The following is a 72,089-nucleotide window of genomic DNA, read 5'->3' as shown; positions in this document are numbered from 1 at the left end:
TGATAATATTAAACAGTAAGGTAAGAGAAAAGAGAAAAAAAAGGGGGGGATATAAACCAAAGCGGGGGGGGGAAAGGCAGACTAACATCCATTATGTATTATAGTTTATCTAAGAGAGTCCAAGAATTCCTTAGCCTTTTCTGGTGATCCAAAGTTATATACGGATCCTTCATGGTTAAAGCGTAACGTCGCTGGGTAGCGTAAGGAGTACTGAATATTTAAGTCCCTTAAACGCTTCTTCGCCTCGTCGAATGCCTTCCTCTTTCGAACCAGAGCTGGGGAAAAGTCCTGAAATAGCATGATCTTGGATCCTTTGTAGATCATTGCTTGGGGGTCTTTTCCGAGATTTCTAGAGGCTTCTAGGAGTATCTGCCTCTCCTTGCAGCTCTGCAGCCGGAACAGGACCGGGCGTGGGCGCTGGTTCGAGCCGGGCCCGCGTATTGCGACCCGGTAGGCCCATTCCACCCTTACCTGGCCTGATCCAGCTTGCAGATTTAAAAGTTGTGGCAGCCACTGCTCCAGGAATGCTGTAAGCTGGCCTTCCTCTTCCTGTTCGGGAAGGCCCAGCAAACGAATATTTTTTCGACGACCTTGATTATCGAGGTCGTCAATATGATTTTCCAAGGTCCGGACTCGCTGCTCGAGAGTCCGGACCTGATCCACGGCCAATTGAGCGGTATTTTCGGAGGTCACGGCCTTTAGCTCCACCCCTCCGACTCGGTGTTCAATTTCTTGAATCTCTCGGTCGTGCTTCTGCAGCGCGGCCGAGAGCGACTCCCAACGATTTCTGGATTCTGCAATAAAGGCATCGATCTTCGAGTCAAGCTTGGAAATCATTTCTGCAAGGCTTGTTACTGTTGGTAAGTCCCCCGGGGCGGCTGTGGACGCCAAGCTGCAGCTGGAGAGGGTGGGGGAGGGGTTCCTGCTTGCTGAGAGCTGCGGGCTCCCTTCCCTTTAGTCATTTTAACTTAGGATTAAATTGTTTAAATATAATATTACACAACTAATTAAATTACACAACTATTATAAATGATTTGGTGAGCGTGGTAGGGGGTGGGTGACCCACTGTACCCAAGTTTTTGGAGGAGCACCATCTTGGATCCCCTTGAGAATTGATTTTTTAAGAATGTTGCCAGGGTTGGAGGATTTGAGTTGCAGGGAGAGGCATAATCGGCTGGGGCCATTTTCCCTGGAGTGTCATAGGCTGAGGTGTGATGTTGAAGAGGTTTATAAAATCGTGAGGGGCATGGATAGCGTAAATAGACAAGGTGTTTACCCTGGGGTGGTGGAGCCCAGAACTAGAGGATATAGGTTTAGGGTGAGAGGGGAAAATTCAAAAGGACCTAAAGGGCAACCAAAATTGTAACATTTAAAAGGCATTTGAATAGGAAGGGTTCAGAGGGATGGTGGTCAAGTGCTGACAAATGGGAATAGTTTAGGTTAGAATATCTGGTTTGCATAGATGGGTTGGACTGAAGAGTCTGTTTTTGTGCTAGACATCTCTGACTGTGGGATCATAAAAGTGAACACTGCTCTGATTCACCTCTGGGCTCCTTGATGTCCACTTGTTCGTTATCTAACTTCCTCAGTCTCACATGAGTGTATTTTTGCCATGTTTAGTATTTTACTACTACGTTCACAGACCTTTTTGTAAATGAATTGTCCACTGCTGCCCGACTCCTGACCGTATGCTGCTCCATTATCAGGTTATTTTTTCCACAATATCTTTGACGGTCAAGAATTCTTTTTTCCAATAGTGAGTGGATTTTTCTTCCATTTCTGACAGTCACATTCTGCACCATTTTCATTCCCTATAATTCACATTGCACTCCCTGAAACATCATGTGTATTTCTCCTTCCACAGACACCAGTGATCATTGCCAAAGCCGTGTTGCCTGTGGAGAGGGTGATGTTTGACGTCCTTGTACAGCTGCAGTTTGAATGGTGAAGGCACGCCCACAACGTGGTTGGGTAAGAGACATTACAGATTATTCACTCAGCGATAGTGAAAAGTAGAAGATATCTGTACAAATCAACATGTTTTTAATTTCACAAAAAATATTGAGAACTTTTGACATAAGGCTACAGCTGGACAATATTATGTCCAGTGACCAAAACCATTGCCAAATATGCAATTTTTCAGTAACGCCTTAAAGGAAGAAAGCAGATCTTAGAGGGTGGGAATTCCAGACCATGCTGCCTTGGAATCTATCGAAACAGTCACACAGCTGAACTCAAAAATAAACACATCATTGGGAGTCGAAACTAAAATGAGTTCTTGAGATATGAAAGGGTGTGTGGTGCAGGGAGATAGGAATGATTACAGCCAGGAATTAAGTCAAGGATGTGAAAGTAAATTGCTGTTGCTCATAAATGGGAGCCTTTTGATGGATCAGCAAGTTCTGGAACAAGTGAGCACTTGGGCGGTAGAGTTTTCAATAATTCTGGAGATTAGAGGGAGGGTGATTGTGGGATTCTGGCCAGGAGTGGGTTTAGATAATGAAATCTAGAGTTAGCAAAATGAATGAATGAGAGTTTCAGTAAATGAGCTGAGACTGTGGTGAGGTCGGGTGATATCACTGAAGTTGAAATAATGGTCTTGGAGTGGGACTGGGCTATCACCCTCACCTCTCCTCTGGAATTCAGCTGTTTGTCAGTTTGTGAATCAAGTCTGTAACAAGATCAGGAACTGAGTGGCCCTGGCAGAACCCAAACTGGGTGTCACAGAAGGTTATTGCTGAGCAGCTGCGTGACAGCACTGTTGATGACACCTTCCATCACTTCACTGCTGAGCGAGTGTCGACTGATGGAGGGAAATTGGCTGGGTTGGCTCTGTCCTGCATTTTTGTGTTGAGCATCCCTGGGAAATGTTCCACAATGTCAGTAGGTGCCAGTACTGGACTTGTCTTGGTGGGCAGCAATTTCTGGAGCACAGCCATCAGTATTATTGCCACAATGTTGGTAGGGCTGACAGCCTTTACACTACTTCTCCATTTCTTGATCTGATTTGAAATAAGTTTTCAACCAAATTGATTCACGTCTGTGATGTCAGGGACCAATGTAAAAGGCTTATCCACTTGGCACTGCTGGCTGAAGATTGCTGCAAATGCTGTTGTCTTGTCTGTTGCATGGATGTGTGAGACCCCTCCATCAATAAGGTTGGGGATATCTGTGATGCTTCCTGCAGTGAGTTGTTTAATTGCCCATCACCATTCCTGACTAGGTGTGGCAGAACTGCAGAGCTCAGATCTGATCCATTGGTTGTTGGATCACATAGTTCTATTTGGTGTTGCTTGCACTGTTAGGCATGCAGGTTGGGTAGCTTCACCAATTTGGCACCACATTTTTAGGTATCCCTGGTATTGCTCCTGGCATGCCCTGCGGAACTCTCCATTGAACCAGGGTTGATCCCCTGGCTTGATGTTAATAGTTGAATGGGGGATATACCAGGCCATGAGATTTCAGATTGGGCTGGAGTACAGTTCTGCTGTTGTTGGCACACAGTGAGACAGAAGTTGCAGGGTCAAGAGGGCTGATTGTGTTGTTGTATTTTCCAGTGCATTGGTAGATGTAATGTGGTCCATCCAGTTTCATTCCTTTGTTGAGACTGTGCAGTGACTAACACAATGAGTGATTTGATGGGCCACTGACAGGAATACAACTTTTCAAAAAAGGTTTTGTGATTTACACATGAAAGAAATGAAACTATCATGGTATTCGAACAGATGAAAGACTCAACAGACAATCAAGGTATTTTTCAATGGGATAATTTCAGTTACATCACACTAAATTTTTGCTATAAATTCTGTGCCTTAGAATTGTGTCCTCCACAATCTCCTGATGAAGAAGCAGCGCTCTGAAAGCTAGTGTGCTTCCAATTAAACCTGTCGAACTATAACCTGGTGTTGTGTGATTATTAACTGAGAATATTACAGCACTACTATCAGGACTGCATGTAAAGAGGCTCAGTCCAGTTAATCAATACATTCGGAAGGATTTCCTCCAAGTTTGATGACGCAATATTCGTCAAAACCATCAACTTCAACCTGCAATGTTGTTATTCACAAAAACTTCAGGCTGACAGAACGCTCCCTACCCCACTGCAATGTGGAAACTGGGCCCGGCCCAGGAATTGGAACTGGGACATTTGTGGACTATGATCTCAAAGGAAGTGAGCAAACACAATTCTGACAGATTAGTCCTCAAAGATGAGTAGCAAGTTTGAGACAAGGCAGGTGGTATACCATCTTCCACTTAGCTTAATTGCATTTCTTATTTACAGTTGTGTTTTGCAAAGTAAAAAGAACCGGTTTGTTTTTCATGGTTGGGGAGTTTTATCCGCGTTGATCACAGTTGCTGCCTCTCACTCCCCAAGTCAAATCATAGGATCTATAACAAAACAATAAACTGCAGGTGCTGGAGATCTGAACCCCAGAAACAAAGTGCTGGAGAAACTCAGCAGTTCTAATGGCATCGGTGAAGAGAAAAATAATGTTACATTTCAATTTCAGTGACTCTTCGTCTGAACGAACAAATGGTCATGAGACTTGGAGCTTACAATGTTTTATTCCCCTCAGAGATGCTGCTGGACCTGCGGTTCTCCAGCACTGTGCTTTCTATAGTGAACTTTATTTACAAAGCAGATCGGAAAAATACTAATCTCCAAAAGTGAAAGGTTCATTGCAAACATGAGCATAGTTTCCACACTTGAGTTACAGAAGCACATCTCAGTTTAAAAACTCAAAATAATATTCCATCTCAAAATGAGCCAAGTTACACCAGTAATAAAGCTCATCCACCCAATGAGGCACTTCAGCACAACATCCTGCAGTGTTGCACACAGCCACCTTGACCAAAGAATGATCACATGTCACAAAATTGAAGTTGAAACTTTATTGCTGGAACAGCACAGCAGGTCAGGCAGCATCCAGGGAACAGGAGATTTGACGTTTCGGGCACAGGCCCTTCCTCAGGAAACAGGCCCTTCCTGAGGAAGGGCCTGTGCCCGAAACGTCGAATCTCCTGTTCCCTGGATGCTGCCTGACCTGCTGTGCTGTTCCAGCAATAAAGTTTCAACTTTGATCTCCAGCATCTGCAGACCTCACTTTCTCCACAAAATTGAAGGCCAAGAGCATGAATTTTTAAAGGAGCTGAAGTCAAACTCAATTTTTGTTGTGGTTCTGTTCGCCGAGCTGGGAATTTGTGTTGCAAACGTTTCGTCCCCTGTCTAGGTGACATCCTCAGTGCTTGGGAGCCTCCTGTGAAGTGCTTCTGTGATGTTTCCTCCGGCATTTATAGTGGCCTGTCCCTGCCGCTTCCGGTTGTCAGTTCCAGCTGTCCGCTGTAGTGGCCGGTATATTGGGTCCAGGTCGATGTGTTTGTTGATTGACTCTCTGGATGAGTGCCATGCCTCTAGGAATTCCCTGGCTGTTCTCTGTTTGGCTTGCCCTATAATGGTAGTGTTGTCCCAGTCGAATTCATGTTGCTTGTCATCTGCGTGTGTGGCTACTAAGGATAGCTGGTCGTGTCGTTTCGTGGCTAGTTGGTTTCATGGATACGGATCATTAGCTGTCTTCCTGTTTGTCCTATGTAGTGTTTTGTGCAGTCCTTGCATGGGATTTTGTACACTACATTGGTTTTGCTCATGCTGGGTATCGGGTCCTTCGTTCTGGTGAGTTATTGTCTGAGAGTGGCTGTTGGTTTGTGTGCTGTTATGAGTCCTAGTGGTCGCAGTAGTCTGGATGTCAGTTCGGAAATGCTCCTGATGGATGGTAGTGTGGCTAGTCCTTTGGGTTGTGGCATGTCCTCGTTCCATTGTCTTTCCCTTAGGCATCTGTTGATGAAATTGCGAGGATATCCGTTTTTGGCGAATACCTTGTACAGGTGTTCGTCTTCCTCTTTTTGCAGTTCTGGTGTGCTGCAGTGTGTTGTGGCCCTTTTGAACAGTGTCTTGATACAACTTTGTTTGTGTGTATTGGGGTGGATGCTTTCGTAGTTCAGGACTTGGTCTGTGTGTGTGGCTTTCCTGTAAACCTTTGTGGAGAATTCTCCGTTCGGTGTTCTCTGTACCATCACATCTAGGAATGGGAGTTGGTTGTCCTTTTCTTCCTCTCTCGTGAATCGGATTGCTGTGAGTGTGGTATTGATGATCTGGTGCGTGTTCTCTATTTCTGTGTTTTTAATTATTACAACGGTGTCATCCACATATCTGACCCAGAGTTTGGGTTAATTATTGTAATCATTAAAAAGGACAACCAACTCCCATTCCTAGACGTTGGTACAGAGAACACCAAACGGAGAATTCTCCACAAAGGTTTACAGGAAAGCCACACACACAGACCAAGTCCTGAACTATGAAAGCATCCACCCCAATACACACAAACAAAGTTGTATCAAGACACTGTTCAAAAGGGCCACAACACACTGCAGCACACCAGAACTGTAAAAAGAGGAAGAAGAACACCTGTACATGGTATTCGCAAAAAACGGATATCCTCGCAAACAGGAAGACAGCTAACGATCCGCATCCACGAACATCAACTAGCCAAGAAACGACACGACCAGCTATCCCTAGTAGCCACACATGCAGACGACAAGCAACATGAATTTGACTGGGACAACACTACCATTATAGGGCAAGTGAAACAAAGAACAGCCAGGGAATTCCTAGAAGCTTGGCACTCATCCACAAACTCCATCAACAAACACATAGACCTGGACCCAATATACCGGCCACGACAGCTGAAACTGACAACTGGAAGCGGCAGGGACAGGCCACTATAAATGCCGGAGGAAACATCACAGAAGCGCTTCACAGGAGGCTCCCAAGCACTGAGGATGTCACCTAGACAGGGGACGAAACGTTTGCAACGAAAACTTCCAGCTCAGCGAACAGAACCACAGCAACGAGCACCCGAGCTACAAATCTTCTCCCAAACTTTGAACGGATACCCTCGCAATTTCATCAACAGATGCCTAAGGGAAAGACAATGGAATGAGAACATGCCACAACCCAAAGGACTAGCCACACTACCATACAGCAGGAGCATTTCTGAACTGACATCCAGATTACTGAAACCACTAGGACTCATAACAGCACATAAACCAACAGCCACTCTCAGACAACAACTCACCAGAACGAAGGACCCGATACCCAGCATGAGCAAAACCAATGTAGTGTACAAAATCCTATGCAAGGACTGCACAAAACACTACATAGGACAAACAGGAAGACAGCTAACGATCCGCATCCATGAAACCAACTAGCCACGAAATGACACGACCAGCTATCCTTAGTAGCCACACACGCAGATGACAAGCAACATGAATTCGACTGGGACAACCACTATAGGGCAAGCCAAACAGAGAACAGCCAGGGAATTCCTAGAGGCATGGCACTCATCCACAGACTCTATCAACAAACACATCGACCTGGACCCAATATACCGGCCACTACAGCGGACAGATGGAACTGACAACCGGAAGCGGTAGAGACAGGCCACTATAAATGCCGGAGGAAACATCACAGAAGCGCTTCACAGGAGGCTCCCAAGCACTGAGGATGTCACCAAGACAGGGGACAAAACGTTTGCAACACACATTCCCAGCTTGGCGAACAGAACCACAGCAACGAGCTCCCGAGCTACAAATCTTCTCCCAAAAATTGAAAACTCAATTTTTGAAAGGATTTTTATTAAACATGATTGAACATTTAAATCTCAGGGCATAATCTTTTTTTTTTAAACAAAGTGTGTGGGAACCATCCCACATCTTGCTAAAGGTTCAGTTCGGCCTGATACATAGAGCCAAAGGTCAAGCAAACATCACACTTTCCATTCACTTCTACAAAGGGCTGACATCACATTTCCTCAGGACTTAAAGTATTTTATAAATTGTTTGTAAAATCATTTGTCACGTTAAAGAACTGGACAATAAATGTCATTGTATACAATAAGAGTGAAGCCTGTGACAGCAGATTTAGCTTTGGAGGGCAGTGTGTGCGCTTCCTAAATTCTGGGAGCATTTTGGGAGACTGTGTTTTAAAAAATTCTCAAGGTCAGGTTCGTAGGAGAGTAGTCTGACACAGAACAAACGACCAAGAGGCGAGACTGCTAGAATATGGGCATTTTATTCCCCGCAGCGTCGCACAACGGGTCTGGCTTATACTCACTCTACATGTTACAAAAACTGGGAGCCGTCAGTTCTCGTAGAGCGGTTGCCAACAACCCACGCTCGGCGGTTAAACGTAACCACGGAGCAGACTCACCGAACTGGAGACTTTTCCGGCTGATATACTCTTTTCCAGATATAAACATTCATGTGAACAGCAGAAAAACACATTCCATTCTGGTTACATACAGATAATAACAGCAGAGCAAGGCTAAAAAACACATTCCATTCTGGCCACATACAGATAAGAAGATTCACACGGGACTAAGCAACACCTCCATTCCGGTTAGATTCACACATGTATTGGGACATAATTTTTAACCGTTTCACCACATTCCACTGCTTGGAATTTTACACCACAGACTGCTCCCAGATGGTGATAGTGAGCATATCTGCAATGCACTGTTTAGATTTGGGAATCCATGGGAAACAATCTGTGGTTTCACTAATACTTGGCTTGTGTTGTTGGTGTACAGTAAGCAATCCATAAAGTTACTTATGTATTGTTGTTGACTACCTGAAAGGTATTCAAATCTGCCAGGATGCCTTCAATATGTAAATGCATCTATTGTAAATATTTGGGATATCCCAGAACTGCCCAGTGCTTGGCAAATTCAGGGGGGACAAAAAATCACATTGAGTAATTTGAAATTAAGAATCCAAGAGGACGTAACCACTGAAGTATTCAATTCAAATAGTTAAATGGAGTGTTCACATTTAAAATACCTGTTATCCATAGGAATGGATGGACTGACAGAATTGGGATCAAATTCCTGGCTGGGGAGTGTGAAATGTGCTTTGATAAAGTCACCTGCATTTACCAACAATAATTTGGCAAGTTTGGAAATTTAACAAACAATACTAACTTTGGTGATGCTCCAGTCAGGTCCCAAGCTCTATGAAAAAAATAACAATGTTCAGGTTTATTGCATACACTCTGAAATACGTGTTTCTTCTACAGATCCTGCAAGTTTCCCCAATGAGCATAGTCCATCCAAATGATGTTGCTAACTTTGGCCAACTCATTTCTTTCCGAGCCTCTATAACCTGAAGAATGACCAGAAGCAATTACTCCACATATGTGGGAGCATTGCCGACGAGGATTTTTTCCTTCAGAATTGACTTCCATATATTCAGTGCCCAGAAAAGATAAAAAGCTTGTTATCTTTTATAGAGCAATGATTCAGTGGGAGTAAAACGCTAACCTTTTCTTGCTTAATAATCACGCTGCCTAAATTTTAAACATGAACACTTTTTAATAGTTCACCAGATCCTAACGAAATATTTTGTGCAAAACAAATCACATGATACGTAGTTATTCAGATAACAAAACAAGTTTGCTCATTGAAGAACCCAGAGGAAAAGGTCATGAAACAATGTGAGTTTGATATACCTCAATTATCATTTCAAGTGCAATCTCTGCATAAATTCTCCTTTTCCTCCTCGAAGTATTCAACTTCTTGAATAACTGAGAGAATGAAGTCACAGTTGTACAACACAAAATCAGACCCTTCAGTCCAACTTGCCCATGCTGACCAGATATCAAAAATTAATCTAATCCCATTTGCCAGCATTTGTTGCATATCCATCTTAAACCCTTTCTACTGATTATCAGTTTATTTTACTTTATCAGCACTTGAAATACTGACTTTTTTTTCTCCCAACATTGGTTAAAGAAATCATAAGTTCATTCATCCAAGTTAATTTTGTAATCTTTCACAAAGAAACAAGTGAGAACAACATATAGCTGAGTGCAAAACAAAATACTGCAGCTGCGCGATATCTGGGAACACTCTAAAGGTGAGGCATTGATACTGCACAAGTTTGTCAGCACGGTTTCAATTACTGATAATAATTTAGTGATGTCTTAGCCTTCACATAGTTAAGGTAAATGTGAGATATCTGAATTTCATGAATTGGTTCGTATTGCACTTTGAGAAGATTAAACCAAGAATAATTTTTGTTGATCAAAGGAGAAAGTGATGACCAAAGAAGCTGGACATCAGAGTTGAAAAGTGTCATGCTGGAAAAGCACAGCAAGTCAGGCAGCATCCGAGAAGCAGGAGAGTTGATGTTTCGGGCATAAGCCCTTCATCAGGAATCACAGGCTTCAAAAAAATAACTGGCATAGACTTATGCCAGTACATACGTAGAAGGGTCAGAACATGTTACTATCAGATTAGAGACTAATTTCAGATTTGGTACCATTCAGTGCAACATTTCAGTATGATATTTACATATGTACCTAAAAGAGAAGTTGTCTAAAATTACAAGCTCTAGAATGATTATACGATTAAACCTGGAAATAAAGCTGGTGAACAAGAATGGCAAATCAGTCCTTGGGCACTGCCTTGGGCAGTGTCAAGTAAGAATTTGACAACAGAGTTGCCACTTTGGTATAACCTGCAATCTGGCCAAATTGCAGCAAAAATCTGTTCAATTTTATCTGCAAACTATTGAATGCAAAATCCTCCTTGCACAATATTGATGCAGCATTTTGGGATGTCATTTTTAAAATATATTATTTTCAAAGTTACTCACAATTAAGAGTGATCACTTGGTGCTGTCTGCATAACACAGTACAAAAAGGAATGAACAAAAAAAAACATGATAACCCAAATTCAGAGTCACTAATTCATTGATATTGCATGGGTCCAGCATTTTTAAGTAATCAATTTTTAAAAATAAATGCAGATACATTTACTAACTATATTGGAGTACAGTCAGGTTTCTTACTGAACGGTGACAGGATTGGACAGACTCTGCATGGATTTAAGAGAGGGGAATCATACTTAGCAAATCTACTGAAAGAATCTACAGAGTCGAATATTAAAGAAAGAAATTGCAGGACATTTAGAAAAGCTTATCATTAAACATGGTAGACTGGGTTTTGTGAAAGAGAAATTATATTTGACAAATTTGCGACAGTTCATTGAGGAGATAACAAGCAGGGCTGATAAAGGGCAATCCAATGATGTTCTGTATTTGGATTTTCAAAATGTAAATGATAAGGTGCTACATAAAAGTTAATTGCTCAATTTAGGAGCTCATGTTATCGGGGTAATGCATTGGCATGGGCTGAGGATTGGTTAACCACACTGGCTGTTGCTGAGTCCTTACTTGGAGTACTGTATACAATGTTAGCTCCTATATTTAATAAAGGGTAAACCAACATCGGAGACCATTCAAAAAAGATTCACTTAGCTGCTTTCAGGACGAAAGGGTTGACCTATCAAGAATAGATAAGCAGGGGTGATCTTATGTCAACAAGATTCTGAGGAACTTGACAGGGTAGATGTTGACTAGATCTTCTAGCACCAGTGAAGTCTCAAACCAGGGACATTACATAAGGGAACATTCTTTTTAGAAAAAGTAAAGATTTTTTTCTCTCAGTGAATGGCTAGAATTTTCTCGCCCAAACAATTGTGAAAGTTAAATGTGGGAGGGGAATGGTTGGGTTACTCTTCGGAGGGTTGTTCTGGCTTGTTGGGCTGAAGGGCCTGTTTCTACACAGTAGGGTATCTGTGATTCTATCTCAAATTATTTTAAAAGAGGGCAGATAGATTTTTGAAATGTTGAGGGCTTTGCGGATCAAGCATAAAAGAGATGTTGAGGTCTGGGTTGGCCCAGCCATGATCTGATAGAATGGGGGAACAAGCTAAAGGGATGAATTGTCTACTCCTGCTCCGATTTCTTGAGGCTCCATTTCATGTTTTTTTTGTTTCCAAAGAAGAGCGTGATACAATGTGCTAAAGACCTCAGATGTGAAAATGGGGTGTTTATGTACTGATTCAGATGGCATTGATTCATCAATCATAGCTATTCAGTCATGAGTAGGAAGGCAATTCCCTCCATGAATAAAGGAAATCTACTGCAGAGCTCACACAAAGGGAATTCTTAACCTCAGTAAACTCTCCCATCACATTACCCAACATATCAGCTAAAGCAGGACACACTGCGCATGCTCTAGCCAACAAAGTGACCCCCGGGTGATCGATTCAGCACCAGACCAATGAAAGAACAGTGGGCGAGGCTGGATGACCAAGCGGGTGGTTGGTCCTCCAACCAATCAAAGTGACTGAAGGGCGGAGCTAAACTAAACCATGTGATCACCCTCGCGCGCGGCGCACAGTCGCTGTAATGAATGTTCGGCAAGTTATGGAGAGAAAGGATACGGTAAGGAAAGAAATAAACAGGGAAACAGGAGAAAAACTGTGCTGCTACGAGCGGAGAGGTTTTACAAACAAATTTGAACGTCCCAGTCCCGTGTTTGCAGTAAATGAGGAATGGCCTCAGCGCGGCTACAGGCCTGAGTGAGCGCCGCCATCTTTATTTGGGGCAACGATTCACTGTACACGTGCGGAGCCGCCATCTTTGTAGGGGGCAAGGTGCAGCCAGGCGCATGTGCAGCCTTTCTCTGGTATAGAGTCTTTGTGATCACAGCAGCCCATACTGCTCTGATTCACCTCTGGGCTCCCTCATCACCACTTTGTCAATATCTAGCTTCCTCAGTCTCGAACCATAGGTGTATTTTTGGTCTGTTAACTACTGTATTAAAACTTTTTTAGACCCTTTGTAAATGAGTTTTTCACTGCAGCCCAGCCCCTGACCATGTACTGCTCTATTATCAGATTACTTTTTTCTTGAATATTTTTGACAGTCAAGAATTCTTTTTTCCAACAAGCAAGTGTATTTTCCTTCCATTTCTGACTATCAAATTCTGCACCATTTTCATTCCCTGTAATCCATTTTGCACTCCCTGAAACATCGACTGTGTTTCTCCTTCCAGTGATTAATGCCAAAACCCTGTTGCTTGTGGAGAGGGTGATGTTTGACTTTCTTGTACAGCTGCAGTTTGTGAGGTGAAGCTGCTCCTACAATGTGGTTGGGTAAGTGGCATTATAGATTATTCATTCAGCAACAGTGTTGATTTGAAAATAATGTCTAATTCAGCAACAGTTTGTATTTTTATTATCATGCTTATAATTTCACAAAAGTACTCTTGAGAACTTTAGTCATAAGACCAGAGATGGAGATATTAGGTCAGGTGACCAAAAGCATTGCCAAAAAACAGGTTTTGAGGGATGTCTTAAAGGTGGAAAGCAGACCTGTGAGGTTTTGGCTGTGAATTTCAGACTATGCTGCTTCAGCAACTGTAGAAACATCCACACAGGTGAAGTAATGAATTAACAAATGGTTGGGAGTCTTAAAGAAAATGTGTTGTCGAGGTCTCACAGTGTGTGGGGTGCAGGGAGCTAGGGATGATCACAGCCAGGAATTAAATCAAGTGTGAGAATTCTAAATTGAGGGATATTGGCCAGGTGCTGGCAGGTGAGACTAGATTGGGTTGGGGTATCTTGTCGGCATGGACGGGTTGGACCGAAGGCTCTGTTTTCTTGCTGTACATCTCTATGGCTGTATGCTGTTGATTATAATTAGGAGCCTTTTGATGAATCAACAAGCAGAGATTTAGACTTTCTTGAGATTACAGGGAGGTTGAATGTGGGAAGCTGGCCCTGAGTGTGTTTGGAAAATTTAGACTGGAGATAACACAAGTTGGATGAAAGTATATGAGCTGAGACAAGGATGGAATCAGCTAGAAATAGTGGTCTTGGAGTGGGACTGAGTTATCACACTCACCTCACCTCTGGGATTCAGCTGGTTGTCAGGTTGTGAATCAGAGCGGTAACACAATCGGGAGCTGAGTGGCCCTGGTGGAGCCTAAAGTGAGTGTCACTCAGCTGGCTGTTGCTGAGTAGCTGCTGCTTGGTAGCCCTGTTGATGACATCTTCCATCACTTTTTACTGCTGATCGAGTGTGGACTGATAGATGTAAATTTCCTGGGTTGGATTGCCCTGTGTTTTTGTGTTGAACATCCCTGGGCAATGTTCCACATTGTCGGTCGATGCCAGTGCTGGAGCAGTACTTGGCTTGGTGGGTGGCAAGTTCTGGAGCACAAGCCATCAGTATTATTTCCAGAATATTGGCAAGGCCGTAGCTTTTGCACTACTTAACCATTTCTTGATGTTATTCAAACTTAATCGAACTGGCTTAAAATTCTCATCTGTGATGTTAGAAACCAATGGAGAAGGCTAAGATGGATAATCCCACTTTGCACTTCTGGCTGCAGATTGCTGCAAATGCTGTCATCTTGTCTGGTGCATGGATGTGTGAGGCCCCTCCATCAGTAAGGGTGGGGATATCTGTGATGCTTCCTCCAGTGAGTTGTTTAATTGTCCATCACTGTTCACAACTGGGTGTGGCAGAACTGCAGAGTTCCGATCTGTTCCATTGGATGTAGGATCACTTAGCTCTGTTGCTTGCTGCTGATGCTGTTTGAAATGCAGATGGTCCTGTTTGGTAGCTTCACCAGGTTGGCACTTCAGTTTTCTGCCTGGTGCTGCTCATGGTATGCCCTCCTTTACTGTCCATTGTGATGGGTGAGAGCAGGATTTACAAACCCATGAGATTACAGATTGTGCTGGAGTACAGTTCTGCTGCTGTTGATGTCCCACAGTGCCTCAGAGATACCCAGTTTGAGATCCTACATCTCTTCAAAGTCTGTCCCATTTAGAACGGTGATAGTGCCACTCAACACTGTGGAGGTTTTTCTCAACTTTAAGGCAAGACTTTGTCTCCAAAAGGAATGTGTGATGGTCGCTCTTACTGATACTGTCATGGCCAGATGTATCTGCCGCTGGTCAATTCTTAACAATGAGATCAAGTATGTTTTTCCCTCTTGTTGGTTCCCTCACCACCCGCTGCAGACTCAGTTGAGCAGCTATTTCCTTTAGGATCTGACCAGCTCAGTCAGTAATTCTGTTGCAGAGCTAGTCTCGATTGTGGACATTGAAATCCTGTACCCTGAGTACGTTTGACACCATTTTACTTCCTCAGTGCTGCCTCCAAATGTTGTTCAACATGAAGGAGAACTGATCCATCAGCCAAGGGAGGACGGTACGTGGTAATCGGCAGGAGCCATGAGACTTCCTGGTCTCCGGAGCCAATGCTGTGTACTCCCAGGGCAAATCCTCCCTGTCTGTACACCACTGTGCCACCACCTCTGCCTGGTCTGTCCTGCCGGTGGGACAGGACTTATCCAGTGATTTCAGGAGAAAGTGAAGACTGCAGATGCTGGAGATCAGAGTCAAGAGTCTGGTGCTGGAAAAGCACAGCAGGTCAGGCTGATGAAGGGCTTAGGCTCGAAACGCCGATTCTCCTGCTCCTCGGATGCTGCCTGACCTGTTGTGCTTTTCCAGCACCACACTCTCGATATCTCGGGATGGTGATGGTAGTGTCTGGTCATTGTCTGTAAGGGATGATTCCGTGAGTATGAGTATGTCAGGCTGTTCCTTAACTAGTCTGTGAGACAGCTCTCCACATTTTGGCACCAAAAACCATATGTTAGTGAGGAGGACGTTGCACCATCGAGAGGGCTGAATCTGTGGTTGTAATTTCTGGTGCCTTGTTAGTTGCCAACTGGTTCATCCAGTTTCATTCCTGTGTTGAGACTTTGCAGTGATTAATACAGTGAGTAGCTGGCTGGGCCGCTGTCAGGTTGGCAGGATGTTTTTCACCATTGAAAATGGTTCCATGGAGATCAGGAGATTCCTAACACTTTTTTTTACTTGAATTCAGATTCCACCATCTGCCAAGACGGGATTCGAACCAGGACTTCAGTCGTTTGTTTTAATATTCTGGATAAAAGCTAAATACATCAGGTTTGTTAACTCATTTTAAATATCACTAACCCTGGTTTTGTTTCTTTGTAAAACACTGTCCATCATCCTGTCTCCTCCATCCTCCCCTCCAACACGAGTGAGGAGCACATGGAGTTTCTCTGTCACTAAGACTGAGATAATACGATCTGCTGCTTCTCTCCCTCCCACGAGCCCACTGAGTCAAACTGCCTCACGTGGTGTTCCTGGTTTTTGTCCTAAAACTACATATTTCTCCAGTCTCTTGTCAAGCCTTATCAGAGCTCACCTTTACCCTAATCTCGCTAAACTCATTTTCCAACTCTCTTTCCTCCGCTGCTGCCTCATCATCCCCCTCGCCAATTCATAGATATTGTTCCTTGTTCTCTCTGTTGGTCTTTTCTGGTTATGTCCTTCTCTCCCATTCTGTGAAAAACTAATATTTGACCTCACCGTTGTTGGAAAATCCTGCTCCATCTCCACTCTCCCTTTCCTTTCTGAATTCCTTGCATTTGGTGTCCCTCAACGATCGATCCTTGGTCTCTCCTGTATCTCACGTACATAGTGCCAGGAAGTGATATCGTCCAAAAACACTGTTAGGTTTGACATGTACACTGACGATGCCCAGCTCTCCATCCCCATCATCCCTCTCCATTACTCCACTGTTAATCAGTTATCAAACTGCTTATCACATTCCCACTACTCGATTAGCTTCAATTTCCTCCAATGACACATTGGCACGGTTAAACCCATTGCCTTACCTTTACCTTTCTGCTGAGCCCCTCCCTCCCACTCTGAGACAGAACTCTGAGGCAGAACGACACTTTTCACAATATTGCTGTTATATCTGACCCCAAGATGACCTTCTGATCAGACATCCACACAATCACAACCCCAGGAATTCCAATCTCTTAAACGTTGCTTTTCTCCACCTCACCCCAGCTCCATTGCCACTGAAACCCCTTACCCTCGTCTGTGTCGCCTTAAACCTGAATAAAAAACAGAATCTTTGATTCCGTGACTCGGAATCTGGTTTCAGACTCCCCTCTCAGTATTTACCCTCAGACACATCCTCTTTTTATTTATCCTGTCAAACCCCCTAAGAATTCCATCTGTCTCAATGAGATCACCTCTCTTTCTCCAAAATCCAGTGAGTAGAGTCCCAACCTTTTCAGTCTTTATTTAAAAGATAATCCCTCCAAACCAGGGATCATCTCATTGAATCTTCCCTGAAATGCCTCCAATAAAGTGACACATTTCCTGATCTAAAGGGACCAAAACTGCTCTCATTACTGCAGATATGGGGGTCTCACCAGCACTTCCACACGGTACTCTCAGGTATACACTCCAAACTCTAATACTGAGAACCTTTGAAACAAAACGTTCCATTCCTCTTCCTGCTTCCCTGTTGTAACTGTGTGGTAGCTTTCTGTGTTTCCTGCACAGTTGCCCCGGTCCCTTTGTGGTGCAGCTTTCTACAGTTTCCACCATTTAAATAATACTTTGTTCTTTTATTATCTCCTCCAAAATAAGCAACTTCCCATTTTCCCAAGTTACACCCCATCTGGCAACTTGTTGCTCCCTTCTCCTGTGCATCTCTCTCTTTTCATAATCCTCTTAGACCTTTACAGTTATGCCTTTTCTAGAAGATATCTCCCCTTCCCATTCTTCCAAACATTTACTGTGAGCACTGGGCAGTGGGAAACAGAGAGAGTTGCTATCTTTTTAGGGATACGCTTTGGAGTGATTTGAGAGGATCTTTCTACCCATTGGCCAGGATGGAGACAACTTGCCCATCGTTAGGCATTAGCCTTTCACACCCATGTCTTACTGATGAGGCAGAGCGGCAGCACGGAATGAAAGAAAAGAAAGTAATTCTTGTTCCCCATATCTCACTGACGCTTGGATCATTTTCTCCAATGTGTCAAAGAACTGCTGAGTTCAGTCACATGAGATCTCAAGTTGGAATCTCCTAGAAACCCACAGATTTCCCCCTGAGTTGAGTGCTGTTGTCCTCGAGGATAATGTGTACAGTCATCCTGGGCCACGAGGAGGGGATAGTGTGGGTTTCTAACTTGGACTGATAGTGACAGATTTTATAAACTTGTATTACAGGGTATTACTGGTTGACATTCAGATGGTAATCTCAGTAAATATTCTGCTAAACTCTGATTGAATTACTCAGTATATCAGGATCTGGATATTTGCATTGTGTGTGTGTGAGTATTGTGTTCCAGATCAATCCCATTTGCTGCTTAAAAATTCTCCTTTGAATCATCGCATTCGCTCAAAAGGTCTCCCCAAACCTTCAAAGTGTCATGTAATCCTTTTATGATGACCTGATGAGTGTAAGGTTTATTATTCGAATGTGTAAGTTTTGTATAAGGATGTCTCAGAGAGGGAGCAGAATATTCTTAAAGGGGAGAATAATCATTTTGAGGAGAGGCTGTTGTTTAATGGTATCAATGACATAGGAATAGAAGAGTTCACATTATTGGATCATTTGAATCTCTTGTGGGGTAGAATTGACCTCCATCAGAAGGATGGATTGTACCTGCACTGGAAAGGAAGAGTTGCTAGTGCTATTCATGAGGCATTAGACCAGTGAAGAAATGTGGGGAAACCGAAAGAGAAAGTGAGGACGAGCGAAGTCTGAGGCTGGTACAATTCAGACGTCAAACAGTCAAGGCAGGCAAAGGCATGGCAGAGAACGAGGTAGGACTGAGCAGTTACACTGCATTTATTTCAATGCAGGAGGCCCGATAGGTCAGGCAGATGAGCTCAGGGCATAGGTTTGAACATGGCAATGGGATAGTATAGCAATTACAAAGGCATGACTTAATGATGGATAGGACTAGCAGCTTAATGTTCCAGTGTATAGATGCTATAGCAAAGATAGAAAGGGGGCAACAGAGCAGGGGGAGTGGTATTTTTGATTAGGGATAACATTACAGCTGGGCTTCAAGAGGGTATTCCAGGGAGTACATCGAGGCAAGTTATACAGGTGGAACTGAGAAATAAGGGATGATCTTCTTACTGGGATTGTACTATTGACCCCTCCTCACCCCTTCCCCAATAGTCAGCAGGGAATTGAGAAGCAAATTTACAAAGACATCACTTATCTGTAAGAATAGAATGGTTGTATACAAGACTTGACCTTTTTTATTCATTCACAGGATGAGGGTGTCACTGGCTGGGCCCAAAGGGCAGTAAAGAGTTAACCACATTGCTGTGGGTCTGGAGTCACATGTAGGTCAGACCTGTTAAGAATGGCAGATTCCTCCCCTGAAGGATATTAGTGAATCTGATGGGATTTTTTTTTTCCTCGCAACAATCGACAATGGATTCATAGTCTTTCATAGATTCCTAATTCCAAATTTTTATCGAATTCACATTCCACCAACTGCTATGGCAGGATTCACACCCAGGGCTCCAGAACTTTATCTGGGTATCTGGATTATCCGTTTAGCCAAAATATCACTAGGCCATTTGGCAGGGTGAGTGACTGAGGTATCCGTAGGACAGCACATCAGCACCAAAATTCCCATGGTCTCTGCGGAACATAGAAAGGGCTGGGGAGGGAAATATATTCGAGGTGGTGGGGTCTGGCTGTAGGTAGCGGAAATGGCGCTTTATCTGGTGATAACTGGGGTGGCAACTGAGGACCGGTGGATTATATTCTTCTTGTGGTTGGAGGGCTGATGTAAAGGCGAAGGTGCAGGAAGTGGAGGATATGCATTGAAGGGCATTGTTGATCACGTGGAAGGGAGATGTGGTGCTTGAAGTAGGAAACCTTTTCTGGGATGTCCTGGAGTGGAATTGCTTTTCCTGGGAGCACATATGGCAGAAGCAGAGGAACTGAGAGTACAGGATCACGTTTTTACTGAATATACTCGAGGGTAATCAGGAGAACAAAAAGGGGACATGACATATCTCTAGGAAATAGTTTAAGGAGAATCCAAAGAGATTCTTCAAATACATTAAGGATAAAATAATAACCAGGCAGAGAATAGGACACCTTAAAGATCAAGAAGGCCATCTATGGAACAACAGGAAGTGGGAGAGATACTATGCTATTCTGTTCGAGAGAGTTTGGAGAAATAATAGTGATAGCTTGAAAAGTGTCCATATTACAGAGGAGGTGGTACTGGATGTCTTAAATCGTAGCAAGGTGTATCCCAGAAATTTGTGGAAAGCTAGGAAAGTGATAGCAGTGCTCCTCCCTGAGATATTTATATCATCGTTTATGACAGGTGAGGTGTTGGAAGATGTGTGCCATTATTTTAAAAAGTAGTAAGGAAAGGCCAGGGAGCAAGAGGACAGTCACTCTGACGTCAGTGGCAGGCAAGTTGTTGGAAGGGATTCTGAGGGATAGGATTTACATGTATTTGGAAAGACGAGGAATGATTAGTGATAGTCAACGTGGGAAATTTTGTGTGTGGGAAATTCTCTCTCTCTAACTTGATTGAGTTTTTTTAAAGGCAGACTGTGGACGTTGTCTGTATGGACACTGAGCAGACTGGTTAGCAAGGTTAGATAACATTGAATGTTGGGAGAACCAGACATTTGGATACAAAACTGGCTTGAAGGTAGGCGGCGGATGGTTGCTTTGTGGACTGGAGGCCTGTGAGCAGCTGTGTGCTGCAGGAATGGATATGGGGTCCTTAAATAAATGACTTGGATGTGAATATGAGGTATGGTCAGTAGGTTTACAGAAGACACCAAAATTGGAGGTGTAGTGGACAGTGAAGAAGGTTAGTTCAGAATACAACAGGATCTTGATCAGATGGGCCAATGGAGCAAGGAATGGCAGATGGAGTTCAATTTAGATAAGTATGAGCTGTTGTATTTTGGAAAGGCAAATCAGGGCTGGACGTATGCACTTAATGGTAAAGTCCTGGGGATTGTTGCTGAACAAAGAAACCATGGTGTGCAGGTTCATTGTTCCTTGAAAGTGGTGTTGCAGGTAGGGAGGCGAGTGAAGGTTGCGTTTGTTACACTTAATTTTTTTTGGTCAATGCATTGAATACAGAAGCTGGGGCGTTATATTGTGGCTGGACAGGACATTGATTAAGCCATTCAGGAATTCTGTTTTAAGTTCAAAATTCCCTGTTTTGGGAAGGTTGTTGTGAATCTTGAAAGAGTTCAGACAAGATTTACAACAATTTTGCCAGGGTTGGAGGATTTGAGCTAAAGGGAGAGGCTGAATAGGGTGGGGTTAATTTCCCTGGAGAGTCAAAGACCGAGAGGTGATTTTACGGAGATTTATAAAATCATGAGGGGCATGGATATGGTGAACAACCGGAGTCTTTTCCCCCCAGGTTAGATGGGTCCAAACAAGAGCACACGGGCTTAAGTTGAGAGGGCAAAAATTTAAAAGGAATCTAAGGGGCCACGTGTTCAAGCTGAGCGTGATGTATGTGTGGAATGAGCTGCCAGATGAAGTAGTGGAGGCTGATAGAATTACAACATTTAAAAGGCATCCGATTGGGTACATGAATAGGAAGGGTTTCGAATGATACGGACCAATAGCTGGCAAACGGGACTCCATTAGTTTAGGATTCCTAGTTGGCATGGACCAATTGGACCAAAGGTCTGTTTCTGTGCTGTACATCTGACACTAATAAATGAAAATAAGATGTGTTCCTCTTTTGTGGAGAGCTAGCAGAAGCACAGATAATTATCCTTGGAGCTGAGAATGTTAAGCAATGTTAAGCAGATTTGTTTCCAATGTATTTAATTTGCAGAGAGAGAGAGGAATTGTTAACAACGTCATAATTTTAGTAACTATTTTCAAGTAATTGGCAACTAATGCAGGGTGAATATGTGAACATTATTTTATTCAGTAAATTCTGAGCATCTGGAACAGTCTGAATGGCAGCTGGACACAGATTCAGCAGTTATTCATAAATAGATTTGGAATTTTACTTTTTAAGCAAAGGTTTGGGGGGCTAAGGGCAAATGGGAGGGGAGTTGGGACAGATTTGCAGCATCTCCAGAGGGAGAGAGTATAGCCCCAATGGGCTGAATAGCCCCCAGCCCCAAGCTCTGTGATACTGCCCCATTCACTGTGAATGATGAAGCTCATCCGAGGGCAGAGAGGGAGGATACCACCACTCACCTCACAATGGGCCTCAGGTGATTGATGTCAGCGCAGGCCAACAGGAGGCAGAGGGTGGGACTGGAACACGAGGCAGTACCAGTTTATCTTCCAACCAATCGGAGTGAACGAGGGTATCCTTAAGGCTGGAATGAAAGAAAGGCACATGTAGCAGAGATTTGAGAAACTGGAGGAGATTAGAGATAGGGAGCGTTTTGTGGCTGGAGAGGAATCATATGAATAAGGAAGAGTTGTGAAGCTGGATGAGGTGACAGTGATCGGGAGAGTTGTGAGGATGGAGGAATTTGGAGACAGTGATAATGAGAGTCCTAATGTTATACAGCAAGGAAACAGGCCCTGTGGTCCAACCAGTCCATGCCGACCATAATTCCAAACTAAACTAATTGTACCTGCCTCCGTTTAGTCCACATCCATCCAAATATTTCCTATTTGCGTACTTATCTGAATGTCTTTTAAATATCGTAATTGTATTCACAACTACCACTTCCTCTGGAAGTTCATTCCACACGTGTAATTTTTTAAAAAAAAATCCCTAATGTCTTTTCTCTAATCTTTCTCATCTCTTCTCAAAATGAATGCACCCGAATTTTGAACTCCCCTCTCTCCCAGCCATTCACCTTTATCTACACTCTTCATGATTGCATAAACCTTTTAATAAGGTCACCCCTCAACCTCCTAAACTCCAGTGAAAAAAGTCCCACCCTTTCCTGATAACACAATCCCTCCATTCCCATTAATATTCCAGTAAATCTCTTCTGAACCTGCTCTGATTTAATGATATCCTTCCTATAACAGCACAACCAGAGCTGGGTTTAGAAATCCAGAAGAGGCCTCGCCAACATCCTGAACAACCTCAACATAACGTCCCAATTCCTATACTCAAAGGTGTGAAAAATGAAGGTAAGTGTGCTTGAACACCTTCTTAACCACCCTGTCTACATGTAACACGAACTTCAAACACGTGAAGCCCTCGGTCTCTTTGTTCCATATCACTACTCAACGCCTTACTTGTAATGAGTGTAAGTCCTGCCTTTGTTTGTTTTATCAAGATGTAATATTTTGTATTTATTCCAATCCAAAAATCCTTTGATTATAAAGGCAGTAGGAGTATAATTAAGAGGGAAATCAGGAGGCAAAAAGGGGACGTGAGATAGCTTTGGAAAATAGGGTTAAGGCTTTTATAAATACATGAAGAACAAAAGGCTAACTAGGGAGAAAATAGAGACCCTCAAAGATCAGCAAGGTAGCCATTGTGTGGAGCTGCAGGCGATGGGTGAGAGAGGGAAACAAGTATTTTGTATCAGTGTTTACTGTGGAGAAGTGCATGTGAGATATAGATAGTGGGGAAATAAATGGTGATATCTTGAAAAAAAAGTCCATATTACAGAGAAGGAGGAGGTGCTGGATGAGTGGCTAAGGAGCTGGTGCAGGGGAAAAGGATTCACGTTTTTGGATCATTGTGATCAACTCTGGGGTAGAATTGACCTGCGTAAGAAGGATGGATTGTACCTGATTTGGAAGGTGTCTAATATCGAGGCACGGAGATTTGTTAATGCTACTCGGGAGGCAGTAAATCAGTGAGGAGTAGGTGTGATCGCAAATAGCTAGTGAGAAAAGAGATATCTCTGAGGCTGGTACAGTTCAGAAGGCAAATAGTCATTGCAGGCAAGGGCAAGACACAGAACAAGGTGGGATTTAGCAGTTACACTGCATTTATTTCAATGCAAGAGGCCTGACAGGGAAGGCAAATGAGCTCAGGGTATGGTTTTGAACATGACACTGGGATATCATGGGTATTATAGAAAGGACTGGCAGCTTAATGTTTCCGGGTATAGATGCTATAGGAAGAATAGAAAAGAGGACAAGAGGAGGGGGAGTGGCATTTTTGATTAGGGACAGCATTAAGATTGTGCTTAGGGAGGACATTCCTGGGAGTACGTCCAGTGAAGTTATTTGGGTGGAACTGGGAAATAAGGAAGGGATGATCTCCTTATTGGGGTTGTCTGTGTGGGTTTCATCTGGGTGCTCTGGTTTCCTCCCACAGTGCAAAGATATGCTGGGTAAGTTCGATTATCCAGGCTGAATTGCCACAGTGTTCATGGATGTGTAGGTTGGGTGGATTATCCTGGCTGAATTGCCCACAGTGTTTAGGGATGTGCAGGTTGGGTGGATTGTCCAGGCTGAATTGCCCACAGTGTTCAAGGATGTTCATGTTGGGTGGATTATGCAGGCTGAATTGCCCATAGTGGTCAGGGATGTGCAGGACGGCCCTGGGAAATGCAACGTTGCAGGGGGAGGTTAGGCGACTCTGAGGGTCAGTGTCAGTGTGATGAGATGAATGGTCTTATTCCACACTGTCGGGATTCTCTGATAATTCTACTAGTTTTAAAATAGTTCCAGAAAATAATAGACCAGATCTAAAAGTTAAGGTTCTAAATTAGACAAAGGCCAATTTTCACAGCACAAGGCAAGCACTTTCAAAATTTATTTGCGGGAGGTTATTCCCAGGGAAAGGGACGGCTGGAAAGTGGGAACATAAGAACATAAGGAATAAGAGCAGGGGAAAGCCATCTGGCTCCTCAAGCCTGCTCTGCCATCCACAAGATCAGGGCTGATCTTTTCATGGCCTCAGCTCCACATTCCTGCTCTCTCACCATAACCCTCAATTCTTTTCCTGTTCACAAATCCAAATTTTGCCTTCAAGGCGTTCAAGTTGATAACGTCAAATGCTGCACTCGGCAGGGAATTCCACAGATTCACAACCCTTTACCTGAAGAAGCTCCGCCTGAACACAGTCCTAAATCTGCTCCCCCTTATTTTGAGGTTATGCTCTAGTTTCACCCGTCCCCAATGGAAATAACCTCCCTGCTTCTATCTTATCTACTTCCTTCAAAGTTTTATTTTTTCCTCTCCAACCTCCCATTCTTCTAAATTACAATGACTATAGAACCAGTTTTCTCAATCTCTCCACATACGCCAACCCTCTCAACTCCCAACTCAAGCTAGTGAACCTCCTGTGCCAGTACATCCTTGCTAATGTCAGGGGACCAAACCTGTATACAGTACTCCAGGTGTAGCCTTCCCAGCACCCTGTACAGCTGCAGCATAACCATCCCTCTAGCAATGAAGGACAATATTCCCTTCATTGTCTTAATTACCTGCTGCACCTGCAAACCAACTTCCTGTGATTCATGCACAAGGACACCCAGCTCCCTCTGCACAGCAGCATGCAGCAAGTTTTCACCATTTCATCATCCAGTTTGCTGTTAGTCCAACTAAAATGGATAACCTCACATTCCCCAACATTGTCCACCATCCACCAGATTCTTACCCACTCACTTACCCTTTCTGTATCCCTGTGCAGACTGACAGTGGCCTCTGCAGACATTGCTCTCCCTTATCTTTGTATCAAATGTGAACTCTGACACCGTACACTTGATCCTCAACTCCAAAACACTTGTGTAAATTATAAACAGTTGTAGTACCAACAGTAATCCAAACACCTGTTTATCCCCATTCTTTATTTTTTGTTGGTTAACCGATCCTGTATCAATGATAATTACCCACAATGCCATGCATCTTTACCTTATACAGCAGCCTTTTGTGTGGCACCTTATCGAATACCTTTTGGAAATCCAGATACACCACATCCACCGAGTCTGCCTTGTCCAACGCGCTCGTCGTATCTTCAAATAATTTCAGTAAATGTGTTATATATGACCTGCCTTTCATGAATCCATGCTATGTCTGCTCAATGAGACAATTTCTACCCAGATATCTCACCACTACTTCCTTGAGAGATTCAAGCATTTTCTCCACTAAAGAAGTTACGCTAACGGGTCCTTTTTGAAAAATAGTGGCACCACATTGGCAGCTTCCATTCTGTCAAAACCATCCCAGAATCCAACAAATTTTAGTGAATTTTCACGAGTTGTATTAGCTATTCCACCCGCCCCCCCCCCCCCCCCCCCTCCCTGGGATCTTTCCCTGGGATGCATTCCATCAAGGCCAGGAGACCCATCTACCTTTAGGCTGTTATCTTTCCCAACATAAACTCTTTACTGTCCTCATCTGCCATTGCCTCTATAGGCCTGCGACGATGAGAGTACATAGACAGTATGTTCCTGTTAAAGCCAAGGCTAGTAGGTGTAGAGAATGCTGCCTGTCGAGAGAAGTTGAAGGCCTGGTCATGAAAATGAAGGAGGGATATGGCAGGTACAGACAGCTGGGTTTGTGTGACTCCCTAGAGGAGTGTAGGGTCAGTTGGAGTATACTCGAGGTAAACCACGAGGGCAAAAATGGGACATGAGATAGCTTTAGGAAATAGGTTTAAGGAGAATCCAAAGTGATTGTACAAATACACTAAGGACAAACGAGTAACCAGGCAGAGAATAGGTACCCACAAAAATCATCAAGGCTTGCCGTGGAACCGCAGGAGGTGGGAGAGATTATATATGAGATTATTTCACTGAAAGAGGATGTGGCAGCTAGAGTGTTTGGAGAAATAAATAGTGATAACGTGATAAGTGTCCATATTACAGAGGAGGGGGTACTGGATGTCTTAAACGGTAGCAAGGTGGAATAATCCCTGGGACCTGCTCCGGTGTAACCCAGAACTTTGTGGGAATCTAAGGAAGTGTTTGCTGGACCCCTCGCTGAGATATTTGTGTCATTGATAGTCACAGGTGAGGTGCTGGAAGATGGGCGCAATTATTTGAGAAAGGTGGGAAGGAAAGGCCAGGGAACAATAGACCAGTGAGCTTGAAATCAGTGGCACAGAAGTTGTTGGATGTGATTCTCGGAGACATGATTTACATGTAATTGGAAAGGCAAGAAGTGATGAGGGAGAGGCAGCATGGCTTTGTACGTGGAAGTCACTAACTTGGACTCCAGGAAGACACAAGGTTCTACATAACAGACTGGTTAGCAAGTTTGAGACTGTAGAATACAGGGAGGACTAGCTATTTAGATACAGAATTGTCTAGAAGGTCATAGAGATGTATAACATGGAAACAGACCCTTCAGTCCGTACTGTCCATGCCAACAACTTACCCAACCCAACGACTGTGTGAGAAATATGCTGTCAGGATGGGTGCTGGGTCCACTGCTTTTTGTCATTTATATCAATGGTTTCTATGTGAATATATGAGGTATGGTTAGTAGGTTTACACTAGACACCAAAATTGGAGGTGTAATGGACAGTGAAGAAGTTTACCTCCGTACATTGGGACTTCAATCAAATGGGCTAAGGGGTGACAGATGGGTTTAATTTAGATAAATATGAGGTTCTGCATTTTGGAAAAGCAAATCAGAGCAGGGCTTGTCCACTAAATGAGGAGGTCTTGGGGTGTGTTGCTGAACAAAGAGACCTTGGAATGCAGGTTCACACTTCCTTGAAAGTGGAATCTTAGGTAGGCTAGTGAAGAAGGTGTTTTGTATTGAGTATAGGAGTTGCGACATTATTTTGGGGCTGTACAGGGCATTGATTCAGCTACTTCTCGAATTCTGCTTTCAGTCCTGGTCTCCCCGCTATAGGAATGATGTTGTGAAACGTGAAAGGATTCAGAAAAGATGCACAAAGATGTTGCCAGGGTTGAGAGTTTGAGATATAGGGAGAGGCTGAATTGGCTGGGGCTGTTTTCCCTGGGGCATCGCATGCTGAGAGGTGACCTCAGTGGTTGATACACTCGTGAGGGACATGGTGAGGGTGAACAGCCAGGGTCATTTTTCCCACGTTAGGTGGGTCCAAAACCAGAGAGCACAGGCTTACGTTGTGAGGGAAAAGATTTAAAAGGGATGTGAGGGGCAATGTTTTCGAGCTGAACATGGTATGTGTACGGAATGAGCTGCCAGAGAAAGTGTGGAGGCTGGTACAATTGCAACATTTAAAAGGCATCTGATTGGATATGTGATCAGGCAAGTTTGAGAAGGATATGAGCCAAGTCCTGGCAAATGGGATGAGATTAATTTAGGATATCTGGTGGACATGGACAAGTTGGATCAAGGGGTCAGTTTCTGTGCTGTACATTTCTATGACATTAATAAATTAAAATTAAGATCGGTTTCTCTTTTATGGAGAGTAAGCAGAAGGTCAGAAAATTCTCCTTGGAGCTGAGAAGGTTAAGCAGTGATTTCAACAAGGAGCAGAATTGTTTCCAGGAAGTTTAATTTACAGAGAGACAGCATGAGAAATTATTAACATTGTCACAATTTTTATGAACTACTTTCAGGTAACTGCCAAATAATGCAGGGTAAAAATGTGAAGATTATTTTACTCAGTAAGTTCTGAGCATCTGGAACAGTTTGATTGACAGCTGGATGCAGATTCAGTAGTTATTGTCAAAACAAATTTGCAATTTTCCTTTTTAAAGGAAGGATTTGAAGGGCTATGTCCAAATGGAAGGTGAGTTGGGATAGACTGGCACCATCTCCAGAGGGAGAGTGTACAGCCCCATTGGACTGAATAGCCCCCAGCCCCTGTGCTCTGAGATACTGTCCCATTCACTGTGAATGATGAAGCTCATCACAGGGCAGAGCCATAGACATGTACAGCATGAAAACACACTCTTTGGTTAAACTGGTATACGCCGACCAGATATCCCAACCTAATCTAGACCCATTTGCCAACACTTGGCACATATCCCTCTACTCCCTTACTATTCATATACCCATCCAGATGTCAAATGGTATAATTGTACCAACCTCCCCCACTTCCCGAGAGAAGATTCCATCCATGCACCAACTCCAGTATGAAAGAAATTGCCCCTCAGATCCATTTTAAATCTTTCCCTTCTCATCTTAAACCTATGCCCTCTCGCTCTGGACTCCTGCATCCCAGGGAAGAGACCTTGTCTATTTATTCTATCCATGCCCCTCATGATTTAATAAACCTTTGAGGTCACCCCTCAGCCTCTGATGCACCTGGGAGGATAACACCACTTATGTCACAATGGAGCCTGGCTGATTGACACAGCTTCAGACCAATAGGACAGTTGGCGTGATCCTCCAGCCAATGGGAGTGAATGAGGGGTGGGTCCAGCGGGCCAACACATGACCATCAGCTTTGCAAGCGCAGTGTTACTGTGAGGGGTCTCAGTGAGTGTGAAGGGACTGGGAGGGTTGATTTGCACTGTTTCAGTCTGCTAGACCTGAAAAAAATACTCGGGGTAAATTAAAACCAAAAGAACTGCGGATGCTGTAAATAACACACAACAACCAGAAGGTACTGGAAAAGCACAGCAGATCTGACAGCATCTGTGAAGAGAAATCAGTTTGCATTTTGGATCCGGTGACCCTACCTCAGGTACTGATATTACTGAGAAAAAACTATTGGTTTATATGGAGAAGGTAGGGGTTAAGGAGTAAATGATAGGTGGGGATAGAGTCCAAAGAGAGAGAGAGAGAGAGAGAGAGAGAGAGAGAGGAGCAGTTGGACAAAGGAGTGGATATCAACCTGGCTGGGGAAGGGTAAATAGCTGTTTATGGGTACTGTTATTGGCTAACCATAGCTAGTGTGTAATAGCAGGCTATGTAATAACAAGGCCTGATATGTGGGGTAGGGGGCAAAGAAACTAGAACGTGGGAGAGTTCAGGACCTAAAATGATTGAATTCGATGTTGAAGACAGAGGATTGCAGGGAGATGAGGTGTTGTTCTTCCAGCTTGCTTTAAAGTTTGGCGCTGGAAAAGCACAGCAATTCAGGCAGCATCCAAAGAGCAGGAGAATCGACATATTGGGCATATAAGCACTTCATCAGAAATGTGGGAGTGGGGGAAGCGGGCTGAGAGATAAATAGGGAGGGGTGTGTGGGGTTGGGGGGAAGGGAGCTAGGAAGAGACTAGGTAGAGGTAGATGGGGTCGTGGTGAGAGGGTGGAATGGATAATTGAGAAGGAAGATGGACAGGTGGGACAGTTCAAGATGCCAGTGCCGAGTTGGAGGGTTGAATCTGTGATAAGGTGGGGGAGAGGAAATGAGGAAACCTTGATGCCATGTGGTTGATAAGTTCCAAGGTAGAAGATGAGGTGTTGGGTGGCTCTGATTTGGGGGTGGATGACACCCAGGAATTGCATGTCCTTGGCAGCGTGGCGGCAGAGGGGGGTAGCTGAAGTGGTTGGCCACAGGGCGGTGGGGTTGGTTGGTGCATGTTCCCTGAAATATTCCACAAGTTGGCATCCTGACTCCCCACTGTAGAGGAGACCACATCGAGAGCAAAGGACACAAAAAGTGAGGTGTTTGGATGTGCAGGTTAATCTCTGTTGGATGTGGGAGGATCCTGTGGTGCCTTGGATGGAGCTGAGGGGGGAGGTGTGGGCACAGGTGGCAAGTGAAGGTGCTGGGAGTGGAGGATAATTTGGTGCGTCGCATGGATCTAATGAGGAAGTCACAGAGGGAATGGTCTCTGGAATGCTGAAAGGGGTGGGGAGGGAAATATATCTCTGGTGGTGAGGTCTGATTGTAGGTGGTGGAAATGGCAGACGATGATGCATTGTATCTGGGTGGAAGGTGAGGACTAGGGGGATTCCACCTTGTTGCAGTTGGAGGTGCCAAGGGCAGTGGTGTGGGAAGTGGAGGAGATACACGGGAGGGGAAATTGCAGTCCTTGAAATCGGAGGCCATTTGGTATGTTCTGAAGTGTTCTGCCAGCTTGCATCAAGCTTCACTGGAACACTGCAGTAAGCATGAGACAGAGATGTTGGCCAGGGAACAGCCTTGTGTGTTAAAGTGGCGGGCAACTGGATGCTCCGGGTCTTTTTTGCAACAGAACGTAGATCATCAGCCGCCATTTCCACCACCGCTACTGAGATGCTACCAGGTTCCTGTCTCCTCCATTAACAGCTTTCCGCCCTCCCAGCCGGATCGTTATCCACTCTTTTGTCTTTCCAAATGTTCCAGTCTCTCTTTGGGCTCTGTCCCCACTTATTATTTACTCTTTAACCCCTATCTCCTGTAGTCCAAGGATATGCAGGTTAGGAGAATTGGCCCAGCTAAATTTCCCGTAGTGTTCAGGGATGTGCATTAGTCCGGGGAAATGGTGAGTAATAGGGTAGGGGAATGGGTCTGGGTGGGTGTGGAATTGTTGGGCCGAAGGGCCTGTTTCCTTTGGGGATTCTAATTTTCCCAGCTGCCATCGGTTCCGAGGAAGGGTCACTGGACTCGTGATGGCCCTTGGTGTGTGCAGGAGGCGGAATTGGGAAAGGGGAGAGTGGCAACAGAAACTGGATGAAATGTATCAGTGTAGACTGGGAGGGTTGAATTACACTCTGTGCAGGTCGTTAGTCTGAATTAGAAACTCCTCGTTTGCAGCAAAGTGGAAGATGGCTTGGGCCTCAGGCAGTGAGAGGTGCTGGGTTATGGCTGCCATCTTTATCTGGGGCCAAGGTACAGCAAGGAGCATGCACGTGTCTTCTTCCTGGGTGGGGGCGGTGTGATTTCAAGAGGAGCATCCAACACATACCAAAAGAAGTGTTTGCCTTCACTATTCATCCTGCACTGACTATGAGCTTTGTTTTGTGAATTCATTTTATAGGATCTTAATTGAGAATAATTGAGACTGGGATCTCAAAAGCAAGTTTCTACAGTCCACAGAGTCATCACAATCTGAATATCATTGGCATTTAACTGTGAAAGGAGAAAGATTTATCTGTTCTGTCTGTGGGAAAATATTTTCAATATTTTTGTCAAGCAAAAAGCAGAACAATGTTCAGGTTCATGATTGGATCACCCTTTGGGTATGTGTTTAATTCTTGGCCCTGGAGCTGTGGAAGGAGGTATTGGCCTGAGAGAGAGCACAGATTTATCCATATTACGCCTCGTCTCTTTGCAGGAACTGTCAGATTTAGTCCCAATCATCCACTTCATGATGTTAACCTGTAAACTCCCTACTTCCAATTCCCTGCAAATTTCTCATTGAAATTCCTTGTGGACTCATTCCAGCACCATTTCAGGTGGAACGTTCCAGATTCTGACAACTGTTTGCTCATTCAGAAACTGCTGAAGTCCATTTCGACTCTGGGGTTACAAAGGACTGAATTGAAAGATGAGATGCTGTTCCTGAGCTCCCATTGAGATGCATTGGAACAGTACAGGAGGCTGAGGGCAGTGTATGTGTGAGCAGACAATGAAATTGACAGGGCTGCACTGTGAGGGCTGCTTGGATCAATGAGAGTGTTTTGGAGTTGGATGTAAACAGAGTGAGGTGAGACAGGGAGAAGGTGAAGCTGAAACTCCGTTTTACTTCAGGCTATTCAGAAATTCACAGTCCCAATGGGAATAGTCAATTTGTCAGTGATAACTGCGGAGTATTTAAGTTTTTAAAAGTACGACATATCAGCTTAAGTAATTTTTTTTTATTATAATGGGCATGTTTGAAGTGAAGGAAGGTTGCTCACTCATTTAAATTCTCTTAATGGGAGTAACTAGATGAATGTAGTGAAATGTTGTTACAGGAGACCTCAGACCCGTGGTGTGCTCCTCTTGCACAATGTGGGACATAAGGGACGCTTCCAGTGTCCGTGACGGTTATGTGTGCAGGCAGTTTGCCCATCTGTAGTTACTGGGAAACTGTTTTTCAGACCTGGAGCTGAGAGTGGACTCACTGTGGAGCAATACTGAGAATGTTATGAACAGCATGGTTAGTGAGTTAGTCACACTGCAGGTGAGGGTTACACAGGCAGAAAGGGAATGGGTGACCATCGGATCAAGTAAAACGCTCAGGAAGGAAGTGCAGGACTCCCCAATGATCATTCCCCTTCTCAAACAGATACTGTGCACCGCTTGGAATTCTATAAGGGGGGGAAGGGGTGGGGTGGCCTCTCAGGGGAAATCAACAGCCAGATTCATGACATTACAGATAGCTCCGCTGCACAGAATGGGAGGATGGAGAACGGCAGAGCTATCGTGACAGGGGATCCACTAGTCAGTGTCAGAGACAGGTGTGTCTGTGGCCACAGATATGAATCCAGGACAGTGGAGTTGAACCCAGGTCCACTTATTGATAAGTGCACAGACCAATAAAGGTCCGCCTCCCAAATGCAACCTTCAGCACTTGATCACCATGAAACGCTACTTTCCAGGAACTGTGAACTTGTTCTGAGCCCTTCAGAGGGATTGAAGGGGATGAGGAGGAAACAGGAACAGGGTTGTGTTGTAGATCTACAAAGTAACCGTCACCCTCCACTCTCGGTCTCCCCCCTCTGTCTCCCAACACCCATCGTGCCTCCTCCCCTACCGCAGGGAAAAGACCTTGTGTATTTACCCTACCCATGCTCCTACTGATTTTATAAACCTCTATAAGGTCACCCATCAGCATCTAATGCTGCAGGAAAAACAGTGTATTCATCCTCTCCCTGTAGCTCAAATCCCCCAACCCTGGCAAAATGCTTGTAATTCTTTTCTGAACCGTTTCAAGTTTCACAATATTGTTTTGATAGGAAGGAGACCAGAATTGCACGCAGTATTCCAAGCGTGACCTAACCAATGTCCTGTACAGCCGCAATATGACCTCCCAACTCCTATACTCAGGGCTCTGGCCAATAAAGGGAAGCTCACTAAATACCCTCTTCGCTATCCTATCTACCTGCGATTCTGCTTTCAAGGAGCTATGATCCTGCACTCCAAGGTCTCTTTGTTCAGCAGCACTCCCGAGGGCCTTACCATTAAGGGTATACACCCTGCTAATATTTGCTTTTCCAAAATGCAGCACCTCACATTTATCTAAATTAAACTCCATCTGCTAGTCCTCAGCACATTCAACCATCTGATCAAGATCCTGTTGTAATCTGAGGTAATCCTCTTCACTGTCCACTACACCTCCAATTTTGGTGTCATCTTACTAACATTAATTCCTATATTCAAATCCAAATCATTTATATAAGTTATGAAAATTAGTGAATCCTGCGCCGATCCTTTGTGACACCTCACTGGTCACAGGTCTCCAATCTGAATAGCAACCTTCCATCACCACACTCTGTCTTCTACCTTTAAACAAGTTTTGTATCCAAATGGCTACTTCTCTCTGTATTTCATGAGATCTAACCTTGCTAACCAGTCTCCCATGGGGAACCTTGTTGAACACCTTACTGACAACCATGTAGATCATTTCCACCGCTTTGCCCTCATCAATCCTCTTTGTTGTTACTTCAAAAAAATTGACCCAAGTTCATGAGACGTGATTTCTCACACACAAAGCCGTTATTAATATCCAGGACTTAACTCTGTCCATTGGGGTCTGTGTCACCCAGTTATGGGTGTTAATGTTCTGGATAAAGTTCACGTCCACCAGCTTTGTGTTAGTGACTGTGTTGAGTCTTGTTAATAACACCAATGCCGGTGAGTTCCTTTTGAAAGGCAGTCCCTATGTCCCTAAACCCCTCCCACCTGCTCTGTCTCCTCCATCCCCACCGTAGACAGTAAGTGGGAGGAGCTCATGGAGTTTCCATGTGAGTGAGATTGAGAACATCTTTCCTTCTTTCCATTACCCCATCAAGAAATGGTGGTAGTGTCCTTACCTGTGGACCAAGAGGATCGGGTTCAGGGTTTGGTAACAGCGGCTTTGAAGAGGCAGATTAGAAAACGTGCCCAAGCCACCAGGCCATACGGTCTCCCAGCTGTCCCTGCCTGAACCTCTAACTAGAACCTTCCTGTAGTTTCTCTCCTGTCAGACTCTCCCATTGCTCAGTTTGTCCAGGATCCCCTCCTGCTGCTGCACTGCTCCTGTCCCTCACTGACCTGTCCATCCCCCAGTGTCCTCCACATTCATTCATTGTTGACAATCTCCAGCCCTGCCCCCTCCACCCTATTGGGCAGCAGCTGCTGTCAGTCACCCAGGCTCCTGTGTGATCTGGAGCATGTGCTGTAGAAGGGGAGACCAGTGCACGGGCGTGGTGCTGGCCAATTGTTGACGTATGTGCAGGGCGGGTCAGTGCCAGGAGGGAGGCTGTGGGTGTGTGGGGTTAATCTGTCATTGGCAGTTTCCTCCCTCTGAAAGCAGGACCCAGGGGAATGGCCCCTCCCCTGGTATCCTGACGAATGGTCAAAGTATCAATGGGGAAGCATTTTGCAGAAAGTTATCAGAACTCTTGTGAAGATTCAGGAATGTTATGGAGAGGGACAGGGGTCGGCCTGTAATTAGAGTTCTAATCTGTTTCATTTTAGTTCAACCAGATATGATTTGGCCAGTGTGTGCAGGATGGTTCTCATCAGAGTTCGGAGTGGGGGAAATGAGTAAGAGGTTCCAGATTGGGGGGAAAAATCAATGTGGGTCTGACCAGGAAGGACACCCTGGGAGGTGGGGGGAGGATTCACCAACACCTGGGAGACTCTGAGTCAGACTCATTGATTTGATTAGATTTCCTACAGTGTGGAAACAGGCCCTTTGGCCCAACCAGTCCACACTGACCCTCCAAAGAGCAACACACCCAGACCCATTTCCCTCTGACTAAAGCACCTAACACTATGGGTAATTTACCGTGGCTAATTCACCTGACCTGCACTGTCACTCTTCGGATTGTGGGAGGAAACCGGAGCGTCCGGAGGAAACCCACGCAGACACGGAGAGAATGAGCCCAAGGCTGGAATCGAATCTGGGACCCTCGTGCTGTGAGGCAGCAGCGCTAACTACTGTGCCATCGTGCTGCCCTTTTTATTGGTTCTTAGTCTGCAGACAGGAGCTAGGAAACTGAATTCAAAGAGAGGAGAGAGTGTTAGAACTGGGTGTGAAGGGAAGGAGTGAGGAGATTGGTTTGGATTTCAGTTCATAGAAGAGAGCAATTGTGAGACTGAGATTTAAAGCTTGGGGGGAAACAAAGAAACTGCAATTTAATACTATAATTGTCTTATGAATTTCCATTCTTGTGTTAACGGTGGTGACCTGTTTTCTCTATTGTAGGGTTCTGAAAGGGTGGATTTGTGGATGAGAAATTCAAATTGAACTTTCTTTTCCGTTTTGATGGTTACTTGATCAGTGCCGATCTGAATATCATTGGCCTTTTCATGTGGAAGGAAAGGTGTGTATTCTGTCCGTGGGCGAATATTTCAAATGTCAGTGTGTCTGGAAACATTACTGAGACACAGCCAAGCCCATGTCAGCGTGGTGACTGTGGAGAGAGAGTTCATTTGTTTTTAAAAATCTGAAAAAAATGGCACATTTCCCAGGAACAATTAAGCTACAGATTTGTTTTGTATGAGGACAAGTTGTAAATTAATTATGCAACCAGAAAGACACAAGGATACCTGCAGCATTGAAAATACTAGGAAAACGGGATTGTTGTAAAGGAGTTAATTATCGATCATGGCTTGTAATCCATTGGCGTTGTCACGTCCGTTCCAATGCCGTGGGGAAACACTGGAAATGTGATGAATCCAGGGTAGGTTTCAGTTATTAAACTGTAAAAAGTTGCAGAAGAAATTTACAAGGATGATGCCAGGTCTCAGGGGTCTGTGTTAGAGGGAGAGGTTGGACAAGTGAAGTTTTTTTTTGTTTAGAGCAGTGGAAACAGAGGGGGGATGTTTCCTGGAAGTGTATAAGATCATGAGAGACTTGGGTAAGGTGAATGCACTCAGTCTTTTTTTCAGGAAATTAAGGACTGGAGGGCATCAGTTTATGGTTAGAGGATAAATTATGAAAGGGAACCTGAGGGGCAACTGTTTTACACAGAGGGTGGTATGTATATGGACTGAGCTGCCAGTGGAAGTGGTTGAGGTGGGTACATTAACAACTTGTAAAAGATATTTGGACAAATACATGGATCGCAAAGGGTCAGAAGCAGATGGGCCAAATGCAGGGAAATGGGGTTAGCGTGGATGGACATTCTGATCGGCATGGGCCAGTTTGGGCCAAAGGGCCTGTATCTGCTGTAGGACTCTGACTCCAAATATATTTACTATTTCTCCCGCTATCTCTGGTAGTACCCTGGGATGTATTCCATCAGAGCAAAGAGACTTGTCCACCTTTAGATCCATTACCTTGCCCAGCTCTAACTCTCTCGTGATAACAGTTATTTCTAGGTCCTCACCTTCCTCAGTCTCCTTGTCAATTACTGGCATGTTCTTCGTATCCACCACTGTGAGGACTGACTGTTTGTGTACTCATATTCCTAAATCCTGCTGAATAGGAATAACTAGGTACAGAACTCTGAGAGGTCTTCTTTGAGTCTTTATTGATGAGACATGGCATTTACCTGGATAGTGTACATGCAGAACACCTCCAGGCAGCACCAGGTAACTCCCCGCCTGTCCGATGTGCCACTCCCATTCTTATACCTTTGTGGTTTTGAATGGACGCTGTCTCTCAGTATTATCTCCATGGCAATGGCAGTTAAAAAGTAGAGTTCAGCTCAGCACTTTGTGGTTAAACCACATACCCTCCCCCACGCCCCTGTGGCTCAGTCAGTTATCTGACAGGCACTTCAGTTTCAGTGGGGCTGTCTGTCAGGATTCTGATGTGGAAGAGCCGGTGTTGGAGCGGGGTGGGTAAAGTTAAAAACCACACATCACCAGGTTATAGTACAACAGGTTTATTTGGAAGTACAAGCTTTTGGAGTGTGCTGTGATTTTTGACTTGATCAGGATTATCTCTATGGTAACAGTTAAGTGCTTCAACAATTACAGAGGCCATATGTTCCCTACACAATAGGTTCCCCTCTCACAGTGTAAACTGCTATTCTGGCCCTGGGGATAGCTACTGATCACTTTTCTCCCCAATCCCATCTAGCTCTCTGTTGATCTTTAAAGTTTTTCTAATCTCCTAGTTTCTCCTTGGTCTTTGCCAATTTGTATGCTTTCAATTTCAATTTGATAGACTCCCTTATTTCCTTAGCCACCCATGGCAGATTACACCATTTCCGACAGTCCTCCCTTTTCACTGATATATACTTTTTCTGAACAGTTTGAAAAATTCTTTGATATTCCTCCACTGTCTGTCAACTGTCCCACCCTAAACTCTGCTTCCAGTCTACATTAGCCAACTCCTGCCTCATCCTATTGTAGTCTCCTTTGTTTAAGCACAGGATCTTGGGATTGGATTTAATCTTCCCGCTTTCCAACTGTATTCTAAATTCAACCAGACTTATCACAAGTCTTTTCATCAGATTACAAGGTGAGGCTATGTTACCTCGGTGTTTTGGTTTTCATTGTCAGAGACCTTGGCTTTGTCATAAAGTACAGGATAGATATTCTCAACAAAGTATTCTGGACGGTGTGAATAGTACGACACAGTCTAAAACCATAAATCACTGTCTCCCCTCAGTTTACATGATTTGGAGATGCCGGTGTTGGACTGGAGTGTATAAATTTTAAAATCTCAACACCAGGTTATAGTCCTTCAGGTTTAATTAGAAACACACTATCTTTCGGAGCGTTGCTCCTTCGTCATGATCCAATTAAACCTGTTGGACTATAACCTGTTGTGTGATTTTTAACTCCCTTCAGTTTAAAATTGCAAAATTATTATCTCCTACATGCTTCCGCACTAAGTTTGGAACGCTAATCCACCTGACTATCCTGCATTTTCCGAAAATCTTCTTTGGTGAAGGTGGTGAGTTTTGGATTCAGCTTTCCAGTTATTACTGTAAGAAGATAAGCATTGGGCACAGGAGAGGCAATGCAGCCCTTTAAACCATCTCCACCATTTAATACCATGATTATTAAGCTCACCTCGGTGTCAGCTGGATTTTCCCGCCTGCTCTCTCTCACCCTTCAACTCATTGCAAATTAAACATCTGTATCTCTGCATTAAATTTGCTCATTGTCCTGGCGTCCACCGCATTTTGAATAGGGAATTCCCACAGATTCACAGCACGTTGAGGTAAGTACATTCTTCTTCATGAGAATAGAATAGAATCCCTATAGTGGTCCACATCAACCCAAAAATGACCATCCTATTCAGACTCACCCATTCCCTGTATTTCCCATGGTTAATGGCTTAACCTGCACACGCATGGACACTGTGGGAATGTAGCATAGCCAATCCACCTAACCAGCACATCTTTGGACTGTGGGATGAAACTGGAGCACCCAGAGGAAACCCGCACAGACATGGGGAGAACGTGTAAACTCCACACAGTCGCCTAAGGCTGGAATCAAATCCAGGTCCCTGACGCTGTGAGTCAGCAATGCTAACAATTGAGCCACCTCTGCTTAAAACCTGCTCCTCCTATTAACCATCCCACGCCCCAGTTGGCTGAAACTATATTCCTTACATCAGAAAATCAGGTTGTGGAAGCAGATGTCTCAGTAAAACTCAGTGACAGTCCATATGTTCTGTGTGTCTGAATGGGGATCCTATGCACAACACCCTCCAGTCCACACTTTTCATTCACTTTCCAGAGACAGGGCTCCAGTGGCTTCATGGGGACTACAACTCCCACAATCCCTGAGGCAAGGACCACACATGTGCGGGGAAACCCAGCATTGTGCATGTACAGATTGTGGGCGGGTATTGGAGATGTGCTTTGGGTTAGTATAATTTGCGGAAAGTTTTTCACACTGTGATTGGCTGGAGGAGGAATGCATCTGCTTATAGTATTGATCAGTTGGAGTGTCAAAGTGCCACCACACCAATGTAGGACCACCCTCCATCCCCAATTCATTGTAATGCTGGGAATCAACTAATGGGGAACTAAGAAGGATGTGACCCATTCTCCCAGACTGAAGGTTCCTCTTCTGTCCAGGATCTGTCACCTCCCTGTCTGTTTCCTTTTGTTTCATTCTGCTGTTACATTATTGACTTGCAGCAACTGAAGGGAAAGGAAGTGAACCCAGAAAGGGTGCAGAGTCTAACCAGTGACGGGAAGTGGTGGAATGGATCTATTTATCAGCAACTCCATGAGAATGTGGAGGGTGTACATTTGGGGGTAGCAGAGTCAGAATGGTGGGAGAGAGTAAGTGGGCTGGAGGGTTACAGCTTTGAGGGAAGAAAAGAAAAAAGATATTCCAGAGAAAGTAGAGAAACAGTCTATTCTGAATTTCTAATATGTGCATATTTCTTTATACAGGGTGCTAGATGGTGAAGATTTGCAGACTGAAATCTCAAAGTCGTGTGCAGATCGTGATTAAGTTAACCAACATTTGAAGAACCAAAGATAGAGAATCACTCGGCCAAAATCCTGCAACACTCTCCCTCCCAGCATTGTCGGTCTATCTGCACCAAATGGACTGTGAATGGTACAAGACAGCAGCCTACTACCACCTTCCCAAGGGTAACTAGAGATGAGGAATAAATGCTGGCTGAGCCAGTGATGCCCATATCCTAGAAATGGTTTCTATCTCGAGTTGCTGAACCCCGGTTGATGTTACTGCAGGATAATGAGGGACGCTGAGTGCATCCTCCAGGAGGCAGCACCATCACATTACCCCTGCCTGCACCCACACAGTAACACAGCAACGTCACTGGAACAAAAGGCAGTGAAACCAATGGAGGACTTAGATATAGTTCTTCGAGGTAAAGCCATGAAAGGGGATTGGAACACAGCAGGAACAGGAGACTGAGCTGGATGGTCAGCTGTTTCCCATTGAATGGTGGCGCAGGATTGAAAGGCTGAATGGTCTCCTCCTGCTATCTCCCAGGTATGTATATAGTCATGGAGCCCGGGTAGGAAGAAGTGGGCAGGGATTCTCCAGGAGATTGTACTTCCACAACAGTTTTCAGTGAGGGATGGTATGTAAATTTTGGTTTTAAAATGTTGTAAAAGTTTTTTTGCACAGCAAATAAAATTAAAGAAAATAAATTGATCTGTCAGAATATAACAGTTTTAAAACTTTTAATCTTTTGTAAAACAAAATCCTGTCTTCTCCCGGACACCATCACTTTCCAGTTACTCAAACTCCAGGGAAATATTCCCTCCCTGTCTGAACCTTTGGTTTGATTTAACTGCTTTTCAGTTCTCATTCTGTGAGCTGTGAAGCTGTATTTATTCCCCATTTCTCCTACCCAGAAGTGTTATCACACATAGCTGAGCAACCTTCCCACCATCAAAAATCATCATTACATCATTTTTCTTTTTGTTAACATATAATCACCAGCAATAAACCATTTGTGTAACCAATTGAATATTTATAAACAAAGCCAATCATGGGCAAAGCAAACCATTACAAGTGACAGACTGGGAAGGAAATAAATCAAAGTAGATTTGGAGGGGGGAGGGGGAAGCGGTGGAGATAAAGCACTGTATCCCCTGTGGTGCCCACCTCTATCTAAAGGCATCGAAAGTATTGATACACACCACATGCTCCTTCTCCAAGGACAGCCTGCTTTATTCTCAATCATAGAATAGAATCCCAACAGTGTGGAAGGAGACCATTGGCCCATCAAATCCCACCGACGACCTGAAGAACATGTCAGCCAGTGCACTCCATCCCTGCAATACTGCATTTATCATGGCTGATCTACCTAGTCTGTACATTCCTGGACACTGTGGGCAATTTAGCACGACTGATCGACCTAATCTGCACATCTTTGGATTGTGGGAGGAAACCAGAGCACCTGGATGGGACCCACACTATCATGGGGAGAATGAGAGAACTACACACTGGCCGTTGACCAAGGCTGGGCTCCAACCTTGTAACTGATGCTGTGAAGCAGCCATGCTACAATCACAATTTAAATTAAAACAGACGATCCCTGCTCGTTGTCACATGGCTTTTTGAGGAGCCTTGTGCCCAGAGAGACACTCTGAGGTTCAGAAAGTGGCAATATAAATTCAGTCAACTCCAGCCCAGTTAATGTGATTAACAACAACAACATCAATACTCCAACAGTGTCATCATGGACAAGGAGAAAGTGAGGTCTGCAGATGCTGGAGATCAAAGTTGAAACTTTATTGCTGGAACAGCACAGCAGGTCAGGCAGCATCCAGGGAACAGGAGATTCGACGTTTCGGGCACAGGCCCTTCCTCAGGAATGATTCCTGAGGAAGGGCCTGTGCCCGAAACGTCGAATCTCCTGTTCCCTGGATGCTGCCTGACCTGCTGTGCTGTTCCAGCAATAAAGTTTCATCATGGACAAGGTCCAGTCCTGACTCTGATGGACAGTAACATCAGAATCAGAGTCCTGCAGTGATGTGTGAACTCTACCCCACACGGAGCAGGTGGGTGATCACTTCCCTGTGACTACTCACTGGGCTCTCAGTCATGTTGAAGACTCAGCAAATCCCTTGTCACACAGAGAGGGAAACAGCTCCTACCCAATCAGCAGGCGGGATAAATCACTGAGTGAGTGGTGAGGCACCTGAGATTGAATCTGCCTCACTTCACAATCAGGGATGTGGGAAAACACTCGGGCACTGATCTGTCCATCTGATTGTTATCACAGACAGATAGACATAAATCAATATGCACATTTAGATAGCACCTTTGATATACAGGGGCAATGAAACATGCTTCCAACCCAATGATTTCAACCTCAACTCTCTGAAAACATGGGCACAAAGCTTCATGCTTGTACCAGGTGCCTCTCAGCCTCCCACTTTTATTGAGAAAAGAGATTTAAGCTGTTTAGCCATTCATGGTGATTGTAACCTCTGTGTCCTTTTTTTTAGATTAGATTACTTACAGTGTGGAAACAGGCCCTTCGGCCCAACAAGTCACACCGCTCCGCCGAAGCGCAACCCACCCATACCCCTAACCTAACACTACGGGCAATTTAGCATGGCCAATTCACATGGCCTGCACATCTTTGTGACTGTGGGAGGAAACCGGAGCACCCGGAGGAAACCCACGTAGACAACGTGCAAACTCCACACAGTCGCCTGAGGCGGGAATTGAACCCAGGGTTCTGGCACTGTGAGGCAGCAGTGCTAACCACTGTGCCACCGTGCCACCCTTGTGAGATGCATGACTGAATCTTATTTTCATGTTCCCTGTGAGCAACACCAGCAGCAGAAACAGGTCCTGACCTGTGAGGGGTTTTGGTTGGAGATTTTGTATTTACAAATTCATTCTCACCTTCATATACAGTGTGAAATTGCTGTACAACAGAAGGGAAGGAGTAAGTGAGCACGCACAGAAACATCAAGGCAGCATGTGTACCTGAGTTGAATGAACCTGGCATGAGGAAAACGTGATGACAATCATAACTAGTTAGATACACAGAATCCCATTGGTGCAGAAAGAGGCTATTTGACCCATCGAGTCTGCAATTACCTGCTCTCCCACCCTACCCCCATAACCCCACATTTATCATGGCTAACCCAACCCGCCGAACCTGCACACCTGAGGCCATGTTAACATGGTCAATCCAGTAAAGCTGCACATTTGTGGGTGATTCACAGATTACATCTAAATGCTCGGAATTGTGGATGAAGGCTCACAAATACTTGACTCTTACACAAATGCTCTGCTTTTCAAAATAAAATCTGGGGGAAACTGCAGCCAGAAAGATTTCCAATTATCTCTGGAGGAAGAGAATTCAAAACTCATGCCACTGACCCAAGGGGCACAGTGAAGTCACAGAGGTCTGGGAACCACCAGAAATGTAACATGATGTGAGCAAGGTGGGGGTGAGACAAGTACAAAAAGACAGCCTGTCACACAGGGGAAGGCAGGAGAGATTAAACAGCAGAAATGGTCGTCCCTCAAGCCACGGGGAACGGAGTTCGAGCTGGGAAAGTTACCAGTAAACAAGGTGTGCAGCTGTCAAAGAAATACATTGAAAAAATATATTATAACAACATAGAGGGCGGAGTATACAGTCTGAAATAGTTGCTCTCATCGGTGAGTACAGAACGTTGTAATGACTAAGTAGTTATATTACAAGAAACACATACAGGATGGGCCAAGTGACCTCGAAATGTGCTGCAAATCTCTGATATTTTTTTCCGACATTTGGAGTTCACGTTTGATGATGTTAATAAATTTTCAAATTGGACTGGAGTTTAATATTCTGGAGAGACGTCAAATAAATCACATTGATCCCATTCTGCAGAACTTAGTCCATAGCCCTGCATGTTCCAGCATTTTAATTACATCCATGTCCTGCTGGTGGGACAGGACATACAGGGATGGTGATGGTGGTGTCTGGGACATTGTAAGGTATGATTCTGCGCGTATGACTATGTAAGGCCGTTGCTTGAGCAGTCTGTGTTCCAGCTCACCCAATACGATGCAGGCAGAATGAGAAACTAGTTGCAGCTCCTCTGCTCACCAGTTCCTTTCTGCTTTTAAAAAAATTTTTTCTCTTTCACTCTCCCCCTTGCAGCCTCTGACACAAATGTCTCAACATTGAATTATATCAGGATAACCCTGTATCCCATGCCTCATTACTTTCTGAATAAGACTACCATGGGGAACCTTATTAAACACATTGCTAAAATCCATACACACCACTTCCGCTGCTCTGTCCTCACCAATGTGTTTGTCACTTCCTCAAATAATGCAGTAAGGTTTGTGAGGCATAATCTGACGCTCACAAAGCCGTGCTGACCATCTCTAATCAATCTATGCTTTTCCAAATAATCATAAATCGTGTCTCTCTGAATCCTCTCCAATAATTTACTCACAACTGATGTAAATCTGACTCATCGATGATTCATAGGATTATCTTGATTGCCTTTCTTGAATAAGGGAATAACATTTGCCACTCTCCAATCATCTGGTATGACTCAAGTGGACAGTGAGGATACAAAGATTTTCGCCAAAACACAGTAATCCCTTCCCTCGTTTCACATAACACTCTTAGTTATATCCTTTCTGGCCGAGGAGATTATCTATCCCCGTGATTTTTCAATATGGTCAGCATGTCCTCCTTCATAATCTGTACCGTTGGGCTTGTCTTCACCTGAACCGATCTGGTACCAATGTTCTAGTGAAGAGGATAAACAGGGTGGTCAGTAGGACTTTAAACTTCTGGGTTGGGGGGGAAGGGAAAGTGAAAGCGACCGGAAAGTGAAAGCGACCGGGAGTATGGAGTTAAATGGAAAGATAAGCAGCAGGATAGCTTGTGTGCAAGTGGATTTAAGCTTGAGGCAGACTAGGAATGCAGCAAAAATGAAGGATAACTTAGGACATCTTATGACTTCCAATATCTCTCATGATAAGAAAGTTAGCATTAAGGCACTTTACCCGAATGCTCGTAGCATTCATAACAAAGTAGATGAACTAACGGCACAGATCATCGTGAAAGATTACGATGTGGTAGGCATCACAGAGACATGGTTGCAGGGGTTTCAGGACTGGCAGTTAAACATCCAAGGATTTACAACTTATCGAAAAGACAGGGAGGTGGGCAGATGGGGCGGGTTTGCCTTGTTAGTTAAGAACAAAATTAAATCTATGGCACTGAATGACATAGGGTCGGATGATGTGGAGTCTGTGTGGATGGAATTGAGGAACCACAAAGCCAATAAAACCATAATGGGAGTTATGTACAGACCTCCTAACAGTGGTCAGGACCAGGGGCACAACATGTGCCGGGAAATAGAGAAGGCATGTCAGAAAGGCAAGGTCACAGTGATCATGGGGGACATCAATTTGCAGGTGGACTGGGGAAATAATGTTGCCAGTTGATCCAAAGAAAGGGAATTCATGGAATGCTTACAGGATGGCTTTTTGGAACAGCTTGTCATGGAGCCCAAAAGGGAGCAGGCTATCTTGGACCTAGTGATATGTAATGAACCAGACTTTATAAAAAATCTTAAAGTAAGGGAACACTTAGGAAGCTGCGATCATAATATGGTAGAGTTCAGTCTGCAGTTTGAAAGAGAGAAGGGAAAATCAGATGTAATGGTGTTACAGTTAAATAAAGGTAATTATGAGGGCATGAGAGAGGAACTGACGAAAATAGACTGGAAGCAGAGCCTCGTGGGGGAGACAGTAGAGCTCCAGAAAATGGCTGGAGTTTGTAGGTATTATTGATGACACTGTACAGAGGTTCATCCCCAAGAAAAGGAATATTATCCGAGTAGGGATTAGACAGCCATGGCTGACAAAGGAAGTCCGGAAATGTATCAAAGAAAAAGAGAGAGCCGACAAAGTGGCCAAGAGCACTGGGAAATCAGAAGGTTGGGAAGGCTACAAAAACAAACAGAGGATAACAAAGAGAGAAATAAGGAAGGAGAAGATCAAATATGAAGGTAGGCTAGCCAGTAAGATTAGAAATGATAGTAAAAGTTTATTTGAATACATAAGAAGCAAACAACAGGCAAAATTAAACATTGGGCCACTTCAAACTGCTGCTGGAAGCCTAGTGATAGGAGTTAACGAAATAGCTGGAGAAATTAATAAGTACTTTGCATCAGTCTTCACAATGGAAGACATGAATGATATTCCAAATATTAAAGGGAGTCAGGGGGCTGAGTTGAGTATGGTTGCCATTACAAAAGAGAAAGTGCTAGAAATGCTAAAAGGTCTTAAAATTGATAAATCTTCTGGCCCTGATGGGCTCCACCCTAGAGTTCTGAGAGAAGTGGCTGAGGATACAGCAGAGGTATTGGTTGAGATCTTTCAAAAGTCACTGGAGTAAGGGAAAGTCCCGGATGATTGGAAGATCGCTGTTGTACCCTCCTTGTTCAAGAAAGGATCAAGACAAAAGATGGAAATTTATAGGCCAATTAGCCTAACCTCGGTTGTTGGTAAAATTCTAGAATCCATCATTAAGGATGAGGTTTCTAAATTTTTGGAAGAGCAGGGTCGGATTAGAACAAGTCAACATGGATTTAGTAAGGGGAGGTTGTGCCTGACAAACCTGTTAGAATTCTTTGTGACAATTAGGTTAGACTAGGGAAACCCAATGGACATGGACTATCTAGACTTCCAAAATGCCTTTGATAGGGTGCCACACGGGACGCTGCTGAGTAAGGTGAGGGCCCATGGTCTTCGAGGTGAGCTACTGGTATGGATTGAGGATTGGCTGTCTGACAGAAGGCAGAGAGTTGGGATAAAAGGTTCTTCTTCGGAATGGCAGCCGGTGACAAGCGGTATCCCGGAGGGTTCAGTGTTAGGGCCACAGCTGTTCACGTTATATATTAATGATCTGGATGAAGGGACTGGGGGCATTCTGGTGAAGTTTGCCGATGATACAAAGTTAGGTGGACAGGCAGGTAGTACTGAGGAAGTAGGGAGGCTGCAGAAGGATCTGGATAGTTTGGGAGAGTGGTCCTGGAAATGGCAGATGGAATTCAATGTGAGCAAATGCGAGGTCTTGCACTTTGGAAAAAAATAATACAAGCATGGACTACTTTCTAAACGGTGAGAAAATTCATAAAGCTAAAGTGCAAAGGGATCTGCGAGTGCTAGTCGAGGACTCTTCTAAAGGTAAGAGGTTGAGTCCGTGATTAAGAAAGCGAATGAAATGTTGTCATTTATCTCAAGTGGGGTTGGAATATAAAAGCATCGATGTGCTACTGAGACTTTATAAAGCTCTGGTTAGGCCCCATTTGGGGTACTGTGTCCAGTTTTGGTCCCCACACCTCAGGAAGGACATACTGGCACTGGAGCGTGTCCAGCGGAGATTCACACGGATGAACCCTGGAATGGTAGGTCGAACATACGAGGAACGGCTGAGGATCCTAGGATTGTATTAATTGGAGTTTAGAAGATTAAGGGGAGATCTAATAGAAACTTACAAGATAATATATGGCTTGGAAAAGGTGGACACTAGGAAACTGTTTCCGTTAGGCGAGGGGACTAGGACCCGTGGACACAGCCTTAGAATTAGAGGGGGTAAATTCAGAACAGAAATGCGGAGACATTTCTTCAGCCAGAGAGTGGTGGGCCTGTAGAATTCATTTCTGTGGAGTGCAGTGGAGGCCTGGACGCTAAATGTCTTCAAGGCAGAGATTGATATATTCTTGATGTCACAAGGAATTAAGGGCTACGGGGTGAATGCGGGCAAATGGAGTTGAAATGCCCATCAGCCAATAATTGAATGGCAGAGTGGACTCGATGGGCCAAATGGCCTTACTTCCAATCCTATGTCTTATAGTCTTATGGTCTATCCATCTGTTAATGGATAGCTCCTTCCTAACTCGATCTGGATTCCTCAGCATCTTATCACTTCAATAAAATCTCAGCTCATCCTCCTTGGAAATCATCCCCACCCTATCCAGCCTTTCTTAGAGCAGAAATTCTCCAATTGGAGAAACATTCTGATCAATCCTGTCTGGGGAGAACACATCACCATGGAATGTAGGGAACAGAACTGAGTGCAGTATATTGGCCGTGATCACAGTAGTGTTGCTGACCTCCGTGTTCTCGTGGTTGTCTTGGTTTTCCCACATGGAACAGGTTGTGAACTCCATGAGACCGGGATTCCCCACCATAAGTCTTGTTGGTTAATATCTTGAAGAGAACTGTCCTCAGAACTCCAGCTGTGCTCTGACTTCATTCACAACTGGATGTGGCTGGACTGCAGATCTTAGATCTGTTCTGTTGTTTCCCGGATTGTTTCACTCTGTCTATCACTTGCTGCTTATGCAGTTTGGCACACAAGTAGTCCTCTTTGAGAACTTCATTAGGTTAACAACCTCATTTTTAGGTATTCATGCTGCTGTGACTGACATGCCCTCCTGAATTCTCTCAGTTGAACGAGGGCTGATCCTGTGGTTTGATGGTCAGAGGTAAGTTGGGGGCATGCTGGGCCGTGATTCTGTCAGCTTTGTTGGAGTATAACTCTACTGTTGTTGTTGGAAGGAAAGAGCTAAACTCTTCCATTTTCGGCCCTTTACAAGAAGCTATATGCAGTATCATGAACACTGATAGGCCAAGACAGGAAATGCGAGCAAAACTGTACAATGACGCAGGATCACAACTGCATCAAGGGGACTTTAAGAGCCATGTGACAAAGGAGTAGGGAAAGAAGCAGCTGATCAAATTGTCTCCTTCATAGTCATAAAGTGACTCTGAGATTATTGTACTGTTGGGGGTGAGGATGGAAGAGGTTGGGAAGATGGAGAGTCCTTCTACAGAAACTAATCTGTCTGAGAGTTATGGGATCGGCTTAATTGCCATGAATTTAACAGAAAGCTAACTGAAACTGTTTTTATCCCCAAAAGATACCAAGACAGATGGTGCTTCCAATCATCACCAGAAACAAACCCCAGAATACATGGTTCAGAGATGGATGTCAATAGCCCATCAACATCCAACTCCTGCAATCATTCAGCAAACTTATGTGTGATTCACCAGAAAATCACTGTTCGCTCTGTGCAGATGGACAGCGATGTGGGGAAGGATTGACCTAGTGGTATTGTCACTAGACAGTTTATACAAAGCCCCAGATAACGTTCTGGAGACCTGGGTTCAAAGCCTGCTGCAGCAGATGGGGGAATTTGAATTCAATGAAATATCTCTGGAATTTTAGAGTCTAATGATGACCATTAATCGATTGTCAGAAAAACCCATCTGGTTCACTGATGCCCTTTCAGGAAGGAAGCTGCCATCCTGACCTGGTCTGGCCTACATTGTGACTTCAGACCCATAGCAATGTGGTTGACTCTTACCTGCCCCCTGGGCAATTAGGGATGGGCAGTAAATGCTGCCGGGCCAGCGACGCCCTAATCCTGTGAATGAATAAATGAAAATAAAAGTCTCTACCCAGTGTGAATCTGTGCATGTTCAACGATGTTGTGAACATTTCCAAAACTAAGTTCTCCACATACATAACTTTATTAACATTATAACTGCCAAACCATTGTTCATTCCTTGGTGTGAACAAGAGAAAAAAATCCTTCAACTATGGCTATCAGTAAATTGACTGGTGTCTCAACAGGATGGATGCCTGAGTGAATCCCTTCCCCCACACACAGAGCAGGTGAACAGCTTCTCCCCAGTCTGACTTGTTTTCCCGTATCCAGGTGGGATAGGTAAAGAATTCCCTTCTGACATTCCCCATAATTCCACAGCCTCTCCCTAGTGTGGCTGCACTGGTGTTTTGCCATTTCAGATAAATGCTGGCAGACAGTTACACACACCGTGTAGATGTGTTACTGCCCAGTCTGAATGCTGCTGTTTCCTGTTGAAAACCTTTTGATAATTAGGTTCCAATAAACACTGCAACCCAATTATTTCTTAGCCACAGTGGGACCCTCCTCCCCACATTCCTGATGATGGGTTTATGCCTGAAACGTCGATTCTCCTGCTCCTCACATGCTGCCTGACTTGCTGTGCTTTTCCAGCACCACACTTTTTGACAATGATAAACAGAGTGATTGTCAGAGCTTGACGTAGTTTTATCTGACACAGCCCTTTCCAGGATTGGGACAGTCCAAGGCATGTCTCTATGAAATGGGAAGGGTTTGTAAATCCCAAACAGACATTGTGCAGTCTCTCCGTGTTCCAGATTATGGATATCATTGCCCTGCTGTATGTGGAAGGAACATAGTTTATTTCCTCAGTCTGTCAGAAAGCATTTCATGTATTGGTATGGGTCTAAATGTTCTAAGATATTAACAATCCTGGTTAGACCACCCGAGAGCAGTTGTTCAGTTCTTTGCACCCTAACTGGGACCACCCCCCCACCACACACCAACAGAAACCCAGCATAAAGCAATATACATCATCTCCTGCTGTGGAAAGACAGCCCGTGTTGGTCTGAGTAGGAACACTGAGCAGATTTATCTCCATGATAATTTAACCCCTGAAGGCAAGTGATCAGAGCAAGTTAAGCAAGTACAAATAAAATGCATTGTGCCACATAAAGAGACCCATCAAATCCAAGCTGGCTCTCTCTAGCAGAATCTCATATTCTCATTCCCCACATGTCCCCTACACTCTGCAACTTCATTTCCCTCAGATCTGATATAATTGTTTTTACCAATCGATGCACCACCATAATAGGCAGCATGATCTGCATATTTCCAGCCAATAAAATCTGCATATTTCCAGAAACACTTGCTCATCTCCCACTGTCTCTAAACCTTACATCTGATCTTAATTCTTGTGCCATCTGAATATCATTGGCCTTTTCATGTGGAAGGAAAGGTGTGCATTCCACCTGTGGATCAATATTTCAAATGTCAGTGTGACTGGAAAAAGTACTCTGTGGTTTATGGCTTTGAAAGGTGGCTGTCTATCAGGATTATCTCCATGACAATACCACCTCATGCATCAATGAATTTAATACACGCCGTGATGTTGAAAACTTCTTCCGCCACCTCCGAGCTCACTTTTACAATCAAGACTTCCGCCCTCATTCCGAGGACTCATTTGCCGGCCTTCAACACACTCCATCCATCTGGACACCGCGTGCTGGCCTAACACCTGGTCTCGATCTCTTCATTTCCAACTGCCGCTGAGACATTAACCGCCTCACCCTGTCTACCCCCTCCCCCACTCCAAACTCTCACCCTCCACACTCTCTGCTCCAATCCAAACCTCACCATCAAACCAGCAGACAAAGGGGGTACAGTAGTAGTTTGGCACACTGACCTCTACACTACTGAAGCCAGACGTAAATTGGAAGACACCTGCTCCTACTGCCCCCTCGACCATGACCCACCCCCTCCCATCACCAAACCGTCATCTCCCAGAACATACAGAACCTTATCAGCTCAGGAGATCTCCCACCCACAGCTTCCAACCTCATCGTCCCGGAACCCCGCACTGCCCAATTCTACCTCCTTCCCAAGATCCACAAGCTGACCACCCTGGCCGACCCATTGTCTCAGATGCTCTTACCCCACCGAACTCATCTCCACATACCTTGACACTGCCCTATCTCCCAGTCGAGGAACTCCCCACAACTATTCGAGACACCACCCACGCCCTTCACTTCCTCCAAAACTTCCGTTTCCCCAGCCCCTAACGCCTCATCTTCACCATGGATATTCAATCCATCTACACCTCCCTCCGCCATAACCAGGGCCTCCAATCCCTCCGTTTCTTCCTCTCCAGACGTCTCCAACAGTACCCGTCCACCGATACACTCATTCGTTTGGCCGAACTGGTCCTCACCCTTAACAATTTCTCTTTTGAATCCTCCCATTTCCTCCAGACCAAAGGGGTAGCCATGGGCTCACGTATGGGCCCCAGCTATGCCTGTCTCTTTGTTAGCTATGTAGAACAGTCCATCTTCCGTAGTTACACCGGCACCACTCCCCACCTTTTCCTCCACTATATTGATGACTGCATTGGCGCCACCTCGTGCTCCCGCGAGGAGGTTGAGCAGTTCATCACCTTCACCAACACATTCCACGCCGATCTTAACTTCACCTGGACCATCGCTGACACCTCTGTCCCCTTCCTGCACCTCTCCATCTCCATTAATGACGACCGACTAGACACTGACAATTTTTACAAACCCACCGACTCCCACAACTACCTGGATTACACCTCTTCCCACCCTACCTCCAACAAAAATGCCATCCCATATTCCCAATTCTTCTGCCTCCACCATATCTGCTCCCAGGAGGGCCAGTTCCACCACAGAAAACACCAGATGGGCCTCCTTCTTTGGAGACCACAATTTCCCTTCCCACGTGGTTAAAGATGCCCTCCAACGCATCTCATCCACATCCCGCATCTCCGCCCTCACACCCCAAATCTCCAACCGTAACAAGGACAGAGCCCCCCAGTGCTCACCTTCCACCTTATCAAGCTTCGCAAAAAAACCACATCTTCCGAAGACATTTGTGCCACCTCAAAACGGACCCCACTACCAGGGATATATTTCCCTCTCCAACCCTTTCCACTTTCCGCAAAGACCGTTCCCTCATTGACTACCTGGTCAGGTCCACGCCATCCAACAACCCACCCTCCCTTCCTGGCACCCTGCCATGCCCTCGCAGGAATTGCAAAGCCTGCACCCACACCACCTCCCTCACCTCCATGTAAGGCCCCAAAGGAGCCTTCCACATCCATCAAAGTTTCACCTGCACCATAGCTCCCGATGTTGTCTTCTCTACAATGGGGAGACTGAATGGCTCCTAGCAGAGTGCTTTAGGCAACATCTCCGGGACACTCACACCAATGAACCCCACCGCCTTGTGGCCCAACATTTTAACTCCCCCTCCCACTCTGACAAGGACATGGAGGACCTGGACCTCCTCCACCACCACTCCCTTACCATCTGATGGCTGGAGAAAGAACGCCTCATTTTCCACCTTGTAACACTTCAACCCCATGGTATCAATGTGGTTTTCATCAGTTTCCAATTTTCCCCTTCCCCCACCTCACCCCAGCTCCAACCTTCCAGCTCAGCACTGCCCTCATGACTCGTCCTACCTGCCTATCTTCCTTTTCACCTAACCACTCCATCCTCCTCTCTGACCTATCACCTCCATCTCCACCCCATTCACCTATTGTATTCTATGCTACTTTCTCCCCACCCACTCCCCTCTCATTTATGTCTCCCCTCTGCAGGCACCCTGCCTATATTCCTGATGAATGGCTTTTGCCCGAAACATCGATTTTCCTGCTGCTCAGATGCTGCCTGACCTGCTGTGATTATCCAGCACCACTCTAATCTAGACTGTGGTTTCCAGCATCTGCAGTCCTTGTTTTACATAAATCAGTTCAGCACTTTGTGGTCAAACCAACCCCACCCCCCATAGCTCACCCAAGTACCTGACAAACTTCAGTTTAAGTTAAAAATCACACAACACCAGGTTATAGTCTAACAATTTAATTGGGAAGCAGTAGCTTCCGATATTTACCTGACAAAGGAGCAGTGCTCCGGAAGCTTGTGCTTCCTTTTAAATCTATTGGGCTGCAACCTGTTGTTGTGTGCTTTTGTCGACCCCCATCACCATGACCTCCACATCCTTTCCAAGAATTAGGAATTCTAGTCACTGGCAGTGAATATGGGGGGATGGTGGGATGGGGGGGTTGGGTGTAAGGGTAGAGGCCCAGGTTGGTGGGTTCTGGTCCTCCAGCCAATGAGGGTGAATGAGGAGTGGGCCTGGAGGACTGAGCTGGTGGGGCCTGGTCCTCCAGGCTTTGGGAGTGAATGTGTGGTACGGTGGGAGATTGAAGGAGTGTGGCAGGTTCTCCATCCAATGGGAGCGAACGAGGATGGAGCTGGTCCTCCAGCCATTGGAAGTGCATGAGTTGTGTGGTTGGTCCTCCAGCCAATGGGATTGATTGGGTGGGCGGGGTTTTAATGACAATACAGGGGCTTCCATGAGGACTTCCTGCTCCAACCAGCCCCACACATTTCTAGTTTCAATCAGCTCCATTTCACAACATGACTTTGGGCTTTTGTGTTTTCCCCCACATTCCTTTGATGGTGTTTCTGATATCTGATTAACAAACTGCATGGGATATTAGCAGGGTTTAGGGGTTGCACGGTGCCTCAGCAGTTTGCAATGCTACCTCACAGCACCAGGAAGCCCGGTTCGATTCCTCCCACATTCTTCCCGTGTCTGTGTGGGTTTCCTCCCGCAGTCCAAAGATGGACAGGTTGGGTGGATTAGCCAGGGAGAAATGCAGGGTTATGGGAAGAGGGTAGGGGGCTGTGGGTCTGTTTAGGATGTTGTTCAATGGGTTGCTGCAAACCTTATGGGCCGAGTGACCTCCTTCTCCACATAGGGATTCTATGATTTAGTTTGTGTTTCCCAACTGCAAACCAAACAGCAGATTAGAATCTGACAGTCAGCCAGTAACCTGAATTTTGAACATGCAGGGAAAAATCGTTGTGCCCATTGGGCAGAGACTGGTCACGTGGACAATCATTCAGTGTTATCAGAACCAAAATGCACCGAAAAATGTGGGAAATCCTGGAAATGCGAGGAATATTGGAGAGACTTGTCTTCATATCTGAACTGGGTATTCACTGACTTGTCACAGCCGAGAGCGACTTCACCTTCCTCTGACTGCAGGAAAGGATGCACATTGTCAGACTCGTTTGAAACTGCTCTCAACTCACTGCACAGCAGTTTCGTCACACTGGGAGAGAGCTGGGAAGTAACTGCCTGTGATATCAAGGCAGCACTGGATGGAGTATTGCATCAAGGAGCAAAATTTCAATCAGTGTCAATAGTTGGAGCCATCCTTAACAGAAGCTTGATAATTGTGTTTACTGAAGCCCAATAATCTCAACCTTGCAACATCACGGCAGGGATTCCTCAGAATGGTGTCTTCGGCCCAAACACCTTCAGCTGTTTCATCAATGACCTTTGTCAACATCAGAAGGTTGGGAATGGGGACATTTCCTGATCATTGTACAAAGCCCAGCACAATTTACTACCCTTCACTCACCGAAATTGTCTATGTCCATGTGGAGCAAGATCTTCACAAGATTCAACCTGGGTCTGATTGCGCTTCATTGCCAGGCAATGTTCATCTATAACAGGAGAGAATCTAATCGTCTCGCATTAACATTCAAGGGCATTGTCATCATTGAATCATCCACTGTCAACATCTTGTTGTTTTCATCATCCGTAACCTGAACCAACTCTGTCATTACAAGGGGTCAAAGGCTCGGAAATCTTCAGTGACTCCACAAAGACTGATGTGGAGATGCCAGTGTTGGTCAGGGCTGGACAATGTTAAAAGACAAACGATAGCAGATTATAATCCAACAGGTTTATTTAAAATCAAGGTTTTCATAGTGCTGCTCCTTCGTCAGATAAAGTGGATGGAAGCACATAGTCACAGGAAGTTTATGATTTCAAATAAACATGTTCAATTTCAACCTAATAGTTTTCCTCAGTGCCTTTGCACTATTCGCAAGACATCAGTCAGGAATGTGATAGAATATTTTCTAAATTATTGCAGCTCGAAAACACGAAAGAAACTCAACTCCATCCAACATAAAGCAGACCCTATAATCTGGGTACATGAATCAAGATATTCACTCAGGGAATTAGACTGTTTCTTTACAGTGAACAATGCACGGAGTCAGAGAGAGGAGGTAGGAGATTGCACTGGGTCACAGCTGATGCAGACACAATTGTTAAGTGGCTTCCTTATGCACTGCACGGCCTGTGAATCTTACTCCATCAGCCACCTGCTACATTCACTTCATTCATCATTGGTGGACAGTGGTAGTAGTTTGTATGAAAAACACGATGGATTGCAGCAACTTCCCCACAATCCTTCAAAAGCAATTCACGAAACTATAATCTCTACCACCTGGAAGGACAATGGCAGCTGGACCATTTAGACGTCATCCTCTGAGTTCCCTTCCAAGTTGCACGATATCCTGACTTGGATATCACTGCGTGAAAATCCTGGAACGGCTTCACAGCAATATAAGTTTGTCTATAGGATGACAGTAGTTCAACAAGGCATCTCATTGTCACCTTGTCCAGGCCATTAAGGATTGGCAATAAATACTAGATTAGGCAACAAAGGATGCCATGGATGAATAAATAAAACAGAGTTTCTAAGCTTTCTAAGCTTAAAGTCCTTCCTGAATTGCTACCATTTGTTTTACAAATACATCAAAACCTGAACACAAGTCAAAAGCACACTTTGAAAAAAGAATTCAAAAATGCAGAAATACCTAAGATGGATTGTTCCACATATCCTACGAAGAGGCAGGCATAGCTGGGGCCCATGCGGGTGCCCATGGCTACTCCTTTGGTTTGGAGGAAGTGGGAGGATTGGAAAGAGAAGTTGTTCAGGGTGAGGACCAGTTCAGTCAGTCGGAGGAGGGTGTCAGTGGAAGGCCCCACCCCTCACCTTTTCCTCCGCTACATCGATGACTGTATCGGTGCCGCCTCGTGCTCCCACGTGGAGGTTGAACAGTTCATCCACTTTACCAACACCTTCCAGCCCGACCTCAAATTTACCTGGACAGTATCAGATTCCTCCCTCCCCTTCCTAGACCTCTCTATTTCTATCTCGGGTGACCGAATCAACACTGACATCTACTACAAACCGACCGACTCCCACAGCTACCTTGACTACACCTCCTCCCACCCTGCCGCCTGTAAAAACGCCATCCCATTCTCCCAATTCCTTCGTCTCCGCCGCATCTGCTCCCAGGAGGACCAGTTCCAAAACCGTACAACCCAGATGTCCTCCTTCTTCAAGGACAGCAATTTCCCCCCCGACGTGGTCGACGATGCCCTCCACCGCATCTCTTCGATTTCCCGCTCCTCCGCCCTTGAGCCCCGCCCCTCCAACCGCCACCAGGACAGAACCCGACTGGTCCTCACCTACCACCCCACCAATCTCCACATACAGCGTATCATCCGCCGTCGTTTCCGCCACCTCCAAACGGACCTCACTACCAGGGATATATTTCCCTCCCCTCCCCTATCAGCGTTCCGTAAAGACCATTCCTTCCGTGACTCCCTCGTCAGATCCACACACCCCCCACCAACCCAATCTCCACTCCGCAGGAGGTGTAAGACTTGCACCTTCATCTCCCCCCTCACTTCCCTCCAAGGCCCCAAAGGAAACTTCCATATCCACCAGAAATTCACCTGCACCTCCACACACATTATCTATTGCATCCGCTGCACCCGATGTGGCCTCCTCTATATTGGGGAGACAGGCCGCCTACTTGCGGAGCGTTTCAGAGAACACCTCTGGGACACCCGGACCAACCAACCCAACCACCCTGTAGCTCAACACTTCAACTCCCCCTCCCACTCCACCAAGGATATGCAGGTCTTTGGAGTCCTCCACCACGAGACCACAACAACACGACGGTTGGAGGAAGAGCGCCTCATCTTCCGCCTGGGAACCCTCCAACCACAAGGGATGAACTCGGATTTCACCAGTTTCCTCATTTCCCCTCCCCCACATTGTCTCAGTCAAATCCCTCGAATTCAGCACCGCCCTCCTAACCTACAATCTTCTTCCTGACCTCTCCGCGCCCCCACCCCACTCTAACCTATCACCCTCACCTTGACCTCTTTCCACCTATCACGTTTCCAATGCCCCTCCCCAAGTCCCTCCTCCCTACCTTTTATCTTAGCCTGCTGAACACACTTTCCTTATTCCTGATGAAGGGCTTATGCCCGAAACGTCGATTCTCCTGTTCCTTGGATGCTGCCTGACCTGCTGTGCTTTACCAGCAACACATTTTCAGCTCTGATCTCCAGCATCTGCAGACCTCACTTTCTCCTCGAAGAATGTGGGAACTCCACACAGGCTGTTGACCAAGGCTGGACTCCAACCTTTTACATGATGCTGTGAAGTAGCAGTGCTACAATCACAATTTAAATCAAAACAGATGATCCCTGCTCATTGTCACGTTGCTGTTTGTAGAGACTTACTGCCCAGAGAGACATCCTGAGGTTCAGAAAGTGGCAATGTTAGTTCAGTCACCTCCAGCCCAGTTATTGTGGTTAACAACAACAACATCAATATTCCAGCAGTGTCATCATGTACAAGGTCCACTCCTGACTCTGAACGGTAACATCAGAATCAGAGTCCTGCAGTCCACACGGAGCAGGGGGATGACCACTTGCCTGTGAGCACTCACTGGTCTCTCAATCGTATTGAAGATGCAGCAAATCTTTTGTCACACAGCGGGGTGAACAGCTCCTACCCAGTGTGAACCCGCTGGGGCCTCGGGAGCAGGATGAATCACTGAATCCCTTCTCCCACACTGAGCATCTGAATGAGCTCCACCCCTGTGTGGGCTCACTGAGATCTCAGTGGGGCAGGATGAATCACTGAATCCCCTCTCACACACTGACCATCTGAATGGCCTTTCCCCTGTGTGGGCTCACTGGGGTCTCAGTGGGCAGGATGAATCACTGAATCCCCTCTCACACACTGACCATCTGAATGGCCTTTCCACTGTGTGGGCTCACTGGGGACTCAGTGGGCTGGATGAATTACTGAATCCCCTCTCACACACTGACCATCTGAATGGCCTTTCCCCCCATGTGGGCTCACTGGGGTCTCAGAGGGCGGGATGAATCACTGAATCCCCCTCACACACTGACCATCTGAATGGCCTCTCCCCTGTGTGGGCTCACTGGGGACTCTGCAGGTGCTGCATTTGAGTGAATCTCCCCCCACACTGGGAACAAGTGAATGATATTTCCCCAGAGTGAGCTCCCTGGTGTTTCAGCAGGTCAGAGGACTGAGTGATTCCTTTCCCACACTGAGCAGGTGAATGGCCTCTCCCCAGTGGGAATGCACTAATGTCTCCGCTGGTGAGAGATTTGAATGAATCCTTTCTCACACATGGAGGAGGTGACGGGTCTAAATCCACTGTGCTATCTCTGGTGCCTCAGCAGATTGTAAGATCAAATAAATCCCTTCCCATATGTGAGGCAGGTGAACGGCCTCTCCTCAGTGTGACTGTGTCGGTGTGTGTCCCACTGGGAGGGGTAAGTGAATTCCTAATTCTGATTGAGCAGGTCCTCCTGTTTTCTCAGTTGTTATTGACAATTCTCATTCCCCTCGCACCAGAACTTGTTCCAGAGAGTGTTACAGAAAAGGCAGAATAGTCAGCTGCAGCGGGTCACCTGACCGGTCACTGTGTTTTGTGTTTTCACTCTCCACAGATGCTGCCAGATCTGCTGAACTTTTCCAGCAATTTCTGTTTTTCTTTCTGATTTCCCAGCATTTGCAGATGTTTAGTTTTGTAATACTCATCTGTTGCAGAGGAGTTTATTGATTAAATTAGAGGGTTTTGAAAGTTGTACGTTAGGTCACGCATCAGCTACGATCATCATGAATGGCAGAGCAGTGTTAAGGGGCTGAATGGCCTCCTCCTGTTCCAGTGAAAGTTATCCATCGGCAACTTGTGGTAACATTTCCCTTCACTGCTCACTTCACCTCCATGTCTAACACACTGTTACTGACTGAACAAACCTCCTGTGTTTGAACTAAACCTGCTCATGTTCAGTGGCTCCCTCTCCTGCCACCCGGGTTTAACTCTCATTATGGAATGCTGTCTTGTATTACTGCGGGAATGCCCACAAGGACTAATCCTGGAGTCTGTATCCCCTGGGATCGACAATCACCGTTTATTTCCTTCTTCCTATTTCATTCTTCCTATTTCATTCTGGCTATTGAACTCTCGGTTTCAATCCAATCTCCTGTCATTCTCTTCAACATGCCCATGTGGGTGGACGAGAGGCAGCTGGGATTTAATGAAGGGAAGTCGGGGTTAGGTGGAAGCACGAGGAGTGGTGACAGCAAAGACAGTTCTCATTGTAACGGCAGAGTTTCTCCATGACCCAGTGAGTGGTGAGGCACCTGAGATTGTGGGCGGAGACAGATTCAATCAGGGATTTGGTAAGACACTCAGACATTGACCTGTCCATCTGATTGTTGACTCAGACAGAAAGAAAGATGCACATTTAGCTAGCACCTTTGATAATCTGGGGCAATGAAACATGCTTCCAACCCAATGATTTCAACCTCAAATCTCTGAAAACACAGACACAAATCTTTCTATTTGTGCCAGGTTGTCTCTGAGCCTCCTCTTTTCTTGAGAAAAGCGTTTTGAGCTATTCAGCCTTTCCTGGTGATTATAACCGCTATGTTCCTGTAAGATTTGTGACTGAACCTTTATTTTCTTGTTCCTTGTGAGTGATGAAAGTAGCAGAAACAGTTCCTGACCTGTGAGGGGTTTCGGTTGGAGTATTTATATTTACAAATCCATTCTCACCCTCACATACAGCGTGAAATTGATGTAAAACTGAAGGGAAGGAGTGAGTGAGCACCCACAGAATCATAAAGGAAGCCTATGTATCTGAATTGAATGAACCTGGCATTCGGAAAACATGACAACAATCACAGCTAGTTAGAATCACAGAATCTCGTGGGTGCAGAAAGAGTCTATTAGGCCCATCGAGTCTGAAATGACCTGCTCATCCACCCTACCCCCATAACCCCACAATTAACCATGGCTAACCCAACCCACCTAAATTGCATACTGCAGGCCATGTTAGCAAGGCCAATAGAGTAACGTTACACATCTGTGGGAGAGTCACAAATTACATCCAAATGCTCGGAATTATGGATGAAGCCTCACAAATACTTGACTCTGACACATATGCTCTGCTTTTCAAAATAAAATCTGGGGGAAACTGCAACCAGAAACATTTCTGATTATCTCTGGAGGAAGAGAATTCAAAACTCGCGCCATTGACCCAGGGGGCGCAGTGAAAGCTACAGAGGTCTGGGAACCATCAGAAATGTAACAGGTTGTGAGCAAGGTGGGGGTGAGACAAGGACAAAAAGACAGTCTTTCACACAGGGGAAAGCAGTACAGATTACACAGCAGAATTGTTAGTCCCTCAAGGCCACGGGGAATAGAGTTAGGGCTGGGAAACAAACAAGGAAACAAGGTGAGCAGCTGTCAAAGAAATATATTTAAAAAATAGATTATAAAAGCGTAGAGGGCTTGTTGCTTTGAAATTGAAATTGTTGCTTTCAATGGTGAGTACAAAAAATCTGGAAAAGCCTGGGGAGTTCTATTACAGCCAACACATCCGGGATGGGCCAAGTGGCCCCAATTTGTGCTGTAACTTCCTTATAAGTTTTTTCTGATATTTGTAGTCCAAGTCTGATGACGCTAATAACTTTGCAAATTGGACTGGAGTTTAATATTCTGGAGAAATGTCAAATAACTCACATTGATCACATTCTGCAGACCTTAGTTGGATCTACAGTTGGATCTCCTCTGCTCGCCAGTTCCTTTCCTTTCTGCTTTTTAAAACTTTCTTTCTCTCTCACTCTCCCCTTTGCAGACTCTGACACAAGTGTCGCAACATTGAATCATGACATTCTTTTTTTAAAAATGTCTCTACAAGAAAACCAATGGAGGAAAATACATTATTCTTGCATCAACCGCATTATTAAACAAAAACAATCCTGTTCAATAAACACTGTCTCATTTTTCCCTTCAATTCTATCAAGCGAGCTATCATATTTTATCCCTCAGTTTACCGATCTTAATAAATATCCAATCAATTTCAGGGCAACATGCTGACAAAGTATTGAACCAATGTATCTGTTTAGGTTTTAGCATTAGTTATCACGTCATTACCATTACAATAATTGCATAATTGGACTGGGTAGCAAGTATACTGAGGTTCACAATTTAATTTACTGATGGTTTGAAAATTGGTACAATATATCATTTGTTCAGGATTCTAACAGTAATTATTAAGGCATTTGCATGACAATAATTATAAGATGCTTTAGTTTAGTCTTGCTAACAACTGCAGTAAAGTTTATATTTGAATTTAATCAAATCTTCCCTAGTACGTATACAATAATATAAATATCCATTTTATTTCCAATCAATACACCTACAAAAGAATCAATTATTTCTGTTGCAACACGCACTGTTAAAAATATGAGTTTTGCTCATTTGAATGATCTGTGTAATCCCAGCCTTATAAATTTAGAAAAACCTAATTGCTTTCCCTGCAACAATTCCTGTTCAATTTTGCAGATAGAACAGTCAAATAGAAAGATGAAATTCATCATTATTCTTAAGTATGTTAATAGAGTTTTGAAAATCTATATGTTGCTAACATATAATAATTGTTCATTTCAATCCATAGAATATAGAACAGTACAGCACAGTACAGGCCCTTTGGCCATGGTGTTGTTCCGATCTTTTATCCTACTCTAAGATCAAACTAACCAACATGCTCTTCATTTACTATCATCCATGTGCCTATCCAAGAGTCGTTTAGATGCCCCTGATGGATCTGAATCTACTACCACCACTGGCAGTGCATTCCACACTCTCACCACTATCTATAAATAAACTATCTATGGCATCTCCCCACAACTTCCCCATTCACCTTAAAATTATGCCACTTTGTGTGCAAAAATCTTTCATTATCCACTCTATCTGTGCCTCTCGTCGTCTTATACAAATCTATCAAGTAAATTCTCATCCTCTTTCACTGCAATGACCAAAGCTCCAGCTCCCTCCACCTTTCTTCACAAGACAGTCCAGGCAGCATCTTGTTAAATCTCATCTGCACCTTCTCTAAAGCTTCTACATCCTATGTATCAGAACCGAACACAATATCCCAAGTGTAGTCTCTCCAGGGATCCATAGAGCTGAGGCATAACCTCGTGGCTCTTAGACTCAATCTCCCTGCTAATGAAAGCCAACACACCATACACCGTCTTAATAACCCTCTCACCTTGGATGCCAGTTATGAGGGATGTATGGACGTGCACCCACAATCCCTGTGTTCTTCCACATTGTCAAGAATCGTGCATTTAATCCGAAAATATGCAGTCATATTTGAAATTCCAAAATGAATAACTTCACACTTTTCCAGGTTGTACTCCACCTGCCACTTCTGAGCCCAGCTCTGCCAATGTCCTCTAGCAACCTACAAAAGCCCTCCACACTATCGACAACTCCACCAACCCTCATGTCATTCCTAACCCACCCTTCCACTTCCTCATCTAAGTCCTTTATAAAAATCACAAAGAGCAGAGGTCCCAGAACTAATCCCTTCAGAATACTACTGGTCACCGTGCTCCAAGCTGAAAGCTATCCATGTAATCTCACCCTGTTTTCTATGGGCCAGCCAATTTATTCTCTAACCAGGCTGGTTTCCCTGTATCCCATGCCTCATTACTTTCTAAATGAGCCTACCATGGGGAACCTAATCAAACACCTTGCTAAAATCCATATACACCACATCCACTATTCTGTCCTCACCAAAGTGTTTGTCACATACTCAAATAATTCAATAAATTTTGTGAGGCATAACCTGTCGCTCACAAAGCCATGCTGACCATCTCTAATCAATCAATGCTTTTCCAAATGATCATAAATCCTGTGTCTCAGAATCCTCTCCAATAATTTTTCCACAACTGATGTAAGACCGACTCATCGATGATTCCCAGGATTATGTCAATTGCCTTTCTTCAATAAAGGAATAACATTTTCCACCCCCCAAACGTCTGGTATGACTCCAGTGGACAGTGAGGATGCAAAGATCATCGCCAAAACACAATAATCCCTTGCCTCCCTTCCCATAACAACCTAAGTTATATCCTTTCTGGCCCAGGGGACTTATCTATCCCCGTGGTTTTTCAATATTATCAGCACACTCTCCGTCTTAACATCGACCTGTTAGACCATATCAGCCTGTTTCACGCTGTCCACACAAAGAACAAGGTCCCACTCACTCGGGAATACTGAAGCAATGTTCTCATTAAGCAACTCCCCAACCTCCTCTGACTCCTGGCAAAAGTTTGCTTCACGATAAGGGATATAAATGTGGAATTATGTCTCAGCACGGAATTAATATAAAGATATTGCAGTGTACAATCACTCGATTACTTTGAATATTGAACTGTATTTTAACTGAGAAAAAAGTTGAATTGATTTGATTATATTTCACTTCATGCTAACATTTATTGTATTTTGAACCACAATAAGAGTTTCCTTTTTACATATATAAAACTTACATAAAAGTCATCGCACGTTTATGTACCGAAAATAGAATTACCATCTGCTTGTTCCTTGCTTTTTCAATGAATGTTCTTTTTGAATTTGTGGAAGTTGTACTTTGTTGAAAGGAAGGGAAATTGTCTTCAGCTGAATATTCACATTGAATGACTGATGCATCTTAAAAATCAAAGTGCAGTGATCACGCAGTTTTGACAAATTGTCTTTCAAAGAATTGTAATGAGATTCCTGTTTATTTGAGACTATCATTCATTTATTCTATTGTTATTGTAAAATATTGTTTAATTTCTAGTCCATTACAGACAGAAACTACATAATTAATTCCCATTCAAATTACAACAATAAATACCTGATTAGGTTTCCTTTGAGAAACCACATTAAACATAATATTGCAGTCCAGCCGTCCTGAGTGGGAATATTACGAAAGGAGCTTGTGGAGCTATGGTAGTGTCTCTGTTACTAGACCCGACGGAATGTTTGAAATCACACCTTAAACAGAAATATATCAAGAGCTGCTCTGAATGTTGATTAGAGAGTCCCTAAGCACAGACTGAATTGCTTTTCAATCCATCATTAGATCATTTTTTAATCTATTATATTAATAATCACAAAATATGATACTTATTTGAGTCAGGTTACTGAGAAATATGTGTTGGAAAATTGGCTTTCACCACTTTGCTTTTAAAAAAGATTTACATCTGTCTCTGTTTTCTCTAACTGAAAGAAATCTGAAGAGGATTTTCACTTTTATGAAAAAAGGGGAGATGATTCCCATATAAATTAATGCTTCTTCGACGAACGCCTTTTCAGCTTATGTAAAGTTTCATAATAACGCTTTACTTTCGGATAGTGGGGATTCCTGTATCTAAATCTTTCGCTTAAAAATTCCTGGAGAATATTTGAAAATCTTGCATAATTAAAGATTACGATGTCTAAGTAATGAAATTGTTTTTTTTTTTGCAAAGGGGCAAGTCCAAACAATTGAAACAAATTAAACATTATTGTGTCGTGCTATCAATTTGAAACAAACTTGATATTTTCTTCAGTAAACTATCAAATGCTCCCGTCTATTACTTGTCAGTCAGCTGATTGCCTATTTTGTAACTAAATGTTGTGATTCATCTAAATATTACTCTGTTCTTTGATCAAAGTGAATTTGTAATTGTTGTTCAGTTTATGAATTGTCAGAAAATTGCTTTTATTTTTTCCATTCACCTGTTCATTTTGACGGTAAGGTTGAAATGCTTTGAAAATATATGAGTTTGTTCATTTAAAAATAAGTTTTGCACATCTCTCACGTATCTCATTTCTTGTATTATGATTCAAGAATGTTTCCTGGTGGGATTCTAGTAAATACCAAACATTTGTTGACTTCAAATAAGATCTGTAACACCCAATTATCAATCTGTTAGTAATGTTTCAGCTGGTGATATTGACATTGATTAGGTACTCATTCAGAGAGATCAACTAACAATTATACACTATTTGCAGGATTATTGAATTGAAAGAAATATACAGATGGACAAACATTTTTTTGGAAGGCATTGCTTTTTCATTTAAATATGCCGGCTGTTCAAGAATTCTATATCACCTTCCATTGGTTATCTTGTCGAGAAATCAAAGTTATAGTTCATGTGAATTTAATGTGTTCTGTATTTTGGGATTTGTATCAGATTTAAGAAGAAAAGGAGAAACAATTAATATGAAAATTTTAGTGAATAGAAAGCAAAGTAAATTAAATTGACAGAGGCAACTTTTAGTATAATCTCTGAATGTTCAGTCACATATTTCTAATGTCAAGAGCGTGGTGCCAAAAAAACACAGCGGGTCAGACAGCATTCGAGGAGAAGCAGAATCAACGTTTTGGGCATAAGCCCTTCATCAGGATGTTTTTCTGATGACGGCCTAATGCCCGAAATGTTGCTACTTCTGCTCTTTGGACGTGCCTGCCCTTTTCGAATGCCACACTCTTGGATCTGATCTTCGGCTTCAGCTTTCCTCACTTTCTCCAAATATGTTTTCTGAACGTGAACTGAAAAGGTTGGCATCAGCAGTTGAACAAGACCAAATTAACACATTTTATTCTAATATTTATAGAGAAACCTGTTTGAGAACATGCAACATATCAGATGAAACAACATCTCTTGCCCTTAGAACCGTTGGCCATTCATAATAAAGAATAACCATGCTTTGAACAACCGGTATGGTGTATAACTGCTGAACTGAAATACCAGAGGGACAACGGTTGCATTTATTGGAGTTAATGATAACCAGATCCTTAATGTGATAGTGATGATTGATCTCAGAAACAATAAAATTTTACTGTGTTTATTCCACTGAACAGTAATTAGATGGTCATGAATATCTTTGTGTGGCTTTATGAGCAGTGTTTTGTTTGAACATTGATTTCAGTAACATTGAGATATTTTACAAGATTGACAATTGACTGTTAAAGATAAGTTTTAAAGGCAACATTTTAAAAAAATGTCAGTATTGTTTAGCGAAACACAATTCTAAGTTTGTGGAATCCCGACTGTGTGTAAACAGGCCATTTGGCCCAACAAGTCTACACTGACCTTCCAAAGAATAATCCACTCAGCACCATTCTGCTTTCAGATTACTGTACATTTACCCCTGACTAATGCACCTAACCTACACATCCCTGAACAGACCGTGCAGCTTAGCATGGCCAATGTACCTAACCTGCATATCTTTGGATTGTGGGAGAAACCCAGAACATGCAAACTCCACACAAACATGTGGCCGAGGATGGAATCGAACCCCCGTGCATAACACTGTAAGACACGAGTGCCAACCACTGATCCTCTGTTCTCAATGCCCAGCCCCCATGCAAGAAGTGAAATAAATAAGAGACGTGCAAAGTCAAATTTCAAATGAACACTCTCTGATGTTGCCAAAGCATATCAATCTTACATTCAATATGAATAGGTGAATGGAAAATGAAAATAGAAATCCCTGATAAATCATGAATGAACAATAATTAGAAAATTAATATGATCAAAGGACACAACAATATTCAGGTGAATTGCATTGTTTAATTACAAATTTGGGAATGAGCTAACTAATGAATAACGGGAAGCAACATTTGTTTATTTTACTGATGAAGAAATTGACTTGCTTTTCATCTTTGTACCACTACAGAATAGCGATTTATGTGTCTGAAATGTTTGAATTAAGCTCTTTGCAATAAAAAATATTCAGTACAATCACATAGACTTCTTCATCTTTAAGACTCAAACTTTCTCAATTACTTTCCAGGAATTTAGAACCATCAGAATTAGTTAATTTGGTTTATTGGGAACTCAAAGAGAATAAACAGCAGGTTCTGTGAATTAGTCATTCAATGTGATTATTCAGCTGAAGACAACATCCCTTCTTTGTAAAAATGCTCAACTTCGAAAAATTCAAAATGCAACGTCATTCTTTAATGAAACAATACAGAGATGGTAATTCTTTTTCATTTGACTTAACAAAACGCAGCAATTTTGCATGAATTTGTTGCATGAAAAATACTTAAATCTTATTTTGATTAGAAGTACAATAAATGTTTGCATCGATGTGAAATATATTTAAATGAATTCAACTATGTTTCCGCGGGTAAAATAAGAATTAATATTAATAATGATTAAGAGATTGTACAATACATTAGTTATTCATGTAAAGAGCCGTAATTCCACATTCACAGCACGCACGGGATTGAATAATTATTAGGGATGAGCAAAAACCGAATTAGAAAATGTGTTCAATGAATTTAGAAATAATGAGAAGTCTCGTTTGGCTATGTGACTGAGGAATATGTGCAAACAAACAGGAATTATTGCAGTGAAAAGTATTTGCAGGTCTGTGAATTTAAAGTCTGTGATTGTGGTGATCATTCAGATAAGCAAACATGAGACATTTACAATGAATGCTGGATGGGAAGTCCTTGGAGCCATTGTGGGATACTTGACCTGAAAAAAAAAAACAGTTTCATATTGCAATGTCGGTACTCAGAAACAATTGGTGACATTAAAATGTGAATCTCATTTTACTTGTTCAAAAGACTTTCTTCAATAATTTCGCAATTATTATCATGACAATGACTTGATAATTAATGCTGTTATATGAGCAATTAAAATGATTCAATATTTCAAAAACACTTTGCTGTGATGTTGATTGCATTTTTATTAAAATTGGTAAATTGTGGAATAAAATATAGTAACAAGCTTTATGAATTGAAGAAAAAGTGAGTGATTATAGAACAAAGTTTTCTTTCTTTACAAAAGAATATGGGTAGCACAAGAAATATGAATTTCTATCAAATGGTTTCCTCATAGAGACATGTTATTTTAATTTATCATCAGAGTTCAGACATTTGTGTCAGAATTTGGAAGAAAATTAATAGTTAAAGAAAGTGAGCATGAAAGTGAACAAATGATGCAGTCAATGACAGTTGGTACATAAAGGAATTATAATAATTGTGACATTATTATACAATGATGAACAACGTTGGAATAGACAAGACAAAAAATATCAACATGTTCAAAGCAGTTTTGTTCTTACAATGAAATGAAACCAATAATCATTTTGCAGTGCGCATGATTTGAAAATAAAAGTCATTTAATGTAAGTCATAAACTGAAGACTACTTCCATTTTGCAAAAATGGAGACTTTCCCAAATTCAAAATTTAGGTTTGCTGGATTATACAACAAAAATGGTTGTAATTTGAAAGTGTACTACAGTCAATATCCGTGATAAAGTAGAAGCATTGTTTTAAGCAACATAAATCATCTTCAACTACTGAACTGACATAGAAGATATCAATTGCACTTGTTGCATGGAATAGTAAACAAAAGCTTACTGTTGTCATTGGTTTCAGGAGCAATAAGGTACTTATTCAGGTTATTCTACTGCACAATAATTAGATGGTGATGGAAGTCTTTGTGTTGCTTTATGTGTACTGTTTAGTGTGAACATTGGCTTCGATAAAATTGAGATATTTGCATGAATTAGGAACAGATTGATAATTGGGTGGGAATGATCTGATTTAAAATCAGACAGTTTTTGATTTTTTCAAGGATTGCTGAGTGAAACGTTCTTAAACCGCCATGCAATCAACGGGATAAGTGAGAGATATACAAATTGAACTTTCAAATTAACACACCCTGATATTTTCCACACCATTTCAATATCACATTCAATATAAATTGATGACTGGAAAGCTAAAAACAAATCGCACACATTTCATAAACTGACCAATAATTAAAAATGGATAAATAATAGCAAGGGACATTTGTTTTTTTTACTGAGAAGTAATTGATCTTTTCTCATATTTATAGCACTGGAACGTAAAATTCTATGTGTTGTTTTAACTAAGATCTACAGAACAAGGGAAAATTAATGACTTTCATGATTTTGCATATTTCAGCTTTATGACTGCAACATTGTCAAATATTTTCCGAGGAAAATTGATTGAGTGGAATTAGATACATCTTGCTATTAGTGACCAGAAGAAAGTATATAGCCGATACTGTGATTATTGAAATGAACGATGATACTCCAAATAATGTAATGATATTGTGATTGGATATACAGTAAGTGTCAGCATCGAAGTAAATTATAAACAAATCAATTCAAAAATGTTTCCAAGTTTAAAATAAATACAATGTTCAAAATGATTGAGAGATTGTACTTTGCCATGTCTTTGCAATATTTATTGCATGGAAGCATAATTCCACATTTATATTCCTTACTGGACAACACAATTATTGTATATAATATATATTAGCAACAAAGGGATTCTAAAAATCATATTCGTGAATTTGAGAATAATGAGATATCTCATCTTGGTATTAGACTGAATAATTTACAGAAATGAAGTGTAATATTGCAGGGAAACATAATTGGAGCTCTCTGAATTTCAAAGGTTGAGATAATTGTTATCTTTCAAATGGGCAAAAATCAGATATTTGCAAAGAATTATGCAAGGGACATTATTGGTTGTTTTGTATTTGGGATGGCATGAACAAATAGGTATTAATATAGTAGCATTGACAATAAGAAGTAATGAATGGAATTTTAAAAAAAAACAGCATTTTTACAAAGTCTAAGTTAATTTGCTGTGTAATTATTGGATTTGATAAATGCTTTTATAATCCTGACAGATAAAATGACTTAATATTTTGAAAGCACTTTGCTCTGATGTTGATTGGATATTCATTAAGATTAAGAAACTGAAAATTAAGGCAGAAAACAACGCTGTATGATGTGAAAAAAATCATTCAGCAGCAATTGAAAAAAATGATTTTGTTCAAAAATGTTGGCAATGCAAGATTTATATGCTTCCAATAGTTTTCTTGAAGAGTCATGTCAATTTTGTGAATGTAATTTTTATCACAATAAATGTTTCCATATTTATTTCAGAATTAGGAGGAAAAAAACTTAGGCCATGAAAGTGACTATTACTATGAACAAAATATAGAGTCAATGATATTTGGTACGGAAAGGAATTCTCATAATTGTGTGATTATTATTCACTGACAACGAACATGGAAGGAAAAGGGAAATTGTGAACATTTCCAAGCAATATTTTTCTTATAATGAAATGAAAATAAAAATTATTTTGGAGGGGACATGGTTTGAAAAAAAGAACAATCACATCATGTGACATTTGAGCTGAAGACTAGTTCCCGTTTCCTCCATTGTAGTCTTCGCAATAATTTTAAACACATTGTTGGTTGAACTAAAGAACAAATGGATATAATCAAATTGTTTTCTTGTACACCAAAAAAAAGCAAATGTAAAGCAATTTTATCATGAAAATTATATTACTCTGATTGTAATCATTTCACACAATAAATATTTGTATTGAATTGAAAAGTCATCATAGCTGTAGAAGTGTTTTCACCTGACAGGGAATGAAGACTCTGGAGGCAGGCTGAGTTCAGGCATGTGGAAGATGTTTACTCATGCAGCAATCAGTTAATGAAGGGATCATCCCCCAATCTCGGAAGGGAGTTCCATGATACACAGCAACATGTACAATAAAAATCAGCATTTTTATGGTCTTTCTGCATCACAATGGCCACATGCAATATGGTTACAGCCCTCTCCTCCTCATCCAGACACCCAATTCAAACTCATAATCGCAGATGGACATTCTAAATGACATTCCCAAATTCCTTTCATCTCATGTTGTTTAACAGGTACTATATTCTTCAGGCTTTGGGATCTTTCCACGTATCTTATTAATTCAGATCCAAAGTTATTCCTGCACTCCCTCGGGCCTTTCAGGATGCCTTATCAGTTGGGATACTTTGAATTTTGCTATTCGTTATATTTTATTTTATCAAAGTCAATTACTCCTCATATTGTACACTGTCCTAATTATATATGTACAAAGAAATACAAAATAGTTAGTTTTAACTTGCTTGCTATAAGATTAGTAATATGACTTGTGTTATACAGTTCGTTACATTGTGTAAAATTATGCAGCTACTCTTACTGTCAGGACTTTATGATTAATGGGCAGTCAACATCATACCTTGAAATTAATTCCTAAAACTAGCTAACTGCACATCTAAGTCTAAATGCTTTTCTATAATGTTTTTTTTGATAGGCATTGGTTACATGTATCTAATTATGTTACAAATTACCCCTATGATTCTCAAGAATCTGTAATTATAACCTTTGTTTTGCAATTTGAGTAATTTTAAAATAATAACTATTTCTGACAAACAAACTCTTCTGTTGTTGCGACAGCTGATTAGAAATCTCACATAGCTGCCCGTCATATGTAAAAATGACAGCATTTATTGGAGGGTAAAATAATCAGATGTCTCTTAAAATGTAAGGCC

At 43.4% G+C, this 72,089-nt stretch overlaps 1 long non-coding RNA gene across 1 annotated transcript; it reads left to right on the top strand.

The window, feature by feature from the left end:
- The first annotated feature begins 12,630 nt into the window (after positions 1-12,630).
- Positions 12,631-40,719, top strand: LOC148139723 (uncharacterized). Its single transcript, XR_015753666.1, has 4 exons — positions 12,631-13,058; positions 15,808-15,890; positions 22,783-22,887; positions 39,979-40,719. It is a non-coding gene; the product is annotated as an uncharacterized LOC148139723 (long non-coding RNA).
- Positions 40,720-72,089: the final 31,370 nt, after the last annotated feature.

This window comes from Chiloscyllium plagiosum, unplaced genomic scaffold, assembly GCF_037043375.1.
Source record: "Chiloscyllium plagiosum isolate Xiang-an unplaced genomic scaffold, Cpla_swu_hap1 HiC_scaffold_38, whole genome shotgun sequence".
NCBI classification, from domain to species: domain Eukaryota; kingdom Metazoa; phylum Chordata; class Chondrichthyes; order Orectolobiformes; family Hemiscylliidae; genus Chiloscyllium; species Chiloscyllium plagiosum.
Note: the sequence above shows the minus strand (reverse complement) of the source record. Positions and strands in the feature narration are given on the sequence as shown.